The sequence below is a fragment of the Eurosta solidaginis genome, unplaced genomic scaffold (genome assembly GCF_040869045.1).
Source record: "Eurosta solidaginis isolate ZX-2024a unplaced genomic scaffold, ASM4086904v1 ctg00001481.1, whole genome shotgun sequence".
Classification (NCBI taxonomy): domain Eukaryota; kingdom Metazoa; phylum Arthropoda; class Insecta; order Diptera; family Tephritidae; genus Eurosta; species Eurosta solidaginis.
This window is the reverse complement of record NW_027137151.1, coordinates 81,830-149,394: the sequence shown is the minus strand read 5'-3', so window position 1 is coordinate 149,394 and position 67,565 is coordinate 81,830. Positions and strand designations below refer to the sequence as shown.

At 33.1% G+C, this 67,565-nt stretch overlaps 7 non-coding genes across 7 annotated transcripts; all 7 read left to right on the top strand.

Annotated features, from left to right (window-relative positions):
- The first annotated feature begins 8,392 nt into the window (after positions 1–8,392).
- On the top strand, positions 8,393–8,511 carry LOC137236245 (5S ribosomal RNA). The gene has a single exon (XR_010948338.1). It is a non-coding gene; the product is annotated as a 5S ribosomal RNA (ribosomal RNA).
- Positions 8,512–18,931: 10,420 nt separating this feature from the next.
- Positions 18,932–19,050, top strand: LOC137236244 (5S ribosomal RNA). The gene has a single exon (XR_010948337.1). It is a non-coding gene; the product is annotated as a 5S ribosomal RNA (ribosomal RNA).
- Positions 19,051–29,468: 10,418 nt separating this feature from the next.
- Positions 29,469–29,587, top strand: LOC137236243 (5S ribosomal RNA). Its single transcript, XR_010948336.1, has one exon. It is a non-coding gene; the product is annotated as a 5S ribosomal RNA (ribosomal RNA).
- Positions 29,588–40,008: 10,421 nt separating this feature from the next.
- LOC137236242 (5S ribosomal RNA) lies at positions 40,009–40,127 on the top strand. Its single transcript, XR_010948335.1, has one exon. It is a non-coding gene; the product is annotated as a 5S ribosomal RNA (ribosomal RNA).
- A 5,272-nt stretch (positions 40,128–45,399) lies between these two features.
- Positions 45,400–45,518, top strand: LOC137236241 (5S ribosomal RNA). The gene has a single exon (XR_010948334.1). It is a non-coding gene; the product is annotated as a 5S ribosomal RNA (ribosomal RNA).
- Positions 45,519–50,837: 5,319 nt separating this feature from the next.
- On the top strand, positions 50,838–50,956 carry LOC137236240 (5S ribosomal RNA). Its single transcript, XR_010948333.1, has one exon. It is a non-coding gene; the product is annotated as a 5S ribosomal RNA (ribosomal RNA).
- Positions 50,957–61,374: 10,418 nt separating this feature from the next.
- Positions 61,375–61,493, top strand: LOC137236239 (5S ribosomal RNA). The gene has a single exon (XR_010948332.1). It is a non-coding gene; the product is annotated as a 5S ribosomal RNA (ribosomal RNA).
- The last annotated feature ends 6,072 nt before the right edge of the window (positions 61,494–67,565 follow it).

Genomic DNA, 67,565 nt, shown 5'->3' with positions numbered 1-67,565 from the left:
AATTTATATTTTGTGGCCCTGAAAAGGGCCTTTTTGTTAACATTTTTTGATGTTTCAATTGCAAAACAAAATTAAAAATTTTCATCGACTTAGAAAAATTCATATCTCTTTGTTAATTTATATTTTGTGGCCCTGAAAAGGGCCTTTTTGTTAACATTTTTCACTTTTATACATATTTTCCTCAGTCGCACAAATTACTTGGAGCTTGTGTATTTGGTAACAGCCTTAGTACCCTCACTCACGGCATGCTTAGCCAATTCACCAGGCAACAATAGGCGTACGGCAGTTTGAATTTCGCGACTAGTAATTGTTGAACGTTTATTGTAATGAGCTAAACGTGATGCTTCAGCAGCAATACGTTCAAAAATGTCATTAACAAAACTGTTCATGATACTCATTGCTTTCGACGATATACCAGTATCAGGATGTACTTGTTTCAACACTTTATAAATGTAGATGGCATAACTTTCCTTCCTCTTACGCTTCTTCTTCTTGTCGTTTTTAGTAATATTCTTCTGAGCCTTACCGGCCTTCTTAGCTGCTTTACCACTAGTTTTAGGAGGCATATTTAATTTTTACAAAATCACTTCACTATCACTCACACTTTTTAATAATTTTCTAAGTGCCAAAATGCGCACCTTTAAGTGTATTTTTTCCGACAAACCATTCAACCTGTTCGTAACGATTCGCTAAATATTGCCGGCATTAATTTGAAAACATGCGATTGGGGTTGCTCAATGTACAAACGAAAAAGTATATAAGCGCAGCACAAATTGCGTTTAGGAAATAAAGTGCCCAAGCTATTCAGCTAGTGTGTGTATTTGTGAAAAAGTGTATTAAGTGAAATATATAACAACAATAATGTCTGGCCGTGGTAAAGGTGGTAAAGTAAAGGGAAAGGCAAAGTCACGTTCAAACCGTGCTGGTCTTCAATTCCCTGTCGGTCGTATTCATCGTTTGTTACGTAAAGGCAATTATGCTGAACGTGTTGGTGCCGGTGCTCCAGTATATTTAGCTGCTGTTATGGAATATTTGGCAGCTGAAGTTCTTGAATTGGCTGGTAATGCTGCACGTGATAATAAAAAAACTAGAATTATTCCACGTCATTTACAATTGGCTATTCGTAACGATGAAGAATTGAATAAACTATTGTCTGGAGTTACCATAGCTCAAGGTGGTGTTTTACCAAATATTCAAGCTGTACTTTTGCCAAAGAAGACCGAAAAGAAAGCATAAGTGATGTAATCGCCGATTTACATATATTCTTAGACGCCAAATTTAAAACCGTCCTTTTCAGGACGACAAAATATATATACAAAGAGATTAATTATATTGTCATATATATGTATTTATCTATTTTAAAACCTATTAAAACACTTTTTGAAAGAAAAATTTAAAAGGTCATAAGTACACTTTTGGAAAATTTATTTTTTTAACGAAATCTGCGTTAACAACTACTTCAATTAATAAAATAGTGTTTGAAAATATTCATAAAAAAGTTGACTTACATCATTTTCCAGAAGAAAAAAAACTGAGCAACATTAAAAAAGTACAGCATGCAAGCTACTACATATTGTATGTATATATGTACATATGTATGTTTGTATGAGCATCTCGACAAAGGCGCAAAAAGTTGTGGCGTGTATTCATACGTACCAAAGGTACAAACACACAACCGTGCATACATACTAATGTATGTGTTTAGCAAATAAATGTGTATATACTCGTGAGTAGGTATACACACCATATTAAGGGTAAAACTACAGCTGCTACTATCAAAATACGAATTTTCATTAACAGTTGCTTCAGTTATTTTTGATCTTTTTTGTTTAAAAAAATTTGTGGTCCTGAAAAGGACCGTTTATAATATTTATTAAAATATGGAATTAAGCACGTTCACCACGTATACGTCTAGCCAATTGAATATCTTTTGGCATAATTGTGACACGTTTTGCATGAATGGCACACAAATTTGTATCTTCGAACAAACCAACTAAATATGCTTCACTTGCTTCTTGTAATGCCATAACAGCTGAACTCTGGAAACGTAAATCAGTTTTAAAATCTTGAGCAATTTCACGCACCAAACGTTGGAATGGCAATTTACGAATCAACAGTTCGGTACTCTTCTGATAACGACGAATTTCACGCAAAGCGACTGTACCTGGGCGATAACGATGTGGCTTCTTCACTCCACCAGTTGCCGGCGCACTTTTGCGAGCAGCTTTAGTGGCCAATTGTTTACGTGGCGCTTTACCACCAGTCGATTTACGGGCTGTTTGCTTTGTACGAGCCATTTCTCACTTTTATTTTTCACAATTCAAAATAAACACTGATCACTGAACACTTCACTTAATAAACCTAATTTTTTCAAAAACATTCAAAACATTTTTTATTCATCATTAATTCATAAATACATTTGTTGATATCTTATATTCTATACATGTGTTTCTTAACGTATTAATACTTATCTAAGAGTGCTCATAGCTAAATCTAAGGTTTTATAACAGTATTGTTTTGGAATATTCTTTGAATATTAACTAAGTCTGTATTTATCCAGAAAAAGCTAAAAAAAACTGGATTTTAATTTTATATTTATTTATATCTTAAAACTAACTTAAAGCTAACAAGAAAGGATAGACAGAAATATATTTACAAAAGACTTAGATCTAATGAGGTTACAAACATTTTTTATTTAAGTTGAAAATCATTTTGATTGATATTATATACATAGTTTGCAAGATTCAATGAATTTATTCTTCTGTGATAGAATAGTAATTTCTTATCTATAAACAGAACATTCTTTTCATATAATATTTTTATGTGAATTGGTGACATAAATCGTCCCTCAAAGGGGAATGTTATGGTGTTTTCTTTCAACAAATATTTATCAATTAGTTTATTCTTACAATTTTTTAAGTTATTTACGCACTTTAAAGCATTTTTCACCATAAATTGATCAATTCTTTCCAATTTACATTTTTCATACAGAGTTTTATTTGAAATATATCGTCTAAAATCCTGCCTGAATGGCCTACGACTGGTATTAGTACAAACTCTAAGGATTTGTCTTTCAAATTTACGTAATCTCTCCATTTGGCTTGAAGAGATTCCAAACCAAATAGGAAATGCGTAAGCTATAATTGGTCTTATTAATTGCTTGTAACAATTGATTTTGATTTTGCCGCTCAAATCCTTTGCTCTTTTTAAAAATGATATGTACATGAAAAATATCTTCTTGGCCTTTGCTAGAATAAAATCTACATGACGAATGAATTTGAAGGTTTCATCGATGATCACACCCAAATATTTAATACTTTTTTCGTATTTTACAGTTGTATTGCCAATGGTAATGGTTGGTATGTATTGACGTGCCGAGCGATATATTCTCTTTTTTAGCCCTTTGACTGCAGTACAAACACATTTGTTTGGATTAATCTTAAGTTTCCACATTTTAAAATAATCTGTCAATTTTCTTATATAGTCATTTATCTCCTCACTAGCATTTGCTAGATTGGCTTTCGATGACAATATAAGAATATCGTCAGCATAAACGATTACAGATAGACCCTCGTTGGGATCTGGTAAATCAGCCATGAATATGTTAAACAACACAGGACCTAACAGCGACCCCTGCGGTACTCCTGCCACTATATCTTTATCAATGGAGTTTTCATTTTTATTGTATACAAAAAAAGATCTTCCTGTTAGATAGTCATATATTATTCGGCAGATGTTTTTATTAAATCCGAACATTTTGTACATTTTAAAAACTACTCCTTCAATCCATGTTGTATCAAAAGCTTTTTCAAGGTCTAAACTAACTAAGATTGTCGCTTTTCTCTTTTCTAGGTTCGCAGTTACCGTGTCAGATAATATGGTTAGCGCTTGATTAGTGCCTAGTCCGCATCGAAAACCAAACTGGAAGTCCTTCAGCGTATCCTTATCAAGAATGTGTTCTTTAATTTTATCCAGTAGTAAACCTTCTATTAATTTACTAAGATTAGAAAGTAGTGAGATCGGCCTGTAACTTTTCAGATCGTTTGCACCACATTTTGGCTTTAGAATAGGAATCATTTTTGCACATTTCCATCTTGCAGGAAAGTAGCCAAGATTATAACAATGATTAAAAAGAATCGCCACAAATTTCCAAAATGACGGACAAGTTTTGCGTAATATGAAATTGGGTACTCCATCTTCCCCGCTACTCTTTTTGTTGTTTTTCCTCCATAATAGGAATTCAATTTCTTTATGTGAAATAAACTGTTTATAATCTTCTTTTAGCTCAGATATATCATTTTCGTTTATGGAAGATAAACCATCTGCAGAGAATGTGTCATTAAAATTAAAAAACGGAATGTATCCTCTAATTCCTTCAATTTCATTAACTACATATTCAGTGTGATTAGTAGAGCCCATATTAACATTTTGATGATGAATTTTTTCGAAACGATCAGCTAATTTATTAATTTTATCAAAATTAGTCTCTAATAAGCACCCGCCTTCATCAACTAGAGGAGGTAGGTCGCTATGTCGTTTAATACCACTAAGTTGCTTAACCCTTCTATATGTATGGTTATTCATTTTCATATTTTTAAATAGGTTTGCCCAATACTCATCTTCGTGAATCGTTAGCAACTCTGAAATTATCATGTCCATGTTTCTCCTGATGGCAATCAGGGTAGATTTGCGATGAGGCTCTACACACCTATATATTTGTCTCCTGATTTTTTTCCTTTCCCTAATAAATTGGAGAATATTATTCGGAAGATTGAGGTTGCATTTCTTTTTTAGTTCTACCATAGGGACATTCTTTTTTATAGCCTTCTCAAAAGTCTTTTCCAAATTTAGTATGCACTCGTCGATTTCTACCACGCTCACATTTCTATCAGCTGGCAGCGAATATTTTTCGAGTTCATCATCTAAAATCCTGTTTATATCTTTCAAATTAGCTCGATCCCAGCAGGGAACGGTTACGGGCGGAACTTTGAGCGGATCATTAGTTATAATTATCATTTCAACCGCATCATGGTCTGAATCATAATCTAAAGTTCTCAGCGAGTTGGAGAAATATTCATGAAATTTTATTGTAACGTAAGCGGATATAAGAAAGTAATCCAAAAAAGAGTTGCTCACAGGACGCGTGGGCAATTTTGTGGGTACAACTTGTAAAAGATGAGGACCATCTAACCAATTGGCTAATTCTCTGCCGCTAACATTTGTAAAAGAATCCCCCCAATTAGGATGCCTAGCATTAAGATCACATCCAAGAACTACTTGCTTAGCTGTTACAGCGTCTATTATGTTGCTTAGATCTTCGCTTATTAATTTGCAATTGGGAGGCTTATACATGGCTACAAAGGCCACTTTTTCACCACCTACTAATTCAATTTCTATCGCGATATTTTCTATGCTATTGCATATTGTATTTAACTTAGAATATTTATAGCACTCCTTTACACAGATAGCAGTGCCTCCTCCGTTATTCTCAGTACGATACTGAGCAACAAAATTATACCCATCAAATAGTATTTTGTGTCTGATATTGAGTTTATGCTCAGCTATCAGAAGCACATCTGGGTTGTGCCTTTTTAGGAATATGTTAAGAAAATGCCTCTTTTTTTTTGATACTAGAGAGTTTACGTTTATGAAAATGCATTTTAGGTGTCTAAACATCCAAACGCAATGTCAAAAATAGATTAAAAAGTGCTTGTGATTTTTCCTCATCACTGCTCATTGCTTTATAACTTTTGGAAAAGTTTTCTATTTTGGTTAGACACCCAAAAAAGTCTTTTCCTAGTAGTCTTTTACAATCTTCGTTGATAGCGTTAAATTTTACATCGAAACCAGATTCCCTAATAGAATTTGGCTGAGTAACGCCACTTAATTTTGCCGCATATGATACACTTTTGTTAATATATGATGCTGCAGCCGATCTTGCTGCTGGATTTTCTGCCTTTTCGATTTTCTTATTACCTTTAGTTCTTAGCCTGTTTATTATTTCTATCCTTTTCGGACATTTTTTATCATTGGCCGTATGGCCTTCTCCTAAACAATTTGCGCATTTGACTGGCAGTCCTACGCGCTTCACTACTTGTCCTGAAGATTTGTCGGTGTAAACGAAATTATCTGTATTCAGGTGTTTGGGAGGGACTTGGCAGTTTCCTGGCCCGTGCGACTCACTACATTTGACACACCTAAATGGCATGTTACAGTTACTTGCAACGTGTGAAAACCGTTGACAATTTTTGCATTGAATTGGTGAGTCATTTTTGAAACCCTCAAAGCTCACCTTGCAGTTTAAAATATATTGAATTTTTTTAAATTCGGCTACGTTAGAGTCCCTAGATATTTGGACTAACCAGTTGTATTTTAGCTTTTTTAAATTTATTATCTTTACACTTATATCCAAGTTATTTAGGTAGTCTAATACTTCACATTCTTCATATATGTGTGACAACTTTTTGATAATCATAGTGTAGGGTTTAACCTCATTTGGCGTAAATGTATAATAACAAATTTTACTGTCAGTTAGATATTTTTTAATTATAATGTAATCTTCCATGGTTGATGGGCTAACATGGGTAACGTTTTTATTAATTATATTGAAACAAAAATTTTTGTGACCCAGTAGACCACTAAGCCTTGAGGCTATTTCTTTGATATTAATATTATAACATACATATATTGGAGGCTTGCTCCTTTTATTATGGTTTTTGATACTCACATTTGTTACTTTTCTTTCTTGGGTTACTGCAGACGCCATTAATTCCGCTGCCTCCCTTTCATTGTTCATGTTGTCAATTGTTCCCCTGTTCATGCTGTCCTCATCGTCTCCAATTCCATCAGTGTATTCAACCTCTGTATTATAATTTATGTCTGTCACCTCCTGATTCGATTGTACTTTAGGCACACTTGCACTTGCACTAGCCGTTTCATATGCTTTGAGCCGATTTTCCAGCTCGTTAATTTTATTTTCAAATTGTTTATTTAAAATCAAAAGTTTTTTGTTGTATTCAACAATTTTAGAAAAATCGGAACTAGAGTCCAAAGACCCATCGTCACACTCACGATTATTGCGTCGCCTTTTTTCCCGCCGACTCTTCTTCTTCCCATTTTGGGAAGGTTTAGTCGGACTGGATTGTTTTAAATATTGATTTATTGTCTTATCATCCCCTAGGGGAGCAAAAGAGTTATTAGTGTCCATTTCACTATAGCAAATTCAATTGCATACACTACACCTAGTAGCTATTGTCAGTAATCACTTGCTCTTTACTTTGTACGAGCCATTTCTCACTTTCATTTTTCACAATTCAAAATAAACACTGATCACTGAACTTAATAAACCTAATTTTTATAAATGTGGAAATACATATAATAAAATACACAAAAACGTTTCATTTGTCCATTTTTTTTAGGGTTGCAATATTGTGCGAGTTAAAATGAGATAGAAATATTTATGCCACATAATGGTAGCTCACTCAATGTTGTGGATTTTTGTATAAATAGCAGCTACGTTCGGTAACCAAGCTATTAGTTGTGAAGTGATCAAGTGAAGTGTTCTTGTGAAAGCTAAAAAAAGTGCTAAATAGAAAAAATGACTGGTCGTGGCAAAGGTGGAAAAGGATTAGGTAAAGGTGGCGCCAAACGTCATCGCAAAGTTTTACGTGATAACATCCAAGGTATCACAAAGCCAGCTATTCGACGTTTAGCACGTCGTGGTGGCGTAAAACGTATATCTGGTTTAATATATGAAGAAACTCGTGGTGTTTTAAAAGTATTTTTGGAAAATGTTATCCGTGATGCAGTCACTTATACTGAACATGCTAAAAGGAAAACAGTTACGGCTATGGATGTTGTATATGCATTGAAGAGGCAGGGTCGTACATTGTATGGTTTCGGCGGTTAAATTCATTTTTACGGACATATTAACACAAAATAAATATACATTCAAACAAACGGTCCTTTTCAGGACCACAATATTTTTTAACAAAGATTTCAAAATTTCTCTAATACAATACATAACAGAAAGATATGTTATTAAGATGTACATGCATATGTAGTATGTATGAATGTTCGTTTAAACTAAGTAGCATACGTATGTATGCATAATGAAAACTCATTCAAATGAATATACCCCGACACAAGCCAAGCGATATAAATATGTCTATAATAGCAGGCTTATTTTCAAAAATGGCATAAGTTCATTTTTGTAAAAAATAAACTTAATCTGATTTTAGTAGCAAGAGTATCTGAATACACTAAACTATAAAGTATATAACAAAATTTACTTAAATCGACTTATATCATTTAAAAAAAAAGGACAAATTCACAGCTGCGAGTATACACATTAAAGTAGCCATACTTATACCAATTTAGGCAAACAAATTTTGCCAACGACCATACCACGCTGAATACATCGGTTCTCGTCCGATCACCGAAATTAAGCAGCGTCGGGCGCGGTTAGTACTTAGATGGGGGACCGCTTGGGAACACCGCGTGTTGTTGGCATATCCAACTTTTTCTTTTATTTTATGTATATATATGTACATAAATATTTTTTTTATTAAATTGCATTTAATTGAATAAATACTTGGAATACAATTTAATATTTCTATAGATTCAATGGAAAAATTTCATACGCGCGCATACATTTACGTGCATAATAATATTAGTTATAATTTTTTACCATATCAATTATTGATTTAAAGCTTATAAGCATTCATCCTATAAATACAAAATGAATCTGCATAGTACAAATTCATACTCATCCACCTATTATAGTACTTAAAATGGACGCTGATGTCCGATTATGTTCAGATATGTATATTATAATCATATTGATAATTAATAAGCATTCAATGAGAATTTTTTTTATTTTTTTTTGAATGTCATGAAATTTCATTTAATTATACATATAAGTTGTAGACGTCCAATATCAATAATCAATTCAGACTAAAATTCCAAACTTTAGATGCCTTTAAGTGAAGCCATATAGGGTTACTCTAGTGTTGCAATAGAAATATTTAAAAAATTTTTTAAAATAAAATAATGTTGTTAAAACTCAACGAAGATAAGTTTTTTGATTTCTAATTTAACATATTTTATATATCCGAATTAAAATTTTGATTAGTACAAATATATTTTAAGAAATTTCACTTAATTGAGAAAAAATTCGATTTTATCAGTGCAAACTTTTGATTAAAATGCCTGACACTCCGAAAATATGAAATTCATCAATTTAAATGAATTCGTATATTAAACTAACACATTTCAGTTATCTATTTTTACATGAATATTTGCAATAACTTTAATATGTGAATTTTAATTAATTTATTAAGATGAAAAGTTTATCAAATGTAAATGGTACGTAGCACTGAAATGAAAACATTTGTCATCCATCTTTTCGCTGCGCTTCTCAAATTTTAAACAGAGTATCGCATTCTATGCGCTTGTATAAAAAAGTATAAATAGTGAGTTTGTGCTTTGTGTGCTTAAATTGATAAATATTTTCAAGTGTTAATAAAAGTTTAAATAAAATAATTAAGTGAAAATGTCTGACACAATCGCTGTTGCAAATGTTAGCTCACCAGTAGCTGCTTCTGCTGCTGTTGCTGAGAAGAAAGTTGCTGCTAAAAAAGCAACTAAACCCAAAAAACCATCGGTTGCTCCCACTCATCCACCAACTCAACAAATGGTAGATGCATCGATTAAGAATTTGAAGGAACGTGGTGGCTCATCACTTTTGGCAATTAAGAAATATATTAGTGCAACATATAAATGTGACGCCCAAAAATTGGCACCATTTATTAAGCGCTATTTGAAATCGGCTGTTACTAGTGGAAAATTGATTCAAACCAAAGGAAAGGGGGCATCTGGTTCATTTAAATTATCAGCTGCAGCCACTAAATCAGGTGATGGTAAGTCAAAATCGGTTGATAAATCAAAAGCCAAAAAAGATAGTGCAACATTAAAGAAAAAATCGTCGAGTGGTGTCAAAAAGGCAAGTGGTGAGAAAAAAGTGAAAAAAGCTGTTGCCACTAAGAAAACCGCCGAAAAAAAGAAAAGTGAGAAATCTAAGGCTAAAGACGCAAAAAAGACTGGCGCCGTTAAAGCCAAGCCAACCAAGTCGAAATCTGCCACCGCTAAGTCAAAGGCAACAAAAGCAAAAGCAACTGCTACCAAACCAAAAAAGGCTGCGACTAAAAAGCCAGCTGCAAAAAAGGCATCAGCTAAAAAATAAATATGCTGCGTTTTTTGTGATAATTTACAAGGACACAACATTCATTAAATGTTGAATTATCAATAAGCCCTTTTCAGGGCTACAAAATATACAAACAAAAAGATCAAAAATGTACGCAATACGTCTGACTACAGCGTTGCTTCGCCATAATAATTAACCGCTCTAGTGTCTGACACTGTAAGTCAGCCCTACCATGCTGACCAATTTTAAAATTGATGTTTCAATTGCAAAACAAAATTAAAAATTTTCATCGACTTAGAAAAATTCATATCTCTTTGTTAATTTATATTTTGTGACCCTGAAAAGCGCCTTTTTGTTAGCATTTTTTGATGTTTCAATTGCAAAACAAAATTAAAAATTTTCATCGACTTAGAAAAATTCATATCTCTTTGTTAATTTATATTTTGTGGCCCTGAAAAGGGCCTTTTTGTTAACATTTTTCACTTTTATACATATTTTCCTCAGTCGCACAAATTACTTGGAGCTTGTGTATTTGGTAACAGCCTTAGTACCCTCACTCACGGCATGCTTAGCCAATTCACCAGGCAACAATAGGCGTACGGCAGTTTGAATTTCGCGACTAGTAATTGTTGAACGTTTATTGTAATGAGCTAAACGTGATGCTTCAGCAGCAATACGTTCAAAAATGTCATTAACAAAACTGTTCATGATACTCATTGCTTTCGACGATATACCAGTATCAGGATGTACTTGTTTCAACACTTTATAAATGTAGATGGCATAACTTTCCTTCCTCTTACGCTTCTTCTTCTTGTCGTTTTTAGTAATATTCTTCTGAGCCTTACCGGCCTTCTTAGCTGCTTTACCACTAGTTTTAGGAGGCATATTTAATTTTCACAAAATCACTTCACTATCACTCACACTTTTTAATAATTTTCTAAGTGTCAAACATTTTGTCAAACATTTTTTTTATTCATCATTAATTTCATTGAATACATTTGTTGATGGCTTATATTCTATACATGTGTTTCTTAACGTATTGATACTTATCTAAGAGTGCTCATAGCTAAATATAAGATTTGATAACAGCATTGCTTTGAAATATTCTTTGAATATTAATTAAGTCTGTATTTATCCAGAAAAAGCTAAAAAAACTGGATTTCAATTTTATATTTATTTATATCTTAAAACTAACTTAAAGCTAACAAGAAAGGATAGACAGAAATATATTTACAAAAGACTTAGATCTAATGAGGTTATAAACATTTTTTTATTTAGGTTGAAAATCATTTTGATTAATATTATATACAGAGTTTGCGAGGTTCAATGAATTTATTCTTCTGTGATAGAATAGTAATTTCTTATCTCTAAACAGAACATTCTTTTCATATAATATTTTTAAGTGAACTGGTGACATAAATCGTCCTTCAAATGGGAATGTTATGGAGTTTTCTTTCAACAAATATTTATCAATTAATTTATTCTTGCTATTTTTTAACTTATTTACGCACTTTAAAGCATTTTTCACCATAAATTGATCAATTCTTTCCAATTTACATTTTTTATACAGAGTTTTATTTGAAATATATCGGCTAAAACCCTGCCTGAATGGCCTACGACTGGTATTAGTACAAACTCTAAGGATTTGTCTTTCAAATTTACGTAATCTCTCCATTTGGCTTGAAGAGATTCCAAACCAAATAGGAAATGCGTAAGCTATAATTGGTCTTATTAATTGCTTGTAACAATTGATTTTGATTTTGCCGCTCAAATCCTTTGCTCTTTTTAAAAATGATATGTACATGAAAAATATCTTCTTGGCCTTTGCTAGAATAAAATCTACATGACGAATGAATTTGAAGGTTTCATCGATGATCACACCCAAATATTTAATACTTTTTTCATATTTTAAAGTTGTATTGCCAATGGTAATGGTTGGTATATATTGACGTGCCGAGCGATATATTCTCTTTTTTAGGCCTTTGACTGCAGTACAAACACATTTGTTTGGATTAATCTTAAGTTTCCACATTTTAAAATAATCTGTCAATTTTCTTATATAGTCATTTATCTCCTCACTAGCATTTGCTAGATTGGCTTTCGATGACAATATAAGAATATCGTCAGCATAAACGATTACAGATAGACCCTCGTTGGGATCCGGTAAATCAGCCATGAATATGTTAAACAACACAGGACCTAACAGCGACCCCTGCGGTACTCCTGCCACTATATCTTTATCAATGGAGTTTTCATTTTTATTGTATACAAAAAAAGATCTTCCTGTTAGATAGTCATATATTATTCGGCAGATGTTTTTATTAAATCCGAACATTTTGTACATTTTAAAAACTACTCCTTCAATCCATGTTGTATCAAAAGCTTTTTCAAGGTCTAAACTAACTAAGATTGTCGCTTTTCTCTTTTCTAGGTTCGCAGTTACCGTGTCAGATAATATGGTTAGCGCTTGATTAGTGCCTAGTCCGCATCGAAAACCAAACTGGAAGTCCTTCAGCGTATCATTATCAAGAATGTGTTCTTTAATTTTATCCAGTAGTAAACCTTCTATTAATTTACTAAGATTAGAAAGTAGTGAGATCGGCCTGTAACTTTTCAGATCGTTTGCACCACATTTTGGCTTTAGAATAGGAATCATTTTTGCACATTTCCATCTTGCAGGAAAGTAGCCAATATTATAACAATGATTAAAAAGAATCGCCACAAATTTCCAAAATGACGGACAAGTTTTGCGTAATATGAAATTGGGTACTCCATCTTCCCCGCTACTCTTTTTGTTGTTTTTCCTCCATAATAGGAATTCAATTTCCTTATGTGAAATAAACTGTTTATAATCTTCTTTTAGCTCAGATATATCATTTTCGTTTATGGAAGATAAACCATCTGCAGAGAATGTGTCATTAAAATTAAAAAACGGAATGTATCCTCTAATTCCTTCATTTTCATTAACTACATATTCAGTGTGATTAGTAGAGCCCATATTAACATTTTGATGATGAATTTTTTCGAAACGATCAGCTAATTTATTAATTTTATCAAAATTAGTCTCTAATAAGCACCCGCCGTCATCAACTAGAGGAGGTAGGTCGCTATGTCGTTTAATACCACTAAGTTGCTTAACCCTTCTATATGTATGGTTATTCATTTTCATATTTTTAAATAGGTTTGCCCAATACTCATCTTCGTGAATCGTTAGCAACTCTGAAATTATCATGTCCATGTTTCTCCTGATGGCAATCAGGGTAGATTTGCGATGAGGCTCTACACACCTAAATATTTGTCTCCTGATTTTTTTCCTTTCCCTAATAAATTGGAGAATATTATTCGGAAGATTGAGGTTGCATTTCTTTTTTAGTTCTACCATAGGGACATTCTTTTTTATAGCCTTCTCAAAAGTCTTTTCCAAATTTAGTATGCACTCGTCGATTTCTACCACGCTCACATTTCTATCAGCTGGCAGCGAATATTTTTCGAGTTCATCATCTAAAATCCTGTTTATATCTTTCAAATTAGCTCGATCCCAGCAGGGAACGGTTACGGGCGGAACTTTGAGCGGATCATTAGTTATAATTATCATTTCAACCGCATCATGGTCTGAATCATAATCTAATGTTCTCAGCGAGTTGGAGAAATATTCATGAAATTTTATTGTAACGTAAGCGGATATAAGAAAGTAATCCAAAAAAGAGTTGCTCACAGGACGCGTGGGCAATTTTGTGGGTACAACTTGTAAAAGATGAGGACCATCTAACCAATTGGCTAATTCTCTGCCGCTAACATTTGTAAAAGAATCCCCCCAATTAGGATGCCTAGCATTAAGATCACATCCAAGAACTACTTGCTTAGCTGTTACAGCGTCTATTATGTTGCTTAGATCTTCGCTTATTAATTTGCAATTGGGAGGCTTATACATGGCTACAAAGGCCACTTTTTCACCACCTACTAATTCAATTTCTATCGCGATATTTTCTATGCTATTGCATATTGTATTTAACTTAGAATATTTATAGCACTCCTTTACACAGATAGCAGTGCCTCCTCCGTTATTCTCAGTACGATACTGAGCAACAAAATTATACCCATCAAATAGTATTTTGTGTCTGATATTGAGTTTATGCTCAGCTATCAGAAGCACATCTGGGTTGTGCCTTTTTAGGAATATGTTAAGAAAATGCCTCTTTTTTTTTGATACTAGAGAGTTTACGTTTATGAAAATGCATTTTAGGTGTCTAAACATCCAAACGCAATGTCAAAAATAGATTAAAAAGTGCTTGTGATTTTTCCTCATCACTGCCCATTGCTTTATAACTTTTGGAAAAGTTTTCTATTTTGGTTAGACACCCAAAAAAGTCTTTTCCTAGTAGTCTTTTACAATCTTCGTTGATAGCGTTAAATTTTACATCGAAACCAGATTCCCTAATAGAATTTGGCTGAGTAACGCCACTTAATTTTGCCGCATATGATACACTTTTGTTAATATATGATGCTGCAGCCGATCTTGCTGTTGGATTTGCTGCCTTTTCGATTTTCTTATTACCTTTAGTTCTTAGCCTGTTTATTATTTCTATCCTTTTCGGACATTTTTTATCATTGGCCGTATGGCCTTCTCCTAAACAATTTGCGCATTTGACTGGCAGTCCTACGCGCTTCACTACTTGTCCTGAAGATTTGTCGGTGTAAACGAAATTATCTGTATTCAGGTGTTTGGGAGGGACTTGGCAGTTTCCTGGCCCGTGCGACTCACTACATTTGACACACCTAAATGGCATGTTACAGTTACTTGCAACGTGTGAAAACCGTTGACAATTTTTGCATTGAATTGGTGAGTCATTTTTGAAACCCTCAAAGCTCACCTTGCAGTTTAAAATATATTGAATTTTTTTAAATTCGGCTACGTTAGAGTCCCTAGATATTTGGACCAACCAGTTGTATTTTAGCTTTTTTAAATTTATTATCTTTACACTTATATCCAAGTTATTTAGGTAGTCTAATACTTCACATTCTTCATATATGTGTGACAACTTTTTGATAATCATAGTGTAGGGTTTAACCTCATTTGGCGTAAATGTATAATAACAAATTTTACTGTCATTTAGATATTTTTTAATTATAATGTAATCTTCGATGGTTGATGGGCTAACATGGGTAACGTTTTTATTAATTATATTGAAACAAAAATTTTTGTGACCCAGTAGACCACTAAGCCTTGAGGCTATTTCTTTGATATTAATATTATAACATACATATATTGGAGGCTTGCTCCTTTTATTATGGTTTTTGATACTCACATTTGTTACTTTTCTTTCTTGGGTTACTGCAGACGCCATTAATTCCGCTGCCACCGCTGCCTCCCTTTCATTGTTCATGTTGTCAATTGTTCCCCTGTTCATGCTGTCCTCATCGTCTCCAATTCCATCAGTGTATTCAACCTCTGTATTATAATTTATGTCTGTCACCTCCTGATTCGTTTGTACTTTAGGCACACTTGCACTTGCACTAGCCGTTTCATATGCTTTGAGCCGATTTTCCAGCTCGTTAATTTTATTTTCAAATTGTTTATTTAAAATCAAAAGTTTTTTGTTGTATTCAACAATTTTAGAAAAATCGGAACTAGAGTCCAAAGACCCATCGTCACAATCACGATTATTGCGTCGCCTTTTTTCCCGCCGACTCTTCTTCTTCCCATTTTGGGAAGGTTTAGTCGGACTGGATTGTTTTAAATATTGATTTATTGTCTTATCATCCCCTAGGGGAGCAAAAGAGTTATTAGTGTCCATTTCACTATAGCAAATTCAATTGCATACACTACACCTAGTAGCTATTGTCAGTAATCACTTGCTCTTTACTTTGTACGAGCCATTTCTCACTTTCACCTTTCACAATTCAAAACAAACACTGATCACTGAACACTTCACTTAATGTTTTTTGATTTTCTAAGTGTCAAAATGCGCACCTTTAAGTGTATTTTTTCCGACAAACCATTCAACCTGTTCGTAACGATTCGCTAAATATTGCCGGCATTAATTTGAAAACATGCGATTGGGGTTGCTCAATGTACAAACGAAAAAGTATATAAGCGCAGCACAAATTGCGTTTAGGAAATAAAGTGCCCAAGCTATTCAGCTAGTGTGTGTATTTGTGAAAAAGTGTATTAAGTGAAATATATAACAACAATAATGTCTGGCCGTGGTAAAGGTGGTAAAGTAAAGGGAAAGGCAAAGTCACGTTCAAACCGTGCTGGTCTTCAATTCCCTGTCGGTCGTATTCATCGTTTGTTACGTAAAGGCAATTATGCTGAACGTGTTGGTGCCGGTGCTCCAGTATATTTAGCTGCTGTTATGGAATATTTGGCAGCTGAAGTTCTTGAATTGGCTGGTAATGCTGCACGTGATAATAAAAAAACTAGAATTATTCCACGTCATTTACAATTGGCTATTCGTAACGATGAAGAATTGAATAAACTATTGTCTGGAGTTACCATAGCTCAAGGTGGTGTTTTACCAAATATTCAAGCTGTACTTTTGCCAAAGAAGACCGAAAAGAAAGCATAAGTGATGTAATCGCCGATTTACATATATTCTTAGACGCCAAATTTAAAACCGTCCTTTTCAGGACGACAAAATATATATACAAAGAGATTAATTATATTGTCATATATATGTATTTATCTATTTTAAAACCTATTAAAACACTTTTTGAAAGAAAAATTTAAAAGGTCATAAGTACACTTTTGGAAAATTTATTTTTTTAACGAAATCTGCGTTAACAACTACTTCAATTAATAAAATAGTGTTTGAAAATATTCATAAAAAAGTTGACTTACATCATTTTCCAGAAGAAAAAAAACTGAGCAACATTAAAAAAGTACAGCATGCAAGCTACTACATATTGTATGTATATATGTACATATGTATGTTTGTATGAGCATCTCGACAAAGGCGCAAAAAGTTGTGGCGTGTATTCATACGTACCAAAGGTACAAACACACAACCGTGCATACATACTAATGTATGTGTTTAGCAAATAAATGTGAGTAGGTATGCACACCATATTAAGGGTAAAACTACAGCTGCTACTATCAAAATACGAATTTTCATTAACAGTTGCTTCAGTTATTTTTGATCTTTTTTGTTTAAAAAAATTTGTGGTCCTGAAAAGGACCGTTTATAATATTTATTAAAATATGGAATTAAGCACGTTCACCACGTATACGTCTAGCCAATTGAATATCTTTTGGCATAATTGTGACACGTTTTGCATGAATGGCACACAAATTTGTATCTTCGAACAAACCAACTAAATATGCTTCACTTGCTTCTTGTAATGCCATAACAGCTGAACTCTGGAAACGTAAATCAGTTTTAAAATCTTGAGCAATTTCACGCACCAAACGTTGGAATGGCAATTTACGAATCAACAGTTCGGTACTCTTCTGATAACGACGAATTTCACGCAAAGCGACTGTACCTGGGCGATAACGATGTGGCTTCTTCACTCCACCAGTTGCCGGCGCACTTTTGCGAGCAGCTTTAGTGGCCAATTGTTTACGTGGCGCTTTACCACCAGTCGATTTACGGGCTGTTTGCTTTGTACGAGCCATTTCTCACTTTTATTTTTCACAATTCAAAATAAACACTGATCACTGAACACTTCACTTAATAAACCTAATTTTTATAAATGTGGAAATACATATAATAAAATACACAAAAACGTTTCATTTGTCCATTTTTTTTAGGGTTGCAATATTGTGCGAGTTAAAATGAGATAGAAATATTTATGCCACATAATGGTAGCTCACTCAATGTTGTGGATTTTTGTATAAATAGCAGCTACGTTCGGTAACCAAGCTATTAGTTGTGAAGTGATCAAGTGAAGTGTTCTTGTGAAAGCTAAAAAAAGTGCTAAATAGAAAAAATGACTGGTCGTGGCAAAGGTGGAAAAGGATTAGGTAAAGGTGGCGCCAAACGTCATCGCAAAGTTTTACGTGATAACATCCAAGGTATCACAAAGCCAGCTATTCGACGTTTAGCACGTCGTGGTGGCGTAAAACGTATATCTGGTTTAATATATGAAGAAACTCGTGGTGTTTTAAAAGTATTTTTGGAAAATGTTATCCGTGATGCAGTCACTTATACTGAACATGCTAAAAGGAAAACAGTTACGGCTATGGATGTTGTATATGCATTGAAGAGGCAGGGTCGTACATTGTATGGTTTCGGCGGTTAAATTCATTTTTACGGACATATTAACACAAAATAAATATACATTCAAACAAACGGTCCTTTTCAGGACCACAATATTTTTTAACAAAGATTTCAAAATTTCTCTAATACAATACATAACAGAAAGATATGTTATTAAGATGTACATGCATATGTAGTATGTATGAATGTTCGTTTAAACTAAGTAGCATACGTATGTATGCATAATGAAAACTCATTCAAATGAATATACCCCGACACAAGCCAAGCGATATAAATATGTCTATAATAGCAGGCTTATTTTCAAAAATGGCATAAGTTCATTTTTGTAAAAAATAAACTTAATCTGATTTTAGTAGCAAGAGTATCTGAATACACTAAACTATAAAGTATATAACAAAATTTACTTAAATCGACTTATATCATTTAAAAAAAAAGGACAAATTCACAGCTGCGAGTATACACATTAAAGTAGCCATACTTATACCAATTTAGGCAAACAAATTTTGCCAACGACCATACCACGCTGAATACATCGGTTCTCGTCCGATCACCGAAATTAAGCAGCGTCGGGCGCGGTTAGTACTTAGATGGGGGACCGCTTGGGAACACCGCGTGTTGTTGGCATATCCAACTTTTTCTTTTATTTTATGTATATATATGTACATAAATATTTTTTTTATTAAATTGCATTTAATTGAATAAATACTTGGAATACAATTTAATATTTCTATAGATTCAATGGAAAAATTTCATACGCGCGCATACATTTACGTGCATAATAATATTAGTTATAATTTTTTACCATATCAATTATTGATTTAAAGCTTATAAGCATTCATCATATAAATACAAAATGAATCTGCATAGTACAAATTCATACTCATCCACCTATTATAGTACTTAAAATGGACGCTGATGTCCGATTATGTTCAGATATGTATATTATAATCATATTGATAATTAATAAGCATTCAATGAGAATTTTTTTTATTTTTTTTTGAATGTCATGAAATTTCATTTAATTATACATATAAGTTGTAGACGTCCAATATCAATAATCAATTCAGACTAAAATTCCAAACTTTAGATGCCTTTAAGTGAAGCCATATAGGGTTACTCTAGTGTTGCAATAGAAATATTTAAAAAATTTTTTAAAATAAAATAATGTTGTTAAAACTCAACGAAGATAAGTTTTTTGATTTCTAATTTAACATATTTTATATATCCGAATTAAAATTTTGATTAGTACAAATATATTTTAAGAAATTTCACTTAATTGAGAAAAAATTCGATTTTATCAGTGCAAACTTTTGATTAAAATGCCTGACACTCCGAAAATATGAAATTCATCAATTTAAATGAATTCGTATATTAAACTAACACATTTCAGTTATCTATTTTTACATGAATATTTGCAATAACTTTAATATGTGAATTTTAATTAATTTATTAAGATGAAAAGTTTATCAAATGTAAATGGTACGTAGCACTGAAATGAAAACATTTGTCATCCATCTTTTCGCTGCGCTTCTCAAATTTTAAACAGAGTATCGCATTCTATGCGCTTGTATAAAAAAGTATAAATAGTGAGTTTGTGCTTTGTGTGCTTAAATTGATAAATATTTTCAAGTGTTAATAAAAGTTTAAATAAAATAATTAAGTGAAAATGTCTGACACAATCGCTGTTGCAAATGTTAGCTCACCAGTAGCTGCTTCTGCTGCTGTTGCTGAGAAGAAAGTTGCTGCTAAAAAAGCAACTAAACCCAAAAAACCATCGGTTGCTCCCACTCATCCACCAACTCAACAAATGGTAGATGCATCGATTAAGAATTTGAAGGAACGTGGTGGCTCATCACTTTTGGCAATTAAGAAATATATTAGTGCAACATATAAATGTGACGCCCAAAAATTGGCACCATTTATTAAGCGCTATTTGAAATCGGCTGTTACTAGTGGAAAATTGATTCAAACCAAAGGAAAGGGGGCATCTGGTTCATTTAAATTATCAGCTGCAGCCACTAAATCAGGTGATGGTAAGTCAAAATCGGTTGATAAATCAAAAGCCAAAAAAGATAGTGCAACATTAAAGAAAAAATCGTCGAGTGGTGTCAAAAAGGCAAGTGGTGAGAAAAAAGTGAAAAAAGCTGTTGCCACTAAGAAAACCGCCGAAAAAAAGAAAAGTGAGAAATCTAAGGCTAAAGACGCAAAAAAGACTGGCGCCGTTAAAGCCAAGCCAACCAAGTCGAAATCTGCCACCGCTAAGTCAAAGGCAACAAAAGCAAAAGCAACTGCTACCAAACCAAAAAAGGCTGCGACTAAAAAGCCAGCTGCAAAAAAGGCATCAGCTAAAAAATAAATATGCTGCGTTTTTTGTGATAATTTACAAGGACACAACATTCATTAAATGTTGAATTATCAATAAGCCCTTTTCAGGGCTACAAAATATACAAACAAAAAGATCAAAAATGTACGCAATACGTCTGACTACAGCGTTGCTTCGCCATAATAATTAACCGCTCTAGTGTCTGACACTGTAAGTCAGCCCTACCATGCTGACCAATTTTAAAATTGATGTTTCAATTGCAAAACAAAATTAAAAATTTTCATCGACTTAGAAAAATTCATATCTCTTTGTTAATTTATATTTTGTGACCCTGAAAAGCGCCTTTTTGTTAACATTTTTTGATGTTTCAATTGCAAAACAAAATTAAAAATTTTCATCGACTTAGAAAAATTCATATCTCTTTGTTAATTTATATTTTGTGGCCCTGAAAAGGGCCTTTTTGTTAACATTTTTCACTTTTATACATATTTTCCTCAGTCGCACAAATTACTTGGAGCTTGTGTATTTGGTAACAGCCTTAGTACCCTCACTCACGGCATGCTTAGCCAATTCACCAGGCAACAATAGGCGTACGGCAGTTTGAATTTCGCGACTAGTAATTGTTGAACGTTTATTGTAATGAGCTAAACGTGATGCTTCAGCAGCAATACGTTCAAAAATGTCATTAACAAAACTGTTCATGATACTCATTGCTTTCGACGATATACCAGTATCAGGATGTACTTGTTTCAACACTTTATAAATGTAGATGGCATAACTTTCCTTCCTCTTACGCTTCTTCTTCTTGTCGTTTTTAGTAATATTCTTCTGAGCCTTACCGGCCTTCTTAGCTGCTTTACCACTAGTTTTAGGAGGCATATTTAATTTTCACAAAATCACTTCACTATCACTCACACTTTTTAATAATTTTCTAAGTGTCAAACATTTTGTCAAACATTTTTTTTATTCATCATTAATTTCATTGAATACATTTGTTGATGGCTTATATTCTATACATGTGTTTCTTAACGTATTGATACTTATCTAAGAGTGCTCATAGCTAAATATAAGATTTGATAACAGCATTGCTTTGAAATATTCTTTGAATATTAATTAAGTCTGTATTTATCCAGAAAAAGCTAAAAAAACTGGATTTCAATTTTATATTTATTTATATCTTAAAACTAACTTAAAGCTAACAAGAAAGGATAGACAGAAATATATTTACAAAAGACTTAGATCTAATGAGGTTATAAACATTTTTTTATTTAGGTTGAAAATCATTTTGATTAATATTATATACAGAGTTTGCGAGGTTCAATGAATTTATTCTTCTGTGATAGAATAGTAATTTCTTATCTCTAAACAGAACATTCTTTTCATATAATATTTTTAAGTGAACTGGTGACATAAATCGTCCTTCAAATGGGAATGTTATGGAGTTTTCTTTCAACAAATATTTATCAATTAATTTATTCTTGCTATTTTTTAACTTATTTACGCACTTTAAAGCATTTTTCACCATAAATTGATCAATTCTTTCCAATTTACATTTTTTATACAGAGTTTTATTTGAAATATATCGGCTAAAACCCTGCCTGAATGGCCTACGACTGGTATTAGTACAAACTCTAAGGATTTGTCTTTCAAATTTACGTAATCTCTCCATTTGGCTTGAAGAGATTCCAAACCAAATAGGAAATGCGTAAGCTATAATTGGTCTTATTAATTGCTTGTAACAATTGATTTTGATTTTGCCGCTCAAATCCTTTGCTCTTTTTAAAAATGATATGTACATGAAAAATATCTTCTTGGCCTTTGCTAGAATAAAATCTACATGACGAATGAATTTGAAGGTTTCATCGATGATCACACCCAAATATTTAATACTTTTTTCATATTTTAAAGTTGTATTGCCAATGGTAATGGTTGGTATATATTGACGTGCCGAGCGATATATTCTCTTTTTTAGGCCTTTGACTGCAGTACAAACACATTTGTTTGGATTAATCTTAAGTTTCCACATTTTAAAATAATCTGTCAATTTTCTTATATAGTCATTTATCTCCTCACTAGCATTTGCTAGATTGGCTTTCGATGACAATATAAGAATATCGTCAGCATAAACGATTACAGATAGACCCTCGTTGGGATCCGGTAAATCAGCCATGAATATGTTAAACAACACAGGACCTAACAGCGACCCCTGCGGTACTCCTGCCACTATATCTTTATCAATGGAGTTTTCATTTTTATTGTATACAAAAAAAGATCTTCCTGTTAGATAGTCATATATTATTCGGCAGATGTTTTTATTAAATCCGAACATTTTGTACATTTTAAAAACTACTCCTTCAATCCATGTTGTATCAAAAGCTTTTTCAAGGTCTAAACTAACTAAGATTGTCGCTTTTCTCTTTTCTAGGTTCGCAGTTACCGTGTCAGATAATATGGTTAGCGCTTGATTAGTGCCTAGTCCGCATCGAAAACCAAACTGGAAGTCCTTCAGCGTATCATTATCAAGAATGTGTTCTTTAATTTTATCCAGTAGTAAACCTTCTATTAATTTACTAAGATTAGAAAGTAGTGAGATCGGCCTGTAACTTTTCAGATCGTTTGCACCACATTTTGGCTTTAGAATAGGAATCATTTTTGCACATTTCCATCTTGCAGGAAAGTAGCCAATATTATAACAATGATTAAAAAGAATCGCCACAAATTTCCAAAATGACGGACAAGTTTTGCGTAATATGAAATTGGGTACTCCATCTTCCCCGCTACTCTTTTTGTTGTTTTTCCTCCATAATAGGAATTCAATTTCCTTATGTGAAATAAACTGTTTATAATCTTCTTTTAGCTCAGATATATCATTTTCGTTTATGGAAGATAAACCATCTGCAGAGAATGTGTCATTAAAATTAAAAAACGGAATGTATCCTCTAATTCCTTCATTTTCATTAACTACATATTCAGTGTGATTAGTAGAGCCCATATTAACATTTTGATGATGAATTTTTTCGAAACGATCAGCTAATTTATTAATTTTATCAAAATTAGTCTCTAATAAGCACCCGCCGTCATCAACTAGAGGAGGTAGGTCGCTATGTCGTTTAATACCACTAAGTTGCTTAACCCTTCTATATGTATGGTTATTCATTTTCATATTTTTAAATAGGTTTGCCCAATACTCATCTTCGTGAATCGTTAGCAACTCTGAAATTATCATGTCCATGTTTCTCCTGATGGCAATCAGGGTAGATTTGCGATGAGGCTCTACACACCTAAATATTTGTCTCCTGATTTTTTTCCTTTCCCTAATAAATTGGAGAATATTATTCGGAAGATTGAGGTTGCATTTCTTTTTTAGTTCTACCATAGGGACATTCTTTTTTATAGCCTTCTCAAAAGTCTTTTCCAAATTTAGTATGCACTCGTCGATTTCTACCACGCTCACATTTCTATCAGCTGGCAGCGAATATTTTTCGAGTTCATCATCTAAAATCCTGTTTATATCTTTCAAATTAGCTCGATCCCAGCAGGGAACGGTTACGGGCGGAACTTTGAGCGGATCATTAGTTATAATTATCATTTCAACCGCATCATGGTCTGAATCATAATCTAATGTTCTCAGCGAGTTGGAGAAATATTCATGAAATTTTATTGTAACGTAAGCGGATATAAGAAAGTAATCCAAAAAAGAGTTGCTCACAGGACGCGTGGGCAATTTTGTGGGTACAACTTGTAAAAGATGAGGACCATCTAACCAATTGGCTAATTCTCTGCCGCTAACATTTGTAAAAGAATCCCCCCAATTAGGATGCCTAGCATTAAGATCACATCCAAGAACTACTTGCTTAGCTGTTACAGCGTCTATTATGTTGCTTAGATCTTCGCTTATTAATTTGCAATTGGGAGGCTTATACATGGCTACAAAGGCCACTTTTTCACCACCTACTAATTCAATTTCTATCGCGATATTTTCTATGCTATTGCATATTGTATTTAACTTAGAATATTTATAGCACTCCTTTACACAGATAGCAGTGCCTCCTCCGTTATTCTCAGTACGATACTGAGCAACAAAATTATACCCATCAAATAGTATTTTGTGTCTGATATTGAGTTTATGCTCAGCTATCAGAAGCACATCTGGGTTGTGCCTTTTTAGGAATATGTTAAGAAAATGCCTCTTTTTTTTGATACTAGAGAGTTTACGTTTATGAAAATGCATTTTAGGTGTCTAAACATCCAAACGCAATGTCAAAAATAGATTAAAAAGTGCTTGTGATTTTTCCTCATCACTGCCCATTGCTTTATAACTTTTGGAAAAGTTTTCTATTTTGGTTAGACACCCAAAAAAGTCTTTTCCTAGTAGTCTTTTACAATCTTCGTTGATAGCGTTAAATTTTACATCGAAACCAGATTCCCTAATAGAATTTGGCTGAGTAACGCCACTTAATTTTGCCGCATATGATACACTTTTGTTAATATATGATGCTGCAGCCGATCTTGCTGTTGGATTTGCTGCCTTTTCGATTTTCTTATTACCTTTAGTTCTTAGCCTGTTTATTATTTCTATCCTTTTCGGACATTTTTTATCATTGGCCGTATGGCCTTCTCCTAAACAATTTGCGCATTTGACTGGCAGTCCTACGCGCTTCACTACTTGTCCTGAAGATTTGTCGGTGTAAACGAAATTATCTGTATTCAGGTGTTTGGGAGGGACTTGGCAGTTTCCTGGCCCGTGCGACTCACTACATTTGACACACCTAAATGGCATGTTACAGTTACTTGCAACGTGTGAAAACCGTTGACAATTTTTGCATTGAATTGGTGAGTCATTTTTGAAACCCTCAAAGCTCACCTTGCAGTTTAAAATATATTGAATTTTTTTAAATTCGGCTACGTTAGAGTCCCTAGATATTTGGACCAACCAGTTGTATTTTAGCTTTTTTAAATTTATTATCTTTACACTTATATCCAAGTTATTTAGGTAGTCTAATACTTCACATTCTTCATATATGTGTGACAACTTTTTGATAATCATAGTGTAGGGTTTAACCTCATTTGGCGTAAATGTATAATAACAAATTTTACTGTCATTTAGATATTTTTTAATTATAATGTAATCTTCGATGGTTGATGGGCTAACATGGGTAACGTTTTTATTAATTATATTGAAACAAAAATTTTTGTGACCCAGTAGACCACTAAGCCTTGAGGCTATTTCTTTGATATTAATATTATAACATACATATATTGGAGGCTTGCTCCTTTTATTATGGTTTTTGATACTCACATTTGTTACTTTTCTTTCTTGGGTTACTGCAGACGCCATTAATTCCGCTGCCACCGCTGCCTCCCTTTCATTGTTCATGTTGTCAATTGTTCCCCTGTTCATGCTGTCCTCATCGTCTCCAATTCCATCAGTGTATTCAACCTCTGTATTATAATTTATGTCTGTCACCTCCTGATTCGTTTGTACTTTAGGCACACTTGCACTTGCACTAGCCGTTTCATATGCTTTGAGCCGATTTTCCAGCTCGTTAATTTTATTTTCAAATTGTTTATTTAAAATCAAAAGTTTTTTGTTGTATTCAACAATTTTAGAAAAATCGGAACTAGAGTCCAAAGACCCATCGTCACAATCACGATTATTGCGTCGCCTTTTTCCCGCCGACTCTTCTTCTTCCCATTTTGGGAAGGTTTAGTCGGACTGGATTGTTTTAAATATTGATTTATTGTCTTATCATCCCCTAGGGGAGCAAAAGAGTTATTAGTGTCCATTTCACTATAGCAAATTCAATTGCATACACTACACCTAGTAGCTATTGTCAGTAATCACTTGCTCTTTACTTTGTACGAGCCATTTCTCACTTTCACCTTTCACAATTCAAAACAAACACTGATCACTGAACACTTCACTTAATGTTTTTTGATTTTCTAAGTGTCAAAATGCGCACCTTTAAGTGTATTTTTTCCGACAAACCATTCAACCTGTTCGTAACGATTCGCTAAATATTGCCGGCATTAATTTGAAAACATGCGATTGGGGTTGCTCAATGTACAAACGAAAAAGTATATAAGCGCAGCACAAATTGCGTTTAGGAAATAAAGTGCCCAAGCTATTCAGCTAGTGTGTGTATTTGTGAAAAAGTGTATTAAGTGAAATATATAACAACAATAATGTCTGGCCGTGGTAAAGGTGGTAAAGTAAAGGGAAAGGCAAAGTCACGTTCAAACCGTGCTGGTCTTCAATTCCCTGTCGGTCGTATTCATCGTTTGTTACGTAAAGGCAATTATGCTGAACGTGTTGGTGCCGGTGCTCCAGTATATTTAGCTGCTGTTATGGAATATTTGGCAGCTGAAGTTCTTGAATTGGCTGGTAATGCTGCACGTGATAATAAAAAAACTAGAATTATTCCACGTCATTTACAATTGGCTATTCGTAACGATGAAGAATTGAATAAACTATTGTCTGGAGTTACCATAGCTCAAGGTGGTGTTTTACCAAATATTCAAGCTGTACTTTTGCCAAAGAAGACCGAAAAGAAAGCATAAGTGATGTAATCGCCGATTTACATATATTCTTAGACGCCAAATTTAAAACCGTCCTTTTCAGGACGACAAAATATATATACAAAGAGATTAATTATATTGTCATATATATGTATTTATCTATTTTAAAACCTATTAAAACACTTTTTGAAAGAAAAATTTAAAAGGTCATAACTACACTTTTGGAAAATTTATTTTTTTAACGAAATCTGCGTTAACAACTACTTCAATTAATAAAATAGTGTTTGAAAATATTCATAAAAAAGTTGACTTACATCATTTTCCAGAAGAAAAAAAACTGAGCAACATTAAAAAAGTACAGCATGCAAGCTACTACATATTGTATGTATATATGTACATATGTATGTTTGTATGAGCATCTCGACAAAGGCGCAAAAAGTTGTGGCGTGTATTCATACGTACCAAAGGTACAAACACACAACCGTGCATACATACTAATGTATGTGTTTAGCAAATAAATGTGAGTAGGTATGCACACCATATTAAGGGTAAAACTACAGCTGCTACTATCAAAATACGAATTTTCATTAACAGTTGCTTCAGTTATTTTTGATCTTTTTTGTTTAAAAAAATTTGTGGTCCTGAAAAGGACCGTTTATAATATTTATTAAAATATGGAATTAAGCACGTTCACCACGTATACGTCTAGCCAATTGAATATCTTTTGGCATAATTGTGACACGTTTTGCATGAATGGCACACAAATTTGTATCTTCGAACAAACCAACTAAATATGCTTCACTTGCTTCTTGTAATGCCATAACAGCTGAACTCTGGAAACGTAAATCAGTTTTAAAATCTTGAGCAATTTCACGCACCAAACGTTGGAATGGCAATTTACGAATCAACAGTTCGGTACTCTTCTGATAACGACGAATTTCACGCAAAGCGACTGTACCTGGGCGATAACGATGTGGCTTCTTCACTCCACCAGTTGCCGGCGCACTTTTGCGAGCAGCTTTAGTGGCCAATTGTTTACGTGGCGCTTTACCACCAGTCGATTTACGGGCTGTTTGCTTTGTACGAGCCATTTCTCACTTTTATTTTTCACAATTCAAAATAAACACTGATCACTGAACACTTCACTTAATAAACCTAATTTTTATAAATGTGGAAATACATATAATAAAATACACAAAAACGTTTCATTTGTCCATTTTTTTTAGGGTTGCAATATTGTGCGAGTTAAAATGAGATAGAAATATTTATGCCACATAATGGTAGCTCACTCAATGTTGTGGATTTTTGTATAAATAGCAGCTACGTTCGGTAACCAAGCTATTAGTTGTGAAGTGATCAAGTGAAGTGTTCTTGTGAAAGCTAAAAAAAGTGCTAAATAGAAAAAATGACTGGTCGTGGCAAAGGTGGAAAAGGATTAGGTAAAGGTGGCGCCAAACGTCATCGCAAAGTTTTACGTGATAACATCCAAGGTATCACAAAGCCAGCTATTCGACGTTTAGCACGTCGTGGTGGCGTAAAACGTATATCTGGTTTAATATATGAAGAAACTCGTGGTGTTTTAAAAGTATTTTTGGAAAATGTTATCCGTGATGCAGTCACTTATACTGAACATGCTAAAAGGAAAACAGTTACGGCTATGGATGTTGTATATGCATTGAAGAGGCAGGGTCGTACATTGTATGGTTTCGGCGGTTAAATTCATTTTTACGGACATATTAACACAAAATAAATATACATTCAAACAAACGGTCCTTTTCAGGACCACAATATTTTTTAACAAAGATTTCAAAATTTCTCTAATACAATACATAACAGAAAGATATGTTATTAAGATGTACATGCATATGTAGTATGTATGAATGTTCGTTTAAACTAAGTAGCATACGTATGTATGCATAATGAAAACTCATTCAAATGAATATACCCCGACACAAGCCAAGCGATATAAATATGTCTATAATAGCAGGCTTATTTTCAAAAATGGCATAAGTTCATTTTTGTAAAAAATAAACTTAATCTGATTTTAGTAGCAAGAGTATCTGAATACACTAAACTATAAAGTATATAACAAAATTTACTTAAATCGACTTATATCATTTAAAAAAAAAGGACAAATTCACAGCTGCGAGTATACACATTAAAGTAGCCATACTTATACCAATTTAGGCAAACAAATTTTGCCAACGACCATACCACGCTGAATACATCGGTTCTCGTCCGATCACCGAAATTAAGCAGCGTCGGGCGCGGTTAGTACTTAGATGGGGGACCGCTTGGGAACACCGCGTGTTGTTGGCATATCCAACTTTTTCTTTTATTTTATGTATATATATGTACATAAATATTTTTTTTATTAAATTGCATTTAATTGAATAAATACTTGGAATACAATTTAATATTTCTATAGATTCAATGGAAAAATTTCATACGCGCGCATACATTTACGTGCATAATAATATTAGTTATAATTTTTTACCATATCAATTATTGATTTAAAGCTTATAAGCATTCATCATATAAATACAAAATGAATCTGCATAGTACAAATTCATACTCATCCACCTATTATAGTACTTAAAATGGACGCTGATGTCCGATTATGTTCAGATATGTATATTATAATCATATTGATAATTAATAAGCATTCAATGAGAATTTTTTTTATTTTTTTTTGAATGTCATGAAATTTCATTTAATTATACATATAAGTTGTAGACGTCCAATATCAATAATCAATTCAGACTAAAATTCCAAACTTTAGATGCCTTTAAGTGAAGCCATATAGGGTTACTCTAGTGTTGCAATAGAAATATTTAAAAAATTTTTTAAAATAAAATAATGTTGTTAAAACTCAACGAAGATAAGTTTTTTGATTTCTAATTTAACATATTTTATATATCCGAATTAAAATTTTGATTAGTACAAATATATTTTAAGAAATTTCACTTAATTGAGAAAAAATTCGATTTTATCAGTGCAAACTTTTGATTAAAATGCCTGACACTCCGAAAATATGAAATTCATCAATTTAAATGAATTCGTATATTAAACTAACACATTTCAGTTATCTATTTTTACATGAATATTTGCAATAACTTTAATATGTGAATTTTAATTAATTTATTAAGATGAAAAGTTTATCAAATGTAAATGGTACGTAGCACTGAAATGAAAACATTTGTCATCCATCTTTTCGCTGCGCTTCTCAAATTTTAAACAGAGTATCGCATTCTATGCGCTTGTATAAAAAAGTATAAATAGTGAGTTTGTGCTTTGTGTGCTTAAATTGATAAATATTTTCAAGTGTTAATAAAAGTTTAAATAAAATAATTAAGTGAAAATGTCTGACACAATCGCTGTTGCAAATGTTAGCTCACCAGTAGCTGCTTCTGCTGCTGTTGCTGAGAAGAAAGTTGCTGCTAAAAAAGCAACTAAACCCAAAAAACCATCGGTTGCTCCCACTCATCCACCAACTCAACAAATGGTAGATGCATCGATTAAGAATTTGAAGGAACGTGGTGGCTCATCACTTTTGGCAATTAAGAAATATATTAGTGCAACATATAAATGTGACGCCCAAAAATTGGCACCATTTATTAAGCGCTATTTGAAATCGGCTGTTACTAGTGGAAAATTGATTCAAACCAAAGGAAAGGGGGCATCTGGTTCATTTAAATTATCAGCTGCAGCCACTAAATCAGGTGATGGTAAGTCAAAATCGGTTGATAAATCAAAAGCCAAAAAAGATAGTGCAACATTAAAGAAAAAATCGTCGAGTGGTGTCAAAAAGGCAAGTGGTGAGAAAAAAGTGAAAAAAGCTGTTGCCACTAAGAAAACCGCCGAAAAAAAGAAAAGTGAGAAATCTAAGGCTAAAGACGCAAAAAAGACTGGCGCCGTTAAAGCCAAGCCAACCAAGTCGAAATCTGCCACCGCTAAGTCAAAGGCAACAAAAGCAAAAGCAACTGCTACCAAACCAAAAAAGGCTGCGACTAAAAAGCCAGCTGCAAAAAAGGCATCAGCTAAAAAATAAATATGCTGCGTTTTTTGTGATAATTTACAAGGACACAACATTCATTAAATGTTGAATTATCAATAAGCCCTTTTCAGGGCTACAAAATATACAAACAAAAAGATCAAAAATGTACGCAATACGTCTGACTACAGCGTTGCTTCGCCATAATAATTAACCGCTCTAGTGTCTGACACTGTAAGTCAGCCCTACCATGCTGACCAATTTTAAAATTGATGTTTCAATTGCAAAACAAAATTAAAAATTTTCATCGACTTAGAAAAATTCATATCTCTTTGTTAATTTATATTTTGTGACCCTGAAAAGCGCCTTTTTGTTAACATTTTTTGATGTTTCAATTGCAAAACAAAATTAAAAATTTTCATCGACTTAGAAAAATTCATATCTCTTTGTTAATTTATATTTTGTGGCCCTGAAAAGGGCCTTTTTGTTAACATTTTTCACTTTTATACATATTTTCCTCAGTCGCACAAATTACTTGGAGCTTGTGTATTTGGTAACAGCCTTAGTACCCTCACTCACGGCATGCTTAGCCAATTCACCAGGCAACAATAGGCGTACGGCAGTTTGAATTTCGCGACTAGTAATTGTTGAACGTTTATTGTAATGAGCTAAACGTGATGCTTCAGCAGCAATACGTTCAAAAATGTCATTAACAAAACTGTTCATGATACTCATTGCTTTCGACGATATACCAGTATCAGGATGTACTTGTTTCAACACTTTATAAATGTAGATGGCATAACTTTCCTTCCTCTTACGCTTCTTCTTCTTGTCGTTTTTAGTAATATTCTTCTGAGCCTTACCGGCCTTCTTAGCTGCTTTACCACTAGTTTTAGGAGGCATATTTAATTTTCACAAAATCACTTCACTATCACTCACACTTTTTAATAATTTTCTAAGTGTCAAACATTTTGTCAAACATTTTTTTTATTCATCATTAATTTCATTGAATACATTTGTTGATGGCTTATATTCTATACATGTGTTTCTTAACGTATTGATACTTATCTAAGAGTGCTCATAGCTAAATATAAGATTTGATAACAGCATTGCTTTGAAATATTCTTTGAATATTAATTAAGTCTGTATTTATCCAGAAAAAGCTAAAAAAACTGGATTTCAATTTTATATTTATTTATATCTTAAAACTAACTTAAAGCTAACAAGAAAGGATAGACAGAAATATATTTACAAAAGACTTAGATCTAATGAGGTTATAAACATTTTTTTATTTAGGTTGAAAATCATTTTGATTAATATTATATACAGAGTTTGCGAGGTTCAATGAATTTATTCTTCTGTGATAGAATAGTAATTTCTTATCTCTAAACAGAACATTCTTTTCATATAATATTTTTAAGTGAACTGGTGACATAAATCGTCCTTCAAATGGGAATGTTATGGAGTTTTCTTTCAACAAATATTTATCAATTAATTTATTCTTGCTATTTTTTAACTTATTTACGCACTTTAAAGCATTTTTCACCATAAATTGATCAATTCTTTCCAATTTACATTTTTTATACAGAGTTTTATTTGAAATATATCGGCTAAAACCCTGCCTGAATGGCCTACGACTGGTATTAGTACAAACTCTAAGGATTTGTCTTTCAAATTTACGTAATCTCTCCATTTGGCTTGAAGAGATTCCAAACCAAATAGGAAATGCGTAAGCTATAATTGGTCTTATTAATTGCTTGTAACAATTGATTTTGATTTTGCCGCTCAAATCCTTTGCTCTTTTTAAAAATGATATGTACATGAAAAATATCTTCTTGGCCTTTGCTAGAATAAAATCTACATGACGAATGAATTTGAAGGTTTCATCGATGATCACACCCAAATATTTAATACTTTTTTCATATTTTAAAGTTGTATTGCCAATGGTAATGGTTGGTATATATTGACGTGCCGAGCGATATATTCTCTTTTTTAGGCCTTTGACTGCAGTACAAACACATTTGTTTGGATTAATCTTAAGTTTCCACATTTTAAAATAATCTGTCAATTTTCTTATATAGTCATTTATCTCCTCACTAGCATTTGCTAGATTGGCTTTCGATGACAATATAAGAATATCGTCAGCATAAACGATTACAGATAGACCCTCGTTGGGATCCGGTAAATCAGCCATGAATATGTTAAACAACACAGGACCTAACAGCGACCCCTGCGGTACTCCTGCCACTATATCTTTATCAATGGAGTTTTCATTTTTATTGTATACAAAAAAAGATCTTCCTGTTAGATAGTCATATATTATTCGGCAGATGTTTTTATTAAATCCGAACATTTTGTACATTTTAAAAACTACTCCTTCAATCCATGTTGTATCAAAAGCTTTTTCAAGGTCTAAACTAACTAAGATTGTCGCTTTTCTCTTTTCTAGGTTCGCAGTTACCGTGTCAGATAATATGGTTAGCGCTTGATTAGTGCCTAGTCCGCATCGAAAACCAAACTGGAAGTCCTTCAGCGTATCATTATCAAGAATGTGTTCTTTAATTTTATCCAGTAGTAAACCTTCTATTAATTTACTAAGATTAGAAAGTAGTGAGATCGGCCTGTAACTTTTCAGATCGTTTGCACCACATTTTGGCTTTAGAATAGGAATCATTTTTGCACATTTCCATCTTGCAGGAAAGTAGCCAATATTATAACAATGATTAAAAAGAATCGCCACAAATTTCCAAAATGACGGACAAGTTTTGCGTAATATGAAATTGGGTACTCCATCTTCCCCGCTACTCTTTTTGTTGTTTTTCCTCCATAATAGGAATTCAATTTCCTTATGTGAAATAAACTGTTTATAATCTTCTTTTAGCTCAGATATATCATTTTCGTTTATGGAAGATAAACCATCTGCAGAGAATGTGTCATTAAAATTAAAAAACGGAATGTATCCTCTAATTCCTTCATTTTCATTAACTACATATTCAGTGTGATTAGTAGAGCCCATATTAACATTTTGATGATGAATTTTTTCGAAACGATCAGCTAATTTATTAATTTTATCAAAATTAGTCTCTAATAAGCACCCGCCGTCATCAACTAGAGGAGGTAGGTCGCTATGTCGTTTAATACCACTAAGTTGCTTAACCCTTCTATATGTATGGTTATTCATTTTCATATTTTTAAATAGGTTTGCCCAATACTCATCTTCGTGAATCGTTAGCAACACTGAAATTATCATGTCCATGTTTCTCCTGATGGCAATCAGGGTAGATTTGCGATGAGGCTCTACACACCTAAATATTTGTCTCCTGATTTTTTTCCTTTCCCTAATAAATTGGAGAATATTATTCGGAAGATTGAGGTTGCATTTCTTTTTTAGTTCTACCATAGGGACATTCTTTTTTATAGCCTTCTCAAAAGTCTTTTCCAAATTTAGTATGCACTCGTCGATTTCTACCACGCTCACATTTCTATCAGCTGGCAGCGAATATTTTTCGAGTTCATCATCTAAAATCCTGTTTATATCTTTCAAATTAGCTCGATCCCAGCAGGGAACGGTTACGGGCGGAACTTTGAGCGGATCATTAGTTATAATTATCATTTCAACCGCATCATGGTCTGAATCATAATCTAATGTTCTCAGCGAGTTGGAGAAATATTCATGAAATTTTATTGTAACGTAAGCGGATATAAGAAAGTAATCCAAAAAAGAGTTGCTCACAGGACGCGTGGGCAATTTTGTGGGTACAACTTGTAAAAGATGAGGACCATCTAACCAATTGGCTAATTCTCTGCCGCTAACATTTGTAAAAGAATCCCCCCAATTAGGATGCCTAGCATTAAGATCACATCCAAGAACTACTTGCTTAGCTGTTACAGCGTCTATTATGTTGCTTAGATCTTCGCTTATTAATTTGCAATTGGGAGGCTTATACATGGCTACAAAGGCCACTTTTTCACCACCTACTAATTCAATTTCTATCGCGATATTTTCTATGCTATTGCATATTGTATTTAACTTAGAATATTTATAGCACTCCTTTACACAGATAGCAGTGCCTCCTCCGTTATTCTCAGTACGATACTGAGCAACAAAATTATACCCATCAAATAGTATTTTGTGTCTGATATTGAGTTTATGCTCAGCTATCAGAAGCACATCTGGGTTGTGCCTTTTTAGGAATATGTTAAGAAAATGCCTCTTTTTTTTTGATACTAGAGAGTTTACGTTTATGAAAATGCATTTTAGGTGTCTAAACATCCAAACGCAATGTCAAAAATAGATTAAAAAGTGCTTGTGATTTTTCCTCATCACTGCCCATTGCTTTATAACTTTTGGAAAAGTTTTCTATTTTGGTTAGACACCCAAAAAAGTCTTTTCCTAGTAGTCTTTTACAATCTTCGTTGATAGCGTTAAATTTTACATCGAAACCAGATTCCCTAATAGAATTTGGCTGAGTAACGCCACTTAATTTTGCCGCATATGATACACTTTTGTTAATATATGATGCTGCAGCCGATCTTGCTGTTGGATTTGCTGCCTTTTCGATTTTCTTATTACCTTTAGTTCTTAGCCTGTTTATTATTTCTATCCTTTTCGGACATTTTTTATCATTGGCCGTATGGCCTTCTCCTAAACAATTTGCGCATTTGACTGGCAGTCCTACGCGCTTCACTACTTGTCCTGAAGATTTGTCGGTGTAAACGAAATTATCTGTATTCAGGTGTTTGGGAGGGACTTGGCAGTTTCCTGGCCCGTGCGACTCACTACATTTGACACACCTAAATGGCATGTTACAGTTACTTGCAACGTGTGAAAACCGTTGACAATTTTTGCATTGAATTGGTGAGTCATTTTTGAAACCCTCAAAGCTCACCTTGCAGTTTAAAATATATTGAATTTTTTTAAATTCGGCTACGTTAGAGTCCCTAGATATTTGGACCAACCAGTTGTATTTTAGCTTTTTTAAATTTATTATCTTTACACTTATATCCAAGTTATTTAGGTAGTCTAATACTTCACATTCTTCATATATGTGTGACAACTTTTTGATAATCATAGTGTAGGGTTTAACCTCATTTGGCGTAAATGTATAATAACAAATTTTACTGTCATTTAGATATTTTTTAATTATAATGTAATCTTCGATGGTTGATGGGCTAACATGGGTAACGTTTTTATTAATTATATTGAAACAAAAATTTTTGTGACCCAGTAGACCACTAAGCCTTGAGGCTATTTCTTTGATATTAATATTATAACATACATATATTGGAGGCTTGCTCCTTTTATTATGGTTTTTGATACTCACATTTGTTACTTTTCTTTCTTGGGTTACTGCAGACGCCATTAATTCCGCTGCCACCGCTGCCTCCCTTTCATTGTTCATGTTGTCAATTGTTCCCCTGTTCATGCTGTCCTCATCGTCTCCAATTCCATCAGTGTATTCAACCTCTGTATTATAATTTATGTCTGTCACCTCCTGATTCGTTTGTACTTTAGGCACACTTGCACTTGCACTAGCCGTTTCATATGCTTTGAGCCGATTTTCCAGCTCGTTAATTTTATTTTCAAATTGTTTATTTAAAATCAAAAGTTTTTTGTTGTATTCAACAATTTTAGAAAAATCGGAACTAGAGTCCAAAGACCCATCGTCACAATCACGATTATTGCGTCGCCTTTTTTCCCGCCGACTCTTCTTCTTCCCATTTTGGGAAGGTTTAGTCGGACTGGATTGTTTTAAATATTGATTTATTGTCTTATCATCCCCTAGGGGAGCAAAAGAGTTATTAGTGTCCATTTCACTATAGCAAATTCAATTGCATACACTACACCTAGTAGCTATTGTCAGTAATCACTTGCTCTTTACTTTGTACGAGCCATTTCTCACTTTCACCTTTCACAATTCAAAACAAACACTGATCACTGAACACTTCACTTAATGTTTTTTGATTTTCTAAGTGTCAAAATGCGCACCTTTAAGTGTATTTTTTCCGACAAACCATTCAACCTGTTCGTAACGATTCGCTAAATATTGCCGGCATTAATTTGAAAACATGCGATTGGGGTTGCTCAATGTACAAACGAAAAAGTATATAAGCGCAGCACAAATTGCGTTTAGGAAATAAAGTGCCCAAGCTATTCAGCTAGTGTGTGTATTTGTGAAAAAGTGTATTAAGTGAAATATATAACAACAATAATGTCTGGCCGTGGTAAAGGTGGTAAAGTAAAGGGAAAGGCAAAGTCACGTTCAAACCGTGCTGGTCTTCAATTCCCTGTCGGTCGTATTCATCGTTTGTTACGTAAAGGCAATTATGCTGAACGTGTTGGTGCCGGTGCTCCAGTATATTTAGCTGCTGTTATGGAATATTTGGCAGCTGAAGTTCTTGAATTGGCTGGTAATGCTGCACGTGATAATAAAAAAACTAGAATTATTCCACGTCATTTACAATTGGCTATTCGTAACGATGAAGAATTGAATAAACTATTGTCTGGAGTTACCATAGCTCAAGGTGGTGTTTTACCAAATATTCAAGCTGTACTTTTGCCAAAGAAGACCGAAAAGAAAGCATAAGTGATGTAATCGCCGATTTACATATATTCTTAGACGCCAAATTTAAAACCGTCCTTTTCAGGACGACAAAATATATATACAAAGAGATTAATTATATTGTCATATATATGTATTTATCTATTTTAAAACCTATTAAAACACTTTTTGAAAGAAAAATTTAAAAGGTCATAAGTACACTTTTGGAAAATTTATTTTTTTAACGAAATCTGCGTTAACAACTACTTCAATTAATAAAATAGTGTTTGAAAATATTCATAAAAAAGTTGACTTACATCATTTTCCAGAAGAAAAAAAACTGAGCAACATTAAAAAAGTACAGCATGCAAGCTACTACATATTGTATGTATATATGTACATATGTATGTTTGTATGAGCATCTCGACAAAGGCGCAAAAAGTTGTGGCGTGTATTCATACGTACCAAAGGTACAAACACACAACCGTGCATACATACTAATGTATGTGTTTAGCAAATAAATGTGAGTAGGTATGCACACCATATTAAGGGTAAAACTACAGCTGCTACTATCAAAATACGAATTTTCATTAACAGTTGCTTCAGTTATTTTTGATCTTTTTTGTTTAAAAAAATTTGTGGTCCTGAAAAGGACCGTTTATAATATTTATTAAAATATGGAATTAAGCACGTTCACCACGTATACGTCTAGCCAATTGAATATCTTTTGGCATAATTGTGACACGTTTTGCATGAATGGCACACAAATTTGTATCTTCGAACAAACCAACTAAATATGCTTCACTTGCTTCTTGTAATGCCATAACAGCTGAACTCTGGAAACGTAAATCAGTTTTAAAATCTTGAGCAATTTCACGCACCAAACGTTGGAATGGCAATTTACGAATCAACAGTTCGGTACTCTTCTGATAACGACGAATTTCACGCAAAGCGACTGTACCTGGGCGATAACGATGTGGCTTCTTCACTCCACCAGTTGCCGGCGCACTTTTGCGAGCAGCTTTAGTGGCCAATTGTTTACGTGGCGCTTTACCACCAGTCGATTTACGGGCTGTTTGCTTTGTACGAGCCATTTCTCACTTTTATTTTTCACAATTCAAAATAAACACTGATCACTGAACACTTCACTTAATAAACCTAATTTTTATAAATGTGGAAATACATATAATAAAATACACAAAAACGTTTCATTTGTCCATTTTTTTTAGGGTTGCAATATTGTGCGAGTTAAAATGAGATAGAAATATTTATGCCACATAATGGTAGCTCACTCAATGTTGTGGATTTTTGTATAAATAGCAGCTACGTTCGGTAACCAAGCTATTAGTTGTGAAGTGATCAAGTGAAGTGTTCTTGTGAAAGCTAAAAAAAGTGCTAAATAGAAAAAATGACTGGTCGTGGCAAAGGTGGAAAAGGATTAGGTAAAGGTGGCGCCAAACGTCATCGCAAAGTTTTACGTGATAACATCCAAGGTATCACAAAGCCAGCTATTCGACGTTTAGCACGTCGTGGTGGCGTAAAACGTATATCTGGTTTAATATATGAAGAAACTCGTGGTGTTTTAAAAGTATTTTTGGAAAATGTTATCCGTGATGCAGTCACTTATACTGAACATGCTAAAAGGAAAACAGTTACGGCTATGGATGTTGTATATGCATTGAAGAGGCAGGGTCGTACATTGTATGGTTTCGGCGGTTAAATTCATTTTTACGGACATATTAACACAAAATAAATATACATTCAAACAAACGGTCCTTTTCAGGACCACAATATTTTTTAACAAAGATTTCAAAATTTCTCTAATACAATACATAACAGAAAGATATGTTATTAAGATGTACATGCATATGTAGTATGTATGAATGTTCGTTTAAACTAAGTAGCATACGTATGTATGCATAATGAAAACTCATGCAAATGAATATACCCCGACACAAGCCAAGCGATATAAATATGTCTATAATAGCAGGCTTATTTTCAAAAATGGCATAAGTTCATTTTTGTAAAAAATAAACTTAATCTGATTTTAGTAGCAAGAGTATCTGAATACACTAAACTATAAAGTATATAACAAAATTTACTTAAATCGACTTATATCATTTAAAAAAAAAAGGACAAATTCACAGCTGCGAGTATACACATTAAAGTAGCCATACTTATACCAATTTAGGCAAACAAATTTTGCCAACGACCATACCACGCTGAATACATCGGTTCTCGTCCGATCACCGAAATTAAGCAGCGTCGGGCGCGGTTAGTACTTAGATGGGGGACCGCTTGGGAACACCGCGTGTTGTTGGCATATCCAACTTTTTCTTTTATTTTATGTATATATATGTACATAAATATTTTTTTTATTAAATTGCATTTAATTGAATAAATACTTGGAATACAATTTAATATTTCTATAGATTCAATGGAAAAATTTCATACGCGCGCATACATTTACGTGCATAATAATATTAGTTATAATTTTTTACCATATCAATTATTGATTTAAAGCTTATAAGCATTCATCATATAAATACAAAATGAATCTGCATAGTACAAATTCATACTCATCCACCTATTATAGTACTTAAAATGGACGCTGATGTCCGATTATGTTCAGATATGTATATTATAATCATATTGATAATTAATAAGCATTCAATGAGAATTTTTTTTATTTTTTTTTTGAATGTCATGAAATTTCATTTAATTATACATATAAGTTGTAGACGTCCAATATCAATAATCAATTCAGACTAAAATTCCAAACTTTAGATGCCTTTAAGTGAAGCCATATAGGGTTACTCTAGTGTTGCAATAGAAATATTTAAAAAATTTTTTAAAATAAAATAATGTTGTTAAAACTCAACGAAGATAAGTTTTTTGATTTCTAATTTAACATATTTTATATATCCGAATTAAAATTTTGATTAGTACAAATATATTTTAAGAAATTTCACTTAATTGAGAAAAAATTCGATTTTATCAGTGCAAACTTTTGATTAAAATGCCTGACACTCCGAAAATATGAAATTCATCAATTTAAATGAATTCGTATATTAAACTAACACATTTCAGTTATCTATTTTTACATGAATATTTGCAATAACTTTAATATGTGAATTTTAATTAATTTATTAAGATGAAAAGTTTATCAAATGTAAATGGTACGTAGCACTGAAATGAAAACATTTGTCATCCATCTTTTCGCTGCGCTTCTCAAATTTTAAACAGAGTATCGCATTCTATGCGCTTGTATAAAAAAGTATAAATAGTGAGTTTGTGCTTTGTGTGCTTAAATTGATAAATATTTTCAAGTGTTAATAAAAGTTTAAATAAAATAATTAAGTGAAAATGTCTGACACAATCGCTGTTGCAAATGTTAGCTCACCAGTAGCTGCTTCTGCTGCTGTTGCTGAGAAGAAAGTTTCTGCTAAAAAAGCAACTAAACCCAAAAAACCATCGGTTGCTCCCACTCATCCACCAACTCAACAAATGGTAGATGCATCGATTAAGAATTTGAAGGAACGTGGTGGCTCATCACTTTTGGCAATTAAGAAATATATTAGTGCAACATATAAATGTGACGCCCAAAAATTGGCACCATTTATTAAGCGCTATTTGAAATCGGCTGTTACTAGTGGAAAATTGATTCAAACCAAAGGAAAGGGGGCATCTGGTTCATTTAAATTATCAGCTGCAGCCACTAAATCAGGTGATGGTAAGTCAAAATCGGTTGATAAATCAAAAGCCAAAAAAGATAGTGCAACATTAAAGAAAAAATCGTCGAGTGGTGTCAAAAAGGCAAGTGGTGAGAAAAAAGTGAAAAAAGCTGTTGCCACTAAGAAAACCGCCGAAAAAAAGAAAAGTGAGAAATCTAAGGCTAAAGACGCAAAAAAGACTGGCGCCGTTAAAGCCAAGCCAACCAAGTCGAAATCTGCCACCGCTAAGTCAAAGGCAACAAAAGCAAAAGCAACTGCTACCAAACCAAAAAAGGCTGCGACTAAAAAGCCAGCTGCAAAAAAGGCATCAGCTAAAAAATAAATATGCTGCGTTTTTTGTGATAATTTACAAGGACACAACATTCATTAAATGTTGAATTATCAATAAGCCCTTTTCAGGGCTACAAAATATACAAACAAAAGGATCAAAAATGTACGCAATACGTCTGACTACAGCGTTGCTTCGCCATAATAATTAACCGCTCTAGTGTCTGACACTGTAAGTCAGCCCTACCATGCTGACCAATTTTAAAATTCATATCTCTTTGTTAATTTATATTTTGTGGCCCTGAAAAGGGCCTTTTTGTTAACATTTTTCACTTTTATACATATTTTCCTCAGTCGCACAAATTACTTGGAGCTTGTGTATTTGGTAACAGCCTTAGTACCCTCACTCACGGCATGCTTAGCCAATTCACCAGGCAACAATAGGCGTACGGCAGTTTGAATTTCGCGACTAGTAATTGTTGAACGTTTATTGTAATGAGCTAAACGTGATGCTTCAGCAGCAATACGTTCAAAAATGTCATTAACAAAACTGTTCATGATACTCATTGCTTTCGACGATATACCAGTATCAGGATGTACTTGTTTCAACACTTTATAAATGTAGATGGCATAACTTTCCTTCCTCTTACGCTTCTTCTTCTTGTCGTTTTTAGTAATATTCTTCTGAGCCTTACCGGCCTTCTTAGCTGCTTTACCACTAGTTTTAGGAGGCATATTTAATTTTCACAAAATCACTTCACTATCACTCACACTTTTTAATAATTTTCTAAGTGTCAAAATGCGCACCTTTAAGTGTATTTTTTCCGACAAACCATTCAACCTGTTCGTAACGATTCGCTAAATATTGCCGGCATTAATTTGAAAACATGCGATTGGGGTTGCTCAATGTACAAACGAAAAAGTATATAAGCGCAGCACAAATTGCGTTTAGGAAATAAAGTGCCCAAGCTATTCAGCTAGTGTGTGTATTTGTGAAAAAGTGTATTAAGTGAAATATATAACAACAATGTCTGGCCGTGGTAAAGGTGGTAAAGTAAAGGGAAAGGCAAAGTCACGTTCAAACCGTGCTGGTCTTCAATTCCCTGTCGGTCGTATTCATCGTTTGTTACGTAAAGGCAATTATGCTGAACGTGTTGGTGCCGGTGCTCCAGTATATTTAGCTGCTGTTATGGAATATTTGGCAGCTGAAGTTCTTGAATTGGCTGGTAATGCTGCACGTGATAATAAAAAAACTAGAATTATTCCACGTCATTTACAATTGGCTATTCGTAACGATGAAGAATTGAATAAACTATTGTCTGGAGTTACCATAGCTCAAGGTGGTGTTTTACCAAATATTCAAGCTGTACTTTTGCCAAAGAAGACCGAAAAGAAAGCATAAGTGATGTAATCGCCGATTTACATATATTCTTAGACGCCAAATTTAAAACCGTCCTTTTCAGGACGACAAAATATATATACAAAGAGATTAATTATATTGTCATATATATGTATTTATCTATTTTAAAACCTATTAAAACACTTTTTGAAAGAAAAATTTAAAAGGTCATAAGTACACTTTTGGAAAATTTATTTTTTTAACGAAATCTGCGTTAACAACTACTTCAATTAATAAAATAGTGTTTGAAAATATTCATAAAAAAGTTGACTTACATCATTTTCCAGAAGAAAAAAAACTGAGCAACATTAAAAAAGTACAGCATGCAAGCTACTACATATTGTATGTATATATGTACATATGTATGTTTGTATGAGCATCTCGACAAAGGCGCAAAAAGTTGTGGCGTGTATTCATACGTACCAAAGGTACAAACACACAACCGTGCATACATACTAATGTATGTGTTTAGCAAATAAATGTGTATATACTCGTGAGTAGGTATACACACCATATTAAGGGTAAAACTACAGTTGCTACTATCAAAATACGAATTTTCATTTTATTATTTTAACAATTAACAGTTGCTTCAGTTATTTTTGATCTTTTTTGTTTAAAAAAATTTGTGGTCCTGAAAAGGACCGTTTATAATATTTATTAAAATATGGAATTAAGCACGTTCACCACGTATACGTCTAGCCAATTGAATATCTTTTGGCATAATTGTGACACGTTTTGCATGAATGGCACACAAATTTGTATCTTCGAACAAACCAACTAAATATGCTTCACTTGCTTCTTGTAATGCCATAACAGCTGAACTCTGGAAACGTAAATCAGTTTTAAAATCTTGAGCAATTTCACGCACTAAACGTTGGAATGGCAATTTACGAATCAACAGTTCGGTACTCTTCTGATAACGACGAATTTCACGCAAAGCGACTGTACCTGGGCGATAACGATGTGGCTTCTTCACTCCACCAGTTGCCGGCGCACTTTTGCGAGCAGCTTTAGTGGCCAATTGTTTACGTGGCGCTTTACCACCAGTCGATTTACGGGCTGTTTGCTTTGTACGAGCCATTTCCCACTTTTATTTTTCACAATTCAAAATAAACACTGATCACTGAACACTTCACTTAATAAACCTAATTTTTATAAATGTGGAAATACATATAATAAAATACACAAAAACGTTTCATTTGTCCATTTTTTTTAGGGTTGCAATATTGTGCGAGTTAAAATGAGATAGAAATATTTATGCCACATAATGGTAGCTCACTCAATGTTGTGGATTTTTGTATAAATAGCAGCTACGTTCGGTAACCAAGCTATTAGTTGTGAAGTGAAGTGATCAAGTGAAGTGTTCTTGTGAAAGCTAAAAAAAGTGCTAAATAGAAAAAATGACTGGTCGTGGCAAAGGTGGAAAAGGATTAGGTAAAGGTGGCGCCAAACGTCATCGCAAAGTTTTACGTGATAACATCCAAGGTATCACAAAGCCAGCTATTCGACGTTTAGCACGTCGTGGTGGCGTAAAACGTATATCTGGTTTAATATATGAAGAAACTCGTGGTGTTTTAAAAGTATTTTTGGAAAATGTTATCCGTGATGCAGTCACTTATACTGAACATGCTAAAAGGAAAACAGTTACGGCTATGGATGTTGTATATGCATTGAAGAGGCAGGGTCGTACATTGTATGGTTTCGGCGGTTAAATTCATTTTTACGGATATATTAACACAAAATAAATATACATTCAAACAAACGGTCCTTTTCAGGACCACAATATTTTTTAACAAAGATTTCAAAATTTCTCTAATACAATACATAACAGAAAGATATGTTATTAAGATGTACATGCATATGTAGTATGTATGAATGTTCGTTTAAACTAAGTAGCATACGTATGTATGCATAATGAAAACTCATGCAAATGAATATACCCCGACACAAGCCAAGCGATATAAATATGTCTATAATAGCAGGCTTATTTTCAAAAATGGCATAAGTTCATTTTTGTAAAAAATAAACTTAATCTGATTTTAGTAGCAAGAGTATCTGAATACACTAAACTATAAAGTATATAACAAAATTTACTTAAATCGACTTATATCATTTAAAAAAAAAGGACAAATTCACAGCTGCGAGTATACACATTAAAGTAGCCATACTTATACCAATTTAGGCAAACAAATTTTGCCAACGACCATACCACGCTGAATACATCGGTTCTCGTCCGATCACCGAAATTAAGCAGCGTCGGGCGCGGTTAGTACTTAGATGGGGGACCGCTTGGGAACACCGCGTGTTGTTGGCATATCCAACTTTTTCTTTTATTTTATGTATATATATGTACATAAATATTTTTTTTATTAAATTGCATTTAATTGAATAAATACTTGGAATACAATTTAATATTTCTATAGATTCAATGGAAAAATTTCATACGCGCGCATACATTTACGTGCATAATAATATTAGTTATAATTTTTTACCATATCAATTATTGATTTAAAGCTTATAAGCATTCATCATATAAATACAAAATGAATCTGCATAGTACAAATTCATACTCATCCACCTATTATAGTACTTAAAATGGACGCTGATGTCCGATTATGTTCAGATATGTATATTATAATCATATTGATAATTAATAAGCATTCAATGAGAATTTTTTTTATTTTTTTTTTGAATGTCATGAAATTTCATTTAATTATACATATAAGTTGTAGACGTCCAATATCAATAATCAATTCAGACTAAAATTCCAAACTTTAGATGCCTTTAAGTGAAGCCATATAGGGTTACTCTAGTGTTGCAATAGAAATATTTAAAAAATTTTTTAAAATAAAATAATGTTGTTAAAACTCAACGAAGATAAGTTTTTTGATTTCTAATTTAACATATTTTATATATCCGAATTAAAATTTTGATTAGTACAAATATATTTTAAGAAATTTCACTTAATTGAGAAAAAATTCGATTTTATCAGTGCAAACTTTTGATTAAAATGCCTGACACTCCGAAAATATGAAATTCATCAATTTAAATGAATTCGTATATTAAACTAACACATTTCAGTTATCTATTTTTACATGAATATTTGCAATAACTTTAATATGTGAATTTTAATTAATTTATTAAGATGAAAAGTTTATCAAATGTAAATGGTACGTAGCACTGAAATGAAAACATTTGTCATCCATCTTTTCGCTGCGCTTCTCAAATTTTAAACAGAGTATCGCATTCTATGCGCTTGTGTAAAAAAGTATAAATAGTGAGTTTGTGCTTTGTGTGCTTAAATTGATAAATATTTTCAAGTGTTAATAAAAGTTTAAATAAAATAATTAAGTGAAAATGTCTGACACAATCGCTGTTGCAAATGTTAGCTCACCAGTAGCTGCTTCTGCTGCTGTTGCTGAGAAGAAAGTTGCTGCTAAAAAAGCAACTAAACCCAAAAAACCATCGGTTGCTCCCACTCATCCACCAACTCAACAAATGGTAGATGCATCGATTAAGAATTTGAAGGAACGTGGTGGCTCATCACTTTTGGCAATTAAGAAATATATTAGTGCAACATATAAATGTGACGCCCAAAAATTGGCACCATTTATTAAGCGCTATTTGAAATCGGCTGTTACTAGTGGAAAATTGATTCAAACCAAAGGAAAGGGGGCATCTGGTTCATTTAAATTATCAGCTGCAGCCACTAAATCAGGTGATGGTAAGTCAAAATCGGTTGATAAATCAAAAGCCAAAAAAGATAGTGCAACATTAAAGAAAAAATCGTCGAGTGGTGTCAAAAAGGCAAGTGGTGAGAAAAAAGTGAAAAAAGCTGTTGCCACTAAGAAAACCGCCGAAAAAAAGAAAAGTGAGAAATCTAAGGCTAAAGACGCAAAAAAGACTGGCGCCGTTAAAGCCAAGCCAACCAAGTCGAAATCTGCCACCGCTAAGTCAAAGGCAACAAAAGCAAAAGCAACTGCTACCAAACCAAAAAAGGCTGCGACTAAAAAGCCAGCTGCAAAAAAGGCGTCAGCTAAAAAATAAATATGCTGCGTTTTTTGTGATAATTTACAAGGACACAACATTCATTAAATGTTGAATTATCAATAAGCCCTTTTCAGGGCTACAAAATATACAAACAAAAAGGTCAAAAATGTACGCAATACGTCTGACTACAGCGTTGCTTCGCCATAATAATTAACCGCTCTAGTGTCTGACACTGTAAGTCAACCCTACCATGCTGACCAATTTTAAAATTGATGATTCAATTGCAAAACAAAATTAAAAATTTTCATCGACTTAGAAAAATTCATATCTCTTTGTTAATTTATATTTTGTGGCCCTGAAAAGGGCCTTTTTGTTAACATTTTTCACTTTTATACATATTTTCCTCAGTCGCACAAATTACTTGGAGCTTGTGTATTTGGTAACAGCCTTAGTACCCTCACTCACGGCATGCTTAGCCAATTCACCAGGCAACAATAGGCGTACGGCAGTTTGAATTTCGCGACTAGTAATTGTTGAACGTTTATTGTAATGAGCTAAACGTGATGCTTCAGCAGCAATACGTTCAAAAATGTCATTAACAAAACTGTTCATGATACTCATTGCTTTCGACGATATACCAGTATCAGGATGTACTTGTTTCAACACTTTATAAATGTAGATGGCATAACTTTCCTTCCTCTTACGCTTCTTCTTCTTGTCGTTTTTAGTAATATTCTTCTGAGCCTTACCGGCCTTCTTAGCTGCTTTACCACTAGTTTTAGGAGGCATATTTAATTTTCACAAAATCACTTCACTATCACTCACACTTTTTAATAATTTTCTAAGTGTCAAAATGCGCACCTTTAAGTGTATTTTTTCCGACAAACCATTCAACCTGTTCGTAACGATTCGCTAAATATTGCCGGCATTAATTTGAAAACATGCGATTGGGGTTGCTCAATGTACAAACGAAAAAGTATATAAGCGCAGCACAAATTGCGTTTAGGAAATAAAGTGCCCAAGCTATTCAGCTAGTGTGTGTATTTGTGAAAAAGTGTATTAAGTGAAATATATAACAACAATGTCTGGCCGTGGTAAAGGTGGTAAAGTAAAGGGAAAGGCAAAGTCACGTTCAAACCGTGCTGGTCTTCAATTCCCTGTCGGTCGTATTCATCGTTTGTTACGTAAAGGCAATTATGCTGAACGTGTTGGTGCCGGTGCTCCAGTATATTTAGCTGCTGTTATGGAATATTTGGCAGCTGAAGTTCTTGAATTGGCTGGTAATGCTGCACGTGATAATAAAAAAACTAGAATTATTCCACGTCATTTACAATTGGCTATTCGTAACGATGAAGAATTGAATAAACTATTGTCTGGAGTTACCATAGCTCAAGGTGGTGTTTTACCAAATATTCAAGCTGTACTTTTGCCAAAGAAGACCGAAAAGAAAGCATAAGTGATGTAATCGCCGATTTACATATATTCTTAGACGCCAAATTTAAAACCGTCCTTTTCAGGACGACAAAATATATATACAAAGAGATTAATTATATTGTCATATATATGTATTTATCTATTTTAAAACCTATTAAAACACTTTTTGAAAGAAAAATTTAAAAGGTCATAAGTACACTTTTGGAAAATTTATTTTTTTAACGAAATCTGCGTTAACAACTACTTCAATTAATAAAATAGTGTTTGAAAATATTCATAAAAAAGTTGACTTACATCATTTTCCAGAAGAAAAAAAACTGAGCAACATTAAAAAAGTACAGCATGCAAGCTACTACATATTGTATGTATATATGTACATATGTATGTTTGTATGAGCATCTCGACAAAGGCGCAAAAAGTTGTGGCGTGTATTCATACGTACCAAAGGTACAAACACACAACCGTGCATACATACTAATGTATGTGTTTAGCAAATAAATGTGTATATACTCGTGAGTAGGTATACACACCATATTAAGGGTAAAACTACAGTTGCTACTATCAAAATACGAATTTTCATTTTATTATTTTAACAATTAACAGTTGCTTCAGTTATTTTTGATCTTTTTTGTTTAAAAAAATTTGTGGTCCTGAAAAGGACCGTTTATAATATTTATTAAAATATGGAATTAAGCACGTTCACCACGTATACGTCTAGCCAATTGAATATCTTTTGGCATAATTGTGACACGTTTTGCATGAATGGCACACAAATTTGTATCTTCGAACAAACCAACTAAATATGCTTCACTTGCTTCTTGTAATGCCATAACAGCTGAACTCTGGAAACGTAAATCAGTTTTAAAATCTTGAGCAATTTCACGCACTAAACGTTGGAATGGCAATTTACGAATCAACAGTTCGGTACTCTTCTGATAACGACGAATTTCACGCAAAGCGACTGTACCTGGGCGATAACGATGTGGCTTCTTCACTCCACCAGTTGCCGGCGCACTTTTGCGAGCAGCTTTAGTGGCCAATTGTTTACGTGGCGCTTTACCACCAGTCGATTTACGGGCTGTTTGCTTTGTACGAGCCATTTCTCACTTTTATTTTTCACAATTCAAAATAAACACTGATCACTGAACACTTCACTTAATAAACCTAATTTTTATAAATGTGGAAATACATATAATAAAATACACAAAAACGTTTCATTTGTCCATTTTTTTTAGGGTTGCAATATTGTGCGAGTTAAAATGAGATAGAAATATTTATGCCACATAATGGTAGCTCACTCAATGTTGTGGATTTTTGTATAAATAGCAGCTACGTTCGGTAACCAAGCTATTAGTTGTGAAGTGATCAAGTGAAGTGTTCTTGTGAAAGCTAAAAAAAGTGCTAAATAGAAAAAATGACTGGTCGTGGCAAAGGTGGAAAAGGATTAGGTAAAGGTGGCGCCAAACGTCATCGCAAAGTTTTACGTGATAACATCCAAGGTATCACAAAGCCAGCTATTCGACGTTTAGCACGTCGTGGTGGCGTAAAACGTATATCTGGTTTAATATATGAAGAAACTCGTGGTGTTTTAAAAGTATTTTTGGAAAATGTTATCCGTGATGCAGTCACTTATACTGAACATGCTAAAAGGAAAACAGTTACGGCTATGGATGTTGTATATGCATTGAAGAGGCAGGGTCGTACATTGTATGGTTTCGGCGGTTAAATTCATTTTTACGGACATATTAACACAAAATAAATATACATTCAAACAAACGGTCCTTTTCAGGACCACAATATTTTTTAACAAAGATTTCAAAATTTCTCTAATACAATACATAACAGAAAGATATGTTATTAAGATGTACATGCATATGTAGTATGTATGAATGTTCGTTTAAACTAAGTAGCATACGTATGTATGCATAATGAAAACTCATTCAAATGAATATACCCCGACACAAGCCAAGCGATATAAATATGTCTATAATAGCAGGCTTATTTTCAAAAATGGCATAAGTTCATTTTTGTAAAAAATAAACTTAATCTGATTTTAGTAGCAAGAGTATCTGAATACACTAAACTATAAAGTATATAACAAAATTTACTTAAATCGACTTATATCATTTAAAAAAAAAGGACAAATTCACAGCTGCGAGTATACACATTAAAGTAGCCATACTTATACCAATTTAGGCAAACAAATTTTGCCAACGACCATACCACGCTGAATACATCGGTTCTCGTCCGATCACCGAAATTAAGCAGCGTCGGGCGCGGTTAGTACTTAGATGGGGGACCGCTTGGGAACACCGCGTGTTGTTGGCATATCCAACTTTTTCTTTTATTTTATGTATATATATGTACATAAATATTTTTTTTATTAAATTGCATTTAATTGAATAAATACTTGGAATACAATTTAATATTTCTATAGATTCAATGGAAAAATTTCATACGCGCGCATACATTTACGTGCATAATAATATTAGTTATAATTTTTTACCATATCAATTATTGATTTAAAGCTTATAAGCATTCATCATATAAATACAAAATGAATCTGCATAGTACAAATTCATACTCATCCACCTATTATAGTACTTAAAATGGACGCTGATGTCCGATTATGTTCAGATATGTATATTATAATCATATTGATAATTAATAAGCATTCAATGAGAATTTTTTTTATTTTTTTTTGAATGTCATGAAATTTCATTTAATTATACATATAAGTTGTAGACGTCCAATATCAATAATCAATTCAGACTAAAATTCCAAACTTTAGATGCCTTTAAGTGAAGCCATATAGGGTTACTCTAGTGTTGCAATAGAAATATTTAAAAAATTTTTTAAAATAAAATAATGTTGTTAAAACTCAACGAAGATAAGTTTTTTGATTTCTAATTTAACATATTTTATATATCCGAATTAAAATTTTGATTAGTACAAATATATTTTAAGAAATTTCACTTAATTGAGAAAAAATTCGATTTTATCAGTGCAAACTTTTGATTAAAATGCCTGACACTCCGAAAATATGAAATTCATCAATTTAAATGAATTCGTATATTAAACTAACACATTTCAGTTATCTATTTTTACATGAATATTTGCAATAACTTTAATATGTGAATTTTAATTAATTTATTAAGATGAAAAGTTTATCAAATGTAAATGGTACGTAGCACTGAAATGAAAACATTTGTCATCCATCTTTTCGCTGCGCTTCTCAAATTTTAAACAGAGTATCGCATTCTATGCGCTTGTATAAAAAAGTATAAATAGTGAGTTTGTGCTTTGTGTGCTTAAATTGATAAATATTTTCAAGTGTTAATAAAAGTTTAAATAAAATAATTAAGTGAAAATGTCTGACACAATCGCTGTTGCAAATGTTAGCTCACCAGTAGCTGCTTCTGCTGCTGTTGCTGAGAAGAAAGTTGCTGCTAAAAAAGCAACTAAACCCAAAAAACCATCGGTTGCTCCCACTCATCCACCAACTCAACAAATGGTAGATGCATCGATTAAGAATTTGAAGGAACGTGGTGGCTCATCACTTTTGGCAATTAAGAAATATATTAGTGCAACATATAAATGTGACGCCCAAAAATTGGCACCATTTATTAAGCGCTATTTGAAATCGGCTGTTACTAGTGGAAAATTGATTCAAACCAAAGGAAAGGGGGCATCTGGTTCATTTAAATTATCAGCTGCAGCCACTAAATCAGGTGATGGTAAGTCAAAATCGGTTGATAAATCAAAAGCCAAAAAAGATAGTGCAACATTAAAGAAAAAATCGTCGAGTGGTGTCAAAAAGGCAAGTGGTGAGAAAAAAGTGAAAAAAGCTGTTGCCACTAAGAAAACCGCCGAAAAAAAGAAAAGTGAGAAATCTAAGGCTAAAGACGCAAAAAAGACTGGCGCCGTTAAAGCCAAGCCAACCAAGTCGAAATCTGCCACCGCTAAGTCAAAGGCAACAAAAGCAAAAGCAACTGCTACCAAACCAAAAAAGGCTGCGACTAAAAAGCCAGCTGCAAAAAAGGCATCAGCTAAAAAATAAATATGCTGCGTTTTTTGTGATAATTTACAAGGACACAACATTCATTAAATGTTGAATTATCAATAAGCCCTTTTCAGGGCTACAAAATATACAAACAAAAAGATCAAAAATGTACGCAATACGTCTGACTACAGCGTTGCTTCGCCATAATAATTAACCGCTCTAGTGTCTGACACTGTAAGTCAGCCCTACCATGCTGACCAATTTTAAAATTGATGTTTCAATTGCAAAACAAAATTAAAAATTTTCATCGACTTAGAAAAATTCATATCTCTTTGTTAATTTATATTTTGTGACCCTGAAAAGCGCCTTTTTGTTAACATTTTTTGATGTTTCAATTGCAAAACAAAATTAAAAATTTTCATCGACTTAGAAAAATTCATATCTCTTTGTTAATTTATATTTTGTGGCCCTGAAAAGGGCCTTTTTGTTAACATTTTTCACTTTTATACATATTTTCCTCAGTCGCACAAATTACTTGGAGCTTGTGTATTTGGTAACAGCCTTAGTACCCTCACTCACGGCATGCTTAGCCAATTCACCAGGCAACAATAGGCGTACGGCAGTTTGAATTTCGCGACTAGTAATTGTTGAACGTTTATTGTAATGAGCTAAACGTGATGCTTCAGCAGCAATACGTTCAAAAATGTCATTAACAAAACTGTTCATGATACTCATTGCTTTCGACGATATACCAGTATCAGGATGTACTTGTTTCAACACTTTATAAATGTAGATGGCATAACTTTCCTTCCTCTTACGCTTCTTCTTCTTGTCGTTTTTAGTAATATTCTTCTGAGCCTTACCGGCCTTCTTAGCTGCTTTACCACTAGTTTTAGGAGGCATATTTAATTTTCACAAAATCACTTCACTATCACTCACACTTTTTAATAATTTTCTAAGTGTCAAACATTTTGTCAAACATTTTTTTTATTCATCATTAATTTCATTGAATACATTTGTTGATGGCTTATATTCTATACATGTGTTTCTTAACGTATTGATACTTATCTAAGAGTGCTCATAGCTAAATATAAGATTTGATAACAGCATTGCTTTGAAATATTCTTTGAATATTAATTAAGTCTGTATTTATCCAGAAAAAGCTAAAAAAACTGGATTTCAATTTTATATTTATTTATATCTTAAAACTAACTTAAAGCTAACAAGAAAGGATAGACAGAAATATATTTACAAAAGACTTAGATCTAATGAGGTTATAAACATTTTTTTATTTAGGTTGAAAATCATTTTGATTAATATTATATACAGAGTTTGCGAGGTTCAATGAATTTATTCTTCTGTGATAGAATAGTAATTTCTTATCTCTAAACAGAACATTCTTTTCATATAATATTTTTAAGTGAACTGGTGACATAAATCGTCCTTCAAATGGGAATGTTATGGAGTTTTCTTTCAACAAATATTTATCAATTAATTTATTCTTGCTATTTTTTAACTTATTTACGCACTTTAAAGCATTTTTCACCATAAATTGATCAATTCTTTCCAATTTACATTTTTTATACAGAGTTTTATTTGAAATATATCGGCTAAAACCCTGCCTGAATGGCCTACGACTGGTATTAGTACAAACTCTAAGGATTTGTCTTTCAAATTTACGTAATCTCTCCATTTGGCTTGAAGAGATTCCAAACCAAATAGGAAATGCGTAAGCTATAATTGGTCTTATTAATTGCTTGTAACAATTGATTTTGATTTTGCCGCTCAAATCCTTTGCTCTTTTTAAAAATGATATGTACATGAAAAATATCTTCTTGGCCTTTGCTAGAATAAAATCTACATGACGAATGAATTTGAAGGTTTCATCGATGATCACACCCAAATATTTAATACTTTTTTCATATTTTAAAGTTGTATTGCCAATGGTAATGGTTGGTATATATTGACGTGCCGAGCGATATATTCTCTTTTTTAGGCCTTTGACTGCAGTACAAACACATTTGTTTGGATTAATCTTAAGTTTCCACATTTTAAAATAATCTGTCAATTTTCTTATATAGTCATTTATCTCCTCACTAGCATTTGCTAGATTGGCTTTCGATGACAATATAAGAATATCGTCAGCATAAACGATTACAGATAGACCCTCGTTGGGATCCGGTAAATCAGCCATGAATATGTTAAACAACACAGGACCTAACAGCGACCCCTGCGGTACTCCTGCCACTATATCTTTATCAATGGAGTTTTCATTTTTATTGTATACAAAAAAAGATCTTCCTGTTAGATAGTCATATATTATTCGGCAGATGTTTTTATTAAATCCGAACATTTTGTACATTTTAAAAACTACTCCTTCAATCCATGTTGTATCAAAAGCTTTTTCAAGGTCTAAACTAACTAAGATTGTCGCTTTTCTCTTTTCTAGGTTCGCAGTTACCGTGTCAGATAATATGGTTAGCGCTTGATTAGTGCCTAGTCCGCATCGAAAACCAAACTGGAAGTCCTTCAGCGTATCATTATCAAGAATGTGTTCTTTAATTTTATCCAGTAGTAAACCTTCTATTAATTTACTAAGATTAGAAAGTAGTGAGATCGGCCTGTAACTTTTCAGATCGTTTGCACCACATTTTGGCTTTAGAATAGGAATCATTTTTGCACATTTCCATCTTGCAGGAAAGTAGCCAATATTATAACAATGATTAAAAAGAATCGCCACAAATTTCCAAAATGACGGACAAGTTTTGCGTAATATGAAATTGGGTACTCCATCTTCCCCGCTACTCTTTTTGTTGTTTTTCCTCCATAATAGGAATTCAATTTCCTTATGTGAAATAAACTGTTTATAATCTTCTTTTAGCTCAGATATATCATTTTCGTTTATGGAAGATAAACCATCTGCAGAGAATGTGTCATTAAAATTAAAAAACGGAATGTATCCTCTAATTCCTTCATTTTCATTAACTACATATTCAGTGTGATTAGTAGAGCCCATATTAACATTTTGATGATGAATTTTTTCGAAACGATCAGCTAATTTATTAATTTTATCAAAATTAGTCTCTAATAAGCACCCGCCGTCATCAACTAGAGGAGGTAGGTCGCTATGTCGTTTAATACCACTAAGTTGCTTAACCCTTCTATATGTATGGTTATTCATTTTCATATTTTTAAATAGGTTTGCCCAATACTCATCTTCGTGAATCGTTAGCAACTCTGAAATTATCATGTCCATGTTTCTCCTGATGGCAATCAGGGTAGATTTGCGATGAGGCTCTACACACCTAAATATTTGTCTCCTGATTTTTTTCCTTTCCCTAATAAATTGGAGAATATTATTCGGAAGATTGAGGTTGCATTTCTTTTTTAGTTCTACCATAGGGACATTCTTTTTTATAGCCTTCTCAAAAGTCTTTTCCAAATTTAGTATGCACTCGTCGATTTCTACCACGCTCACATTTCTATCAGCTGGCAGCGAATATTTTTCGAGTTCATCATCTAAAATCCTGTTTATATCTTTCAAATTAGCTCGATCCCAGCAGGGAACGGTTACGGGCGGAACTTTGAGCGGATCATTAGTTATAATTATCATTTCAACCGCATCATGGTCTGAATCATAATCTAATGTTCTCAGCGAGTTGGAGAAATATTCATGAAATTTTATTGTAACGTAAGCGGATATAAGAAAGTAATCCAAAAAAGAGTTGCTCACAGGACGCGTGGGCAATTTTGTGGGTACAACTTGTAAAAGATGAGGACCATCTAACCAATTGGCTAATTCTCTGCCGCTAACATTTGTAAAAGAATCCCCCCAATTAGGATGCCTAGCATTAAGATCACATCCAAGAACTACTTGCTTAGCTGTTACAGCGTCTATTATGTTGCTTAGATCTTCGCTTATTAATTTGCAATTGGGAGGCTTATACATGGCTACAAAGGCCACTTTTTCACCACCTACTAATTCAATTTCTATCGCGATATTTTCTATGCTATTGCATATTGTATTTAACTTAGAATATTTATAGCACTCCTTTACACAGATAGCAGTGCCTCCTCCGTTATTCTCAGTACGATACTGAGCAACAAAATTATACCCATCAAATAGTATTTTGTGTCTGATATTGAGTTTATGCTCAGCTATCAGAAGCACATCTGGGTTGTGCCTTTTTAGGAATATGTTAAGAAAATGCCTCTTTTTTTTGATACTAGAGAGTTTACGTTTATGAAAATGCATTTTAGGTGTCTAAACATCCAAACGCAATGTCAAAAATAGATTAAAAAGTGCTTGTGATTTTTCCTCATCACTGCCCATTGCTTTATAACTTTTGGAAAAGTTTTCTATTTTGGTTAGACACCCAAAAAAGTCTTTTCCTAGTAGTCTTTTACAATCTTCGTTGATAGCGTTAAATTTTACATCGAAACCAGATTCCCTAATAGAATTTGGCTGAGTAACGCCACTTAATTTTGCCGCATATGATACACTTTTGTTAATATATGATGCTGCAGCCGATCTTGCTGTTGGATTTGCTGCCTTTTCGATTTTCTTATTACCTTTAGTTCTTAGCCTGTTTATTATTTCTATCCTTTTCGGACATTTTTTATCATTGGCCGTATGGCCTTCTCCTAAACAATTTGCGCATTTGACTGGCAGTCCTACGCGCTTCACTACTTGTCCTGAAGATTTGTCGGTGTAAACGAAATTATCTGTATTCAGGTGTTTGGGAGGGACTTGGCAGTTTCCTGGCCCGTGCGACTCACTACATTTGACACACCTAAATGGCATGTTACAGTTACTTGCAACGTGTGAAAACCGTTGACAATTTTTGCATTGAATTGGTGAGTCATTTTTGAAACCCTCAAAGCTCACCTTGCAGTTTAAAATATATTGAATTTTTTTAAATTCGGCTACGTTAGAGTCCCTAGATATTTGGACCAACCAGTTGTATTTTAGCTTTTTTAAATTTATTATCTTTACACTTATATCCAAGTTATTTAGGTAGTCTAATACTTCACATTCTTCATATATGTGTGACAACTTTTTGATAATCATAGTGTAGGGTTTAACCTCATTTGGCGTAAATGTATAATAACAAATTTTACTGTCATTTAGATATTTTTTAATTATAATGTAATCTTCGATGGTTGATGGGCTAACATGGGTAACGTTTTTATTAATTATATTGAAACAAAAATTTTTGTGACCCAGTAGACCACTAAGCCTTGAGGCTATTTCTTTGATATTAATATTATAACATACATATATTGGAGGCTTGCTCCTTTTATTATGGTTTTTGATACTCACATTTGTTACTTTTCTTTCTTGGGTTACTGCAGACGCCATTAATTCCGCTGCCACCGCTGCCTCCCTTTCATTGTTCATGTTGTCAATTGTTCCCCTGTTCATGCTGTCCTCATCGTCTCCAATTCCATCAGTGTATTCAACCTCTGTATTATAATTTATGTCTGTCACCTCCTGATTCGTTTGTACTTTAGGCACACTTGCACTTGCACTAGCCGTTTCATATGCTTTGAGCCGATTTTCCAGCTCGTTAATTTTATTTTCAAATTGTTTATTTAAAATCAAAAGTTTTTTGTTGTATTCAACAATTTTAGAAAAATCGGAACTAGAGTCCAAAGACCCATCGTCACAATCACGATTATTGCGTCGCCTTTTTCCCGCCGACTCTTCTTCTTCCCATTTTGGGAAGGTTTAGTCGGACTGGATTGTTTTAAATATTGATTTATTGTCTTATCATCCCCTAGGGGAGCAAAAGAGTTATTAGTGTCCATTTCACTATAGCAAATTCAATTGCATACACTACACCTAGTAGCTATTGTCAGTAATCACTTGCTCTTTACTTTGTACGAGCCATTTCTCACTTTCACCTTTCACAATTCAAAACAAACACTGATCACTGAACACTTCACTTAATGTTTTTTGATTTTCTAAGTGTCAAAATGCGCACCTTTAAGTGTATTTTTTCCGACAAACCATTCAACCTGTTCGTAACGATTCGCTAAATATTGCCGGCATTAATTTGAAAACATGCGATTGGGGTTGCTCAATGTACAAACGAAAAAGTATATAAGCGCAGCACAAATTGCGTTTAGGAAATAAAGTGCCCAAGCTATTCAGCTAGTGTGTGTATTTGTGAAAAAGTGTATTAAGTGAAATATATAACAACAATAATGTCTGGCCGTGGTAAAGGTGGTAAAGTAAAGGGAAAGGCAAAGTCACGTTCAAACCGTGCTGGTCTTCAATTCCCTGTCGGTCGTATTCATCGTTTGTTACGTAAAGGCAATTATGCTGAACGTGTTGGTGCCGGTGCTCCAGTATATTTAGCTGCTGTTATGGAATATTTGGCAGCTGAAGTTCTTGAATTGGCTGGTAATGCTGCACGTGATAATAAAAAAACTAGAATTATTCCACGTCATTTACAATTGGCTATTCGTAACGATGAAGAATTGAATAAACTATTGTCTGGAGTTACCATAGCTCAAGGTGGTGTTTTACCAAATATTCAAGCTGTACTTTTGCCAAAGAAGACCGAAAAGAAAGCATAAGTGATGTAATCGCCGATTTACATATATTCTTAGACGCCAAATTTAAAACCGTCCTTTTCAGGACGACAAAATATATATACAAAGAGATTAATTATATTGTCATATATATGTATTTATCTATTTTAAAACCTATTAAAACACTTTTTGAAAGAAAAATTTAAAAGGTCATAACTACACTTTTGGAAAATTTATTTTTTTAACGAAATCTGCGTTAACAACTACTTCAATTAATAAAATAGTGTTTGAAAATATTCATAAAAAAGTTGACTTACATCATTTTCCAGAAGAAAAAAAACTGAGCAACATTAAAAAAGTACAGCATGCAAGCTACTACATATTGTATGTATATATGTACATATGTATGTTTGTATGAGCATCTCGACAAAGGCGCAAAAAGTTGTGGCGTGTATTCATACGTACCAAAGGTACAAACACACAACCGTGCATACATACTAATGTATGTGTTTAGCAAATAAATGTGAGTAGGTATGCACACCATATTAAGGGTAAAACTACAGCTGCTACTATCAAAATACGAATTTTCATTAACAGTTGCTTCAGTTATTTTTGATCTTTTTTGTTTAAAAAAATTTGTGGTCCTGAAAAGGACCGTTTATAATATTTATTAAAATATGGAATTAAGCACGTTCACCACGTATACGTCTAGCCAATTGAATATCTTTTGGCATAATTGTGACACGTTTTGCATGAATGGCACACAAATTTGTATCTTCGAACAAACCAACTAAATATGCTTCACTTGCTTCTTGTAATGCCATAACAGCTGAACTCTGGAAACGTAAATCAGTTTTAAAATCTTGAGCAATTTCACGCACCAAACGTTGGAATGGCAATTTACGAATCAACAGTTCGGTACTCTTCTGATAACGACGAATTTCACGCAAAGCGACTGTACCTGGGCGATAACGATGTGGCTTCTTCACTCCACCAGTTGCCGGCGCACTTTTGCGAGCAGCTTTAGTGGCCAATTGTTTACGTGGCGCTTTACCACCAGTCGATTTACGGGCTGTTTGCTTTGTACGAGCCATTTCTCACTTTTATTTTTCACAATTCAAAATAAACACTGATCACTGAACACTTCACTTAATAAACCTAATTTTTATAAATGTGGAAATACATATAATAAAATACACAAAAACGTTTCATTTGTCCATTTTTTTTAGGGTTGCAATATTGTGCGAGTTAAAATGAGATAGAAATATTTATGCCACATAATGGTAGCTCACTCAATGTTGTGGATTTTTGTATAAATAGCAGCTACGTTCGGTAACCAAGCTATTAGTTGTGAAGTGATCAAGTGAAGTGTTCTTGTGAAAGCTAAAAAAAGTGCTAAATAGAAAAAATGACTGGTCGTGGCAAAGGTGGAAAAGGATTAGGTAAAGGTGGCGCCAAACGTCATCGCAAAGTTTTACGTGATAACATCCAAGGTATCACAAAGCCAGCTATTCGACGTTTAGCACGTCGTGGTGGCGTAAAACGTATATCTGGTTTAATATATGAAGAAACTCGTGGTGTTTTAAAAGTATTTTTGGAAAATGTTATCCGTGATGCAGTCACTTATACTGAACATGCTAAAAGGAAAACAGTTACGGCTATGGATGTTGTATATGCATTGAAGAGGCAGGGTCGTACATTGTATGGTTTCGGCGGTTAAATTCATTTTTACGGACATATTAACACAAAATAAATATACATTCAAACAAACGGTCCTTTTCAGGACCACAATATTTTTTAACAAAGATTTCAAAATTTCTCTAATACAATACATAACAGAAAGATATGTTATTAAGATGTACATGCATATGTAGTATGTATGAATGTTCGTTTAAACTAAGTAGCATACGTATGTATGCATAATGAAAACTCATTCAAATGAATATACCCCGACACAAGCCAAGCGATATAAATATGTCTATAATAGCAGGCTTATTTTCAAAAATGGCATAAGTTCATTTTTGTAAAAAATAAACTTAATCTGATTTTAGTAGCAAGAGTATCTGAATACACTAAACTATAAAGTATATAACAAAATTTACTTAAATCGACTTATATCATTTAAAAAAAAAGGACAAATTCACAGCTGCGAGTATACACATTAAAGTAGCCATACTTATACCAATTTAGGCAAACAAATTTTGCCAACGACCATACCACGCTGAATACATCGGTTCTCGTCCGATCACCGAAATTAAGCAGCGTCGGGCGCGGTTAGTACTTAGATGGGGGACCGCTTGGGAACACCGCGTGTTGTTGGCATATCCAACTTTTTCTTTTATTTTATGTATATATATGTACATAAATATTTTTTTTATTAAATTGCATTTAATTGAATAAATACTTGGAATACAATTTAATATTTCTATAGATTCAATGGAAAAATTTCATACGCGCGCATACATTTACGTGCATAATAATATTAGTTATAATTTTTTACCATATCAATTATTGATTTAAAGCTTATAAGCATTCATCATATAAATACAAAATGAATCTGCATAGTACAAATTCATACTCATCCACCTATTATAGTACTTAAAATGGACGCTGATGTCCGATTATGTTCAGATATGTATATTATAATCATATTGATAATTAATAAGCATTCAATGAGAATTTTTTTTATTTTTTTTTGAATGTCATGAAATTTCATTTAATTATACATATAAGTTGTAGACGTCCAATATCAATAATCAATTCAGACTAAAATTCCAAACTTTAGATGCCTTTAAGTGAAGCCATATAGGGTTACTCTAGTGTTGCAATAGAAATATTTAAAAAATTTTTTAAAATAAAATAATGTTGTTAAAACTCAACGAAGATAAGTTTTTTGATTTCTAATTTAACATATTTTATATATCCGAATTAAAATTTTGATTAGTACAAATATATTTTAAGAAATTTCACTTAATTGAGAAAAAATTCGATTTTATCAGTGCAAACTTTTGATTAAAATGCCTGACACTCCGAAAATATGAAATTCATCAATTTAAATGAATTCGTATATTAAACTAACACATTTCAGTTATCTATTTTTACATGAATATTTGCAATAACTTTAATATGTGAATTTTAATTAATTTATTAAGATGAAAAGTTTATCAAATGTAAATGGTACGTAGCACTGAAATGAAAACATTTGTCATCCATCTTTTCGCTGCGCTTCTCAAATTTTAAACAGAGTATCGCATTCTATGCGCTTGTATAAAAAAGTATAAATAGTGAGTTTGTGCTTTGTGTGCTTAAATTGATAAATATTTTCAAGTGTTAATAAAAGTTTAAATAAAATAATTAAGTGAAAATGTCTGACACAATCGCTGTTGCAAATGTTAGCTCACCAGTAGCTGCTTCTGCTGCTGTTGCTGAGAAGAAAGTTGCTGCTAAAAAAGCAACTAAACCCAAAAAACCATCGGTTGCTCCCACTCATCCACCAACTCAACAAATGGTAGATGCATCGATTAAGAATTTGAAGGAACGTGGTGGCTCATCACTTTTGGCAATTAAGAAATATATTAGTGCAACATATAAATGTGACGCCCAAAAATTGGCACCATTTATTAAGCGCTATTTGAAATCGGCTGTTACTAGTGGAAAATTGATTCAAACCAAAGGAAAGGGGGCATCTGGTTCATTTAAATTATCAGCTGCAGCCACTAAATCAGGTGATGGTAAGTCAAAATCGGTTGATAAATCAAAAGCCAAAAAAGATAGTGCAACATTAAAGAAAAAATCGTCGAGTGGTGTCAAAAAGGCAAGTGGTGAGAAAAAAGTGAAAAAAGCTGTTGCCACTAAGAAAACCGCCGAAAAAAAGAAAAGTGAGAAATCTAAGGCTAAAGACGCAAAAAAGACTGGCGCCGTTAAAGCCAAGCCAACCAAGTCGAAATCTGCCACCGCTAAGTCAAAGGCAACAAAAGCAAAAGCAACTGCTACCAAACCAAAAAAGGCTGCGACTAAAAAGCCAGCTGCAAAAAAGGCATCAGCTAAAAAATAAATATGCTGCGTTTTTTGTGATAATTTACAAGGACACAACATTCATTAAATGTTGAATTATCAATAAGCCCTTTTCAGGGCTACAAAATATACAAACAAAAAGATCAAAAATGTACGCAATACGTCTGACTACAGCGTTGCTTCGCCATAATAATTAACCGCTCTAGTGTCTGACACTGTAAGTCAGCCCTACCATGCTGACCAATTTTAAAATTGATGTTTCAATTGCAAAACAAAATTAAAAATTTTCATCGACTTAGAAAAATTCATATCTCTTTGTTAATTTATATTTTGTGACCCTGAAAAGCGCCTTTTTGTTAACATTTTTTGATGTTTCAATTGCAAAACAAAATTAAAAATTTTCATCGACTTAGAAAAATTCATATCTCTTTGTTAATTTATATTTTGTGGCCCTGAAAAGGGCCTTTTTGTTAACATTTTTCACTTTTATACATATTTTCCTCAGTCGCACAAATTACTTGGAGCTTGTGTATTTGGTAACAGCCTTAGTACCCTCACTCACGGCATGCTTAGCCAATTCACCAGGCAACAATAGGCGTACGGCAGTTTGAATTTCGCGACTAGTAATTGTTGAACGTTTATTGTAATGAGCTAAACGTGATGCTTCAGCAGCAATACGTTCAAAAATGTCATTAACAAAACTGTTCATGATACTCATTGCTTTCGACGATATACCAGTATCAGGATGTACTTGTTTCAACACTTTATAAATGTAGATGGCATAACTTTCCTTCCTCTTACGCTTCTTCTTCTTGTCGTTTTTAGTAATATTCTTCTGAGCCTTACCGGCCTTCTTAGCTGCTTTACCACTAGTTTTAGGAGGCATATTTAATTTTCACAAAATCACTTCACTATCACTCACACTTTTTAATAATTTTCTAAGTGTCAAACATTTTGTCAAACATTTTTTTTATTCATCATTAATTTCATTGAATACATTTGTTGATGGCTTATATTCTATACATGTGTTTCTTAACGTATTGATACTTATCTAAGAGTGCTCATAGCTAAATATAAGATTTGATAACAGCATTGCTTTGAAATATTCTTTGAATATTAATTAAGTCTGTATTTATCCAGAAAAAGCTAAAAAAACTGGATTTCAATTTTATATTTATTTATATCTTAAAACTAACTTAAAGCTAACAAGAAAGGATAGACAGAAATATATTTACAAAAGACTTAGATCTAATGAGGTTATAAACATTTTTTTATTTAGGTTGAAAATCATTTTGATTAATATTATATACAGAGTTTGCGAGGTTCAATGAATTTATTCTTCTGTGATAGAATAGTAATTTCTTATCTCTAAACAGAACATTCTTTTCATATAATATTTTTAAGTGAACTGGTGACATAAATCGTCCTTCAAATGGGAATGTTATGGAGTTTTCTTTCAACAAATATTTATCAATTAATTTATTCTTGCTATTTTTTAACTTATTTACGCACTTTAAAGCATTTTTCACCATAAATTGATCAATTCTTTCCAATTTACATTTTTTATACAGAGTTTTATTTGAAATATATCGGCTAAAACCCTGCCTGAATGGCCTACGACTGGTATTAGTACAAACTCTAAGGATTTGTCTTTCAAATTTACGTAATCTCTCCATTTGGCTTGAAGAGATTCCAAACCAAATAGGAAATGCGTAAGCTATAATTGGTCTTATTAATTGCTTGTAACAATTGATTTTGATTTTGCCGCTCAAATCCTTTGCTCTTTTTAAAAATGATATGTACATGAAAAATATCTTCTTGGCCTTTGCTAGAATAAAATCTACATGACGAATGAATTTGAAGGTTTCATCGATGATCACACCCAAATATTTAATACTTTTTTCATATTTTAAAGTTGTATTGCCAATGGTAATGGTTGGTATATATTGACGTGCCGAGCGATATATTCTCTTTTTTAGGCCTTTGACTGCAGTACAAACACATTTGTTTGGATTAATCTTAAGTTTCCACATTTTAAAATAATCTGTCAATTTTCTTATATAGTCATTTATCTCCTCACTAGCATTTGCTAGATTGGCTTTCGATGACAATATAAGAATATCGTCAGCATAAACGATTACAGATAGACCCTCGTTGGGATCCGGTAAATCAGCCATGAATATGTTAAACAACACAGGACCTAACAGCGACCCCTGCGGTACTCCTGCCACTATATCTTTATCAATGGAGTTTTCATTTTTATTGTATACAAAAAAAGATCTTCCTGTTAGATAGTCATATATTATTCGGCAGATGTTTTTATTAAATCCGAACATTTTGTACATTTTAAAAACTACTCCTTCAATCCATGTTGTATCAAAAGCTTTTTCAAGGTCTAAACTAACTAAGATTGTCGCTTTTCTCTTTTCTAGGTTCGCAGTTACCGTGTCAGATAATATGGTTAGCGCTTGATTAGTGCCTAGTCCGCATCGAAAACCAAACTGGAAGTCCTTCAGCGTATCATTATCAAGAATGTGTTCTTTAATTTTATCCAGTAGTAAACCTTCTATTAATTTACTAAGATTAGAAAGTAGTGAGATCGGCCTGTAACTTTTCAGATCGTTTGCACCACATTTTGGCTTTAGAATAGGAATCATTTTTGCACATTTCCATCTTGCAGGAAAGTAGCCAATATTATAACAATGATTAAAAAGAATCGCCACAAATTTCCAAAATGACGGACAAGTTTTGCGTAATATGAAATTGGGTACTCCATCTTCCCCGCTACTCTTTTTGTTGTTTTTCCTCCATAATAGGAATTCAATTTCCTTATGTGAAATAAACTGTTTATAATCTTCTTTTAGCTCAGATATATCATTTTCGTTTATGGAAGATAAACCATCTGCAGAGAATGTGTCATTAAAATTAAAAAACGGAATGTATCCTCTAATTCCTTCATTTTCATTAACTACATATTCAGTGTGATTAGTAGAGCCCATATTAACATTTTGATGATGAATTTTTTCGAAACGATCAGCTAATTTATTAATTTTATCAAAATTAGTCTCTAATAAGCACCCGCCGTCATCAACTAGAGGAGGTAGGTCGCTATGTCGTTTAATACCACTAAGTTGCTTAACCCTTCTATATGTATGGTTATTCATTTTCATATTTTTAAATAGGTTTGCCCAATACTCATCTTCGTGAATCGTTAGCAACACTGAAATTATCATGTCCATGTTTCTCCTGATGGCAATCAGGGTAGATTTGCGATGAGGCTCTACACACCTAAATATTTGTCTCCTGATTTTTTTCCTTTCCCTAATAAATTGGAGAATATTATTCGGAAGATTGAGGTTGCATTTCTTTTTTAGTTCTACCATAGGGACATTCTTTTTTATAGCCTTCTCAAAAGTCTTTTCCAAATTTAGTATGCACTCGTCGATTTCTACCACGCTCACATTTCTATCAGCTGGCAGCGAATATTTTTCGAGTTCATCATCTAAAATCCTGTTTATATCTTTCAAATTAGCTCGATCCCAGCAGGGAACGGTTACGGGCGGAACTTTGAGCGGATCATTAGTTATAATTATCATTTCAACCGCATCATGGTCTGAATCATAATCTAATGTTCTCAGCGAGTTGGAGAAATATTCATGAAATTTTATTGTAACGTAAGCGGATATAAGAAAGTAATCCAAAAAAGAGTTGCTCACAGGACGCGTGGGCAATTTTGTGGGTACAACTTGTAAAAGATGAGGACCATCTAACCAATTGGCTAATTCTCTGCCGCTAACATTTGTAAAAGAATCCCCCCAATTAGGATGCCTAGCATTAAGATCACATCCAAGAACTACTTGCTTAGCTGTTACAGCGTCTATTATGTTGCTTAGATCTTCGCTTATTAATTTGCAATTGGGAGGCTTATACATGGCTACAAAGGCCACTTTTTCACCACCTACTAATTCAATTTCTATCGCGATATTTTCTATGCTATTGCATATTGTATTTAACTTAGAATATTTATAGCACTCCTTTACACAGATAGCAGTGCCTCCTCCGTTATTCTCAGTACGATACTGAGCAACAAAATTATACCCATCAAATAGTATTTTGTGTCTGATATTGAGTTTATGCTCAGCTATCAGAAGCACATCTGGGTTGTGCCTTTTTAGGAATATGTTAAGAAAATGCCTCTTTTTTTTTGATACTAGAGAGTTTACGTTTATGAAAATGCATTTTAGGTGTCTAAACATCCAAACGCAATGTCAAAAATAGATTAAAAAGTGCTTGTGATTTTTCCTCATCACTGCCCATTGCTTTATAACTTTTGGAAAAGTTTTCTATTTTGGTTAGACACCCAAAAAAGTCTTTTCCTAG